Below are 72,089 nucleotides of genomic sequence, written 5' to 3'. Positions count from 1 at the left end.
AAGGTTGTTTTCCTTAACGAAGTCGTTCTTGTAGGAGCTAATCAATCTCAGCCAATATGTGTATGTCACATAATGAGTTATTTTATAGCTGATATTATTCAAAACAGCGAAATAATCACCGACGGGAAAAGGATGCAGAAACGAAGACAAATACTACTTAAATGAAATAGACTGTTTGTTTTGCTTTTATTTAATTACTATTTTCAATTTTTTTTTTAAGGAAAGTAGCACTTTGCTAGGAATAATGAATTCAGTTTTTTGTAACAAAGAAATTAGCAAAATGTAGCAAGTTCTGTTAAATGACAAGTTGCATCTATATGGCACAATGAGAAAAGTCATATTTGAGCGCCCTCCATTTAAAAGCCTTCTAATTGTATTTTCTTGTCCTCACGAGGGAGATAAGTAAAATCAAACCGGTGCTGTTGTTGTCCCGCAATGTCAGTTAACAGCAGAGAATCAAGTTGTTTATGCACTCAGAGTTGATAGGTAAAAGAGAAATCCAGGCTCGGTACCGGGCTACCGGACAATCGGAACCTGGACTCGCTATCGAGCAACTGAAATCCGGTTTCGAGTTGATCCCAGAAATTTTGATCCAGTTCAACTCTTCGAGGTTTAAAAATGCTTCTTCAATATTAAAGTACATTTCTATTTCCACAAGAAAAATGTAACTGTCACACATTTGATAAAGCGTTCTAATTTAGCTGATGACTCCTGTCACTTATTACGTCATGACCCCAAAAGAAGCACAGCCAGGCAAACAGCAAACGACATATCAAGTCCTTGATTAAAAGGGGGGGGATGTGTCTATCGTTTAATCGTTTATTCCTCTAGAGAGTTAGTCGCCGTACCAGCACATAACAGCCCTTTTAGAAACGTCTCCAGTGTGCAGATTACCGTGTTACACTTCCTGGGAAGCGATAGCAATAAATCTATCTAACATCTGGATGTTTATTCACTGCGACTTGGAACCTTGATATGATAGGCCACATCTCAACCGCATATATTACGCTGTCTTGTGGACCAGAAAAATAAAAAGAATGCTGCTATTCTTCAGATAAAATAAGAGATAAAAGTAATGTTATATAGGTGCTTGTATAAATTTCCACTAGGCGGTGTGGGGATAAAAATTTATTTTACACTATGTTGTAATCCCTGATGAATGACTAAATCCTTTTCGCATCCTTCTCAGCGGGCGTGACAACATATTTACAATTTGAAGTCATTACTTGTAGATAAGAGTAGAGAAATATATATTTCATATATATATATGTATGTACAAATATATAGCTTTTATCTATAAACACATATATATATTTCCATCTCATACACACACACCCACATATATATATATACATATATAAGATATTTATATAATAAATCTATATTCCTTTCTGCTTTTTGTTCCCAATGATTTCATAGCCAATACACAAATATTTTTTATATATATAGTTGGCGTTATATATGGCGTCATAGCAGATGTAACATATGCATATATTAAAACACACATACTGTTAATTACATTCCCATCATCACAGTAAAGAATCAGTTTCTAACACATTTTAAAATTTAGACGTATAAGCGTGCGCCGAAATTTTGAAAAATATGATTTTGGACTGATTCCATATATTGGTCATTCAAATTTAACTACGAGTATATATGCTCGGACGCTGCTATTAAGCTTGCGTCTTATTCTAATAATATGGTTTATATTCTAAGGGATATAACCTCAAAATATATTTTTATATGAATTCAATAACGTATATAGTAAAATGTATATTTGACAATTTGAATTAAAGTACTGCACGGCTGTGGAACTGTTTCGTCTGCCTGCTTCCCACCTGACTACAACCTGGATGTTTTCAAGTCCAACGTTAACAAATTCCTAATGAACCGCCCCCTTAAGTAAACACTTCATTAAATCTCCACACTAACGTACTGTACTTGCAATAACCCTTATCCCTGTGACCACCGTGTAAAAAAAAAAAAAAAAGAATTATACGATGACGTGTCTTCGGTTACAGCTGTTTCAAGACAACGTTTATTTAAATCGATAAATGGGATACAATCAAATCAGCTTATGTTTATCACCAGAGTCACGTGAAATGTTTTCACTGTCTCAAATGAAAGAATACAGATGAATGTTGAAAAAAGTAAAAACTTTATTTTCGTATGAGCTTGTGAGAAAATGAATATTTACATATATTTGTATTTTTTGTGCGTGATGAAAATATTAATTGCTTCCCAGGTTATAACATCTCATTATGTTCGACTATTAACTCGGCTACAAGTCAAATTGAACGTGAGCAATGTTAAACAAAATGTATAGCAAAAGAGTTCCATTTGAATTAAAATGTATACAGAATTCTATGCAACTGTTAATGGAAATATATTGCATACTAGAGAAGGGATTTTAATATATTCTACTATTGTGTGCAACCGTATATATCAGACCGTCCAGCGTTGCCCGGTATTTATATAAGATGAAATACAAGATTTCGTATTTATTAATATATAGCTAATTTTCAATTGATTTTTTTTATTGTACTTAATATATAGCAGTGGCCGCTCGTAAAATACGCTGTTATAAGATATTTTAATTCATGCAACTTTATTATTTATTATTATAGAGCCAATATTCTATTTCTTATTATATTATACTCAACATATAATAGTTATTTAATAAGTTAACATCATGACTTCAGTTCGATCAGCTAGAATCGAAACCAAAACATATAGCTGTTAGTTACCATCGGAATGAAGTTTATAAGCATATCAAAACATTTAAAAGAAACGTTGGTTAAAAGTATCAATGTATATATCCCTCACGCGATTCCTCGACTTAGTTCTGGCAAATACCATTTTTTTTTCAGTTTCCACTTCCCAGAAACTCTAATTACCGGCTAAAAACTAAATTGAATTTCTTCATCTTGCCCGAATGTCTTTATATAGAGTTTCAAGTTTGTAGAACAAAAAATGAAATTATTAAAGCCTAGACCGTTCCAAGCACATACTGATATGGTCACTAATATATATATCACTAGCAGGTCGCTCGTTGTTGCTCGTTCGTAAAATAAGTTTAAATACGAGGTTAGAATTTATTTAAATTTCGTATATATTATTATATAGATAACACTTTATTTATTATATTGTACTTAATATACAGTTGTGATTTCAATAGTAATAACAAATGACTTAGGTGTCATCAGTTGGAATCAAAACCAAAACATATAGCTCTCCAGCCTTATTCGTTACTGCCTGATCTAAATCTACACGCATACAATTTTTTTAAAATAACGTGTTTTAAGATATAAACATTGGTGCGCATGCATGCATATAACATGTTTAGTCGACTTAATTCTATCAAGTTCCTCTATCTTAATTTTCACCTCTTTGTAGATATTTTTACCGGCTTAAAACTAACTTAAACTTGTTAAACGTGTCAAAATATATAGTACGTATTACGTTTCATGTCCGTAGATAAAAAATTGTACAAGAATTTGTTTGAGATCGCTCCTCACATAGACAGTTTTCTTATATATATATATATATATAATAGATTGGAGGCGGAAGGACCTGAACGCTCAACGTTTTAAGCTGGCTTTTTCAAGAGAGACGGTAATTGACGAGGAGGTCGGAAGATTTGGGGTTATATATAATGATGGGGAAAGCAGCATGTTTTCTTATGTAAAAACAACGGAGGCTGGAAGAGTGGAAGGCTGATAGATGGAAATACGGAGAGAAATAAATAGAGAGAATAGAAATATAAAACATGTAATTATTTATAATGTTGGTGTTAAAGACGGAACTGTTTTCTTTTCATATTTTTTTATGTATATATACTTGCTGTTTTGCAAGTCTTGAAATGTCGAGGTTCAGATGTTAAAGCATGGACCCCGAACTCAGAAATCCTGCAAGAGAATGCACCAGAAGAAACTACAAAAAGAAATTGACCCGTAGCTTTTAAGACCGACAATATAAAGTTTTAAAAATACATATGACAAAGCTACACATAATTTTCGCGTTTTATCTCCTGTAAGGACACGTTAGGTTAACATACATTTTAGCCTTACTAGTTCTTACGGGTACGGAACTGAAGAAATGTATAACTTTATTACCATATCTATTTTCATAACTTACAATCTACCTCTATTCAAGTATTGCATATTTTTGAATGAAGTATATCCCGAAAATTATAACATGAATAAGTACATACTGAAAATACATAAAATATTCTATTTCATTATGACATTTTATATGGATACAGAAAATAATTATATATTATATATATATGATTATGTATACATGTGAGCGAGGAAAAAGATTTCGAAATATAGTTCTTTTTAAAAACTAACGCTTATGAACTATTTTCATGTTAAAATAAATGCTTATATGTACAGTGCAAAATTTTTAATCCGTGCTTATTGATATGTTAGGTTTAGTTTTTTTGCTCTAACTTAAAGACTACACTAAAGCAATTAATAAACCGAACTGTTAGATTAATTCTTTTGCCTTTAGAAAATAAATGTCTATGTTAAAAGGAAACATCTTTGTATCCCTGGATCTTTTTCTTCTCCTCTGCTCCCGGCCTTTGCATCCCGTATCTTTCTCACCGTCTACGAATTATATTTTATTTTCAAGATTAACAGCATGAATGTTGAATTGTTGAGTTGCGTTATTTGTCAGTAACATTTCATTAACATAATTTTCATCACTAAAGCACATAAATACTGGGTGCATTTTGAAGAGACTGTTGGTTGCGTATTAGGTGATCTCAAAGACTGAACGGATGCATCGCGTACTTTTGAGGAGTCCAATAATTGTTTGGTTTGCCTGTGACGCGTAAGTCTGAAATAATATATTCATTAGTCTAATTGACGTATTTGAATTAAATTGTGTCCAAAATTCGTTATATAAAGCTTAGTTAAACAGGTGGTCCGTCACGTTTTATTTGCCAGGGTTCTTGCACTCTTTAAATGTAACCTTGTCCGAGAACCAACACGTTGTAGTCTCAGTCGCAAATGGGACAGGAATAGACAAGAATTTCAACTCGCTTTTATTTTATAGAACGACATTTATTTTTTTTTATTCTCTCGTTACCGCTTTGATGTCGCTCACGTGGTCGTCTTCTCGAACATTCTCGCGAATGTCATCCACGCGTCTAACGTGCTCTGAAACGTTATTCCCGTCTCTTACGTGATCTCGTTTCAAACTCATTTTTCCTTAGCAATGACGTCATTTTGCATGCATTTGCATACGCTCTTCCGCCCTATATTACTGAAGTAGCAATCTGTTCACTCGTTAGGAACACATTTAAATTAATATTTTCCTTCGTCTGCCACTACCAGACTACAAATTAAATGTTCTTCGTCTTTCACAAACTGGTCACAATTATGTTTAAAGTAAAAATGTTCTTCATTTGCAACGTACACGAGTGAAATAGATTTTTGTTCTTATTGATGGACTATTGTTCTAATTTTGAGTGTTATTCGCACAACGATTCAGATGTAAGTCTCGTAATGTAATTGATAAATTACTTGATTAAATAATTAAATATACGGCATAATCAAGTTTTACACACCGGTTTCCGTCAGATCACTGAAGTTAAGCAACGATGAGCCTGGTCAGTACCACGTGGGTTACCTATTGGGACTTCCATGTGTTCTCCGCTTATTTCGGTTTTGTTTCCAGTCGTTCTGGAAGCCTCCTTGCCACTGGACTCAAGCAGTGTTGATTCAGGAGAAGGGTGGTTGGGGTTTGCGTAACTTGCCACGATTAAACGCGCAGCTGCCCCTACAGGAGGTATCCATTGTCTTTCGAGACTGAACATAAACTTCGATTGATTAAATGTGCTTATAACTGATACTTTTTCCTGTCCATGGCTGATTGGACAAGATCGTAGATTAAATAAACGGTTCTGTTAAAAATTCTGTAAAGATTCACGAGTTCAAATAAAAGAGTCCAAGTTCAAATGAAAGATTCACGAGATTCCAAGAGACAGCTAAACAAAGTTGGATGTGACATCGAAGCGTTGTCTGAATGACACCGAAGATGTAAAACGTTCGATTAATCAAAAGACAAATTATCAATGTTCATCTCAAAAATTCAGAAATATAATTTTGTTAATCAAAATCACGTTTGAAATAGAATTTTAGTTGTTTTCTATTTAATTTTCTTCCTGTAAAGATTGTAACGTTAGGTATGGGCCAGCCAAACCAGCTGCCAACATTCCCCTACTTTTTATTGAAACCAACCGAGAACTATTTAGTATCCTCGTTGTTCCCTTAAGTGCAATTATATGAATCTCTTTTGCACTTGATTCACCGGGAATATTAGTTAGGTAGGACTTCAGGTTCTTCTTCATAAACGCTGTGGCAACTATAATAACTGGCATGATTGATTCTCCCTAAGATTCCTTTTTCTTTCCATATCATACATGAGACCTTAATATTTGTTCTGTTTCTCCCTTTCAGCTCTGTTCAGACCTCCATCATTAGGGACAGCCACTTCAACGAAGGTTGCAACTCTCTCTGAATTATTCCATATAAATAAGTCAGATTTGTCAGCAGCATTTTCAAGGTAGGTGGCTGTAGGTATTACATGGGCGTAATGTACGGTATATAAACCATTTCCAACTCTTTTTTCAGGTTGATGTGCTCAGGATTTGCTGCTACACTGGACGTTTAAATTTTTACAGATGGTCCAGTGGAGGCACTTACATACTCCATCATGTCTCGCTGTGTACAGATTGTGTCAACGTATATTCTTTAAGACGTTTTGTTAATCTTTAAAGTAGACATTTTTGCCATTCAATCTGTTAATCTCAAGTTGAAAATCAAATTTTCGTTACTATGAATTTAGTTAAAGATTGATGTGTCGTACTACTGAGATTATTCGAAATACTGTTCTCATCTTAACTATTTTCGCAACTTTTCGGTTGATGTAATGTCCGGCTTTATTAAGGTTTATCTTCTCGAATTTTAGAATATGTCTGTCAAACTGTGGAATCTGCATAGAATTATAAATATAACATATGTGAGAAAACGATATTGTGTTTGCACCAAACTAATAATATTAAACGATTTTAAAAAATGAATTGAATTTAGGCATATGCAAAAAGTAAAAATATGTCGGCAAGTTGAAATGAACAGTTTGTCTATATGTTAATACGCCTTATTCATCCATCCAAACAAAGATTTTACTCGGCATAAACCATCATGCGTGTATGATTACTATTTCCTGTTAATTTCAGTGTTATGTTCCCAGTAATTTAAGTGTTTATCGGTTAAATATTTACACACAAACATACAATGCATAATCCACGAGAGTAGCATGTTGGCGTTCCGTCAGCAATAAGTGGGTAGAAGTCTTAAGCAATTCGCAATTATATTTAAATGTAGCCCGCACTGAAGATTAAACTTTCAATTTCAGAAGAGTGTAACTTACAGTTACATTTACTGGGTAATTTATCCGTTACGCCATGGATTGAAAAAATGTGAAAATAGCAATCAAAATGAGAACAGCAGTCCGAAAAAGCTATAGAATAAAACAGTTTTGATAATATATCACGCTTAATTTTGAATTGTATTTTCTTTGATAAATGATCAGACTGAATAACCGCATCTTAAAATGTGTTCTGGTCTTCTTTTAAATATGGACATATTATTTAAGAGTTGAAGATATTTAAAATTTAAATTATTATTTGAATATTTGTGCGCATTTTTTCTGCAGATAATAGCAAATAATGAGATCAAAATGTTCATGGTTTTATTTATTAATTTTTTTTTTTTTTTTTGCTGGACAATTTCGATATGCCATCATTTGGTTGAATGATAAAAGTGGGAACGCGTGGGAGGTTTAAAAAATGAATTATGAATTAAGGCTTGATTCAAAGTAGAAAGTTAATGAACCGCTTTTGAAAACTAATGGCGTTATTCTAAGGGTCGATATGGGTTCCTCCTATGCGCAACATCTTTTACTGTAATGCTCCTGGTCATGTATTTGCGCGCAACGCGACGCATTATAGTCACATTATAGCACAATTTCATAAAATAACGTTACCCATTTATGGTAATATGCAAACCTTCATTCGAATATAGCAAGGTAAAGTACGCTTTAAGATTGGCTTCACACCGCTATTCATGTAAGTATTGTTTAGATAATAGGTCTAAGGGTATATTTTTACGAATTGAAAAATGAACAAGAATTAAAAGGAAAAATTCTTATTTTATGTAGAAAGCGAAATATAATTAGAACACTTGGTCCGTGTAAGATATCATAGAAATCAGGAGGCTATACATTCAATATAAAACTTCAAATTTCTCAAATATTTTTCCTAGTGTACCTTTGTAGAGGAAATGTGCTTTTAGCGTGGCAAAAAATGATTACATTTCGCAAAGTGAACGGAAAAAAAATCCTCGGTGCATTTTAATTAAGAAATCCGGTATCTTTAGACAGCCTGATCTGATGAACATGTATATCAGGTAGAAGGATAAAATTGTCTTCATAGAGAAGACGATGTGATTCCATTTCCCTTTGATAAGAACAGGTTTTATTTTTTTGTTGCAGACTATCTACTAGTTGGCCAGTTGTGTACAAATCCCAAGAGCGATAGAAGCGTTCCATCATGTCTGAAAGTGACAATGTTAATCGAGCGAGACTACAAATACGCTGCTTTACAACTCATGCTCACTACCGATCCAAGATATGACCACAGGACAATTACCAGCACACTAAAATGCAAATCCGGACGATTCAAGACTAAGGGCACAGCTAAATTCATTGGACGAGCAACATTTATAGTCTTTAGTGTGGTTTCAAGTAAAAGCCAAACATGCCACCTCACGTATTCGAAGTCAGCTTGAAAGTCAACACTAAAATGTACCTGGATGTGCTGAAGAGTGTGGAGACCCTCTAGTGTAATCGGGTGGATTCTGGGAGACCCTGAGTGTGGCATCAGGACTCAGCACCGGCCCACAAGTCCAAAGAGACCCAGGCTTTGCTTCAGAAGGACTGTTATGATTTTGTACTCTTCTCACAGTCGCGTCCCTCCTCCCTCGACCTTCTTGACATGCGTCGGAAACATCACCAACATGACCTCCCACAACAACAAAGCTAGCCATCTTCGCCATCTGCTGAGTATATGTTGAGCTCTGGCCGGCGCTTGTGAAAATAGCATGCTCCCAGTTCCTGATCAAGGTTGAAGGTGGCTCCATTGATGTCAGCTCTACTACATGATCCAGTTACCTTAATTGATTTTTCAATAAAAGGTTTTAGGGCGACAATTTTATCGTTCTACTACACACATTATATAGCTTGGTGCCCAGCTTAAATACGCTTAAACATTATATTTTTATTTATGTAGGTTGAGTATGTATTACTATATAAGAAATCCTTTATTAAATATTATATATTATGAGGAACAATTTGCCCATTGGACTAATTCGCAATAAATAATAATGATAATGTCGTTCAAATTCAGCCTGTGTTTGTTTACAATATCATATTAGTTGATATTTGGGTTTGACGATAAATTCCCTAGAAACTCACTTTTGATTCATGTTTAGTTTTAAAATATGCAAACAAAGAAATGATTTGCGCTGATTTTAATGGTACCTCTTTTATTGTAAATTGCATTCATTAATAAGAAAAAAAATGAAATGGTGAGGGACAGCTGGGTTTGAACACGTGATCATTCGATCTGCAGTCGAATGATTTACCACCGAGCTATGTTTCCAGATATCAATAAATCTGTTTGGTTTTTTTTTTCTAAGAAGAAATTATTTGTTGATATTTTGTTATCTCCCTTGCCGGTGCAACCTAAAATATTTCCATAAAAAAATAGACTATTTTAAGATCAGATTTTTTCGATTTTTGATACTTATCGGACGAATTTCTTTATAAAACATATCTAAGAACACTATCAGACATAAATTAGCTTTCTTTGAAGTCGTTTCGGAATCTATAAAGAAAGAACTTACATAAAGTGAATTTTATATAATAGTAGAGCTATGGGAACAAACTGACTATCAACTACTTAGAAATTTAAGTGATTCTACATCGCACTGAAAGTGTGTGTTATTCTAAATATGTAGAGAAAGCACTTTGTGTAAAACTTGTTGATAAAAAAAAAATGAATACTCTCTGTATTAATCTTGGGTTGTGAAACATTTTCTTCCTACGAGCTGCGGAATCTCAAGTTATGCAAGTTATGATTTCATGAATAAGTATATTTTTATATCTAACGGGAGGTTAAACAATTGCACGCTATGTTGTAACCAATAAAAGAAACAAAATCTGTGAGTAAATATGTGCGCCTATCCTTATTAACGTGGTATCATTACAGACAACATTTATAGCTCTAGTATTGCACTTTTTAGCTATGTAAATGAGAAACTTATTTACTAATATATAATCACTAGCCCGAGTAGTTCCCGTAAACACCACGTCACTTTAGCAGTGAGCCTCATCAGAATAACTGATTATATTTTTCACAGCCTGGCATCACTACATTTACTTCGCTTAGATATTAAGTGTTCAACACGGATCAACTTGATGATCCCACGGTTTAAAGTGATAAAATTAAAGAATATATTATAAATTGTTCAAAGAAAAGGGGGTTATAAAGACAACTAGAATATACAGCGGCTGGTTGTGTAAAATATAATTAGTGTTTTCAATCACTCTCTACCCTATCCTGGTCAGCGATATGGAACAAAGCTAGAGGTGGAATAAATTTACTATGTCTTTCAGGCTTGTTAGAGTTAGTCCTGTTTTAGATATAAAATACGCTTATTTACCTGGAAGACTACCGACAATCTAACAGGATCACACAGAAACTCGGTAAATAAGAACATACAATTTCAAGGTAAGAATACACATCGTCAAGTTTGTTTTGTTTTTTTAACGATTACGGACAAGCAGATTTTCAAAATAACACATGGTTAAAACACAAGCACTGATTGGCTTACCATCCTCCATGAAAAAAGCCTTTTGTAACACGATGCATTGCTGGTCTTATTCAAGGCTGCATGGTTATACTTTCAGATTGAATTACATCGGACAAGCATTAAAATGCCTACACTACTTCAACTTATTCCTACAAAATGCATAAAGATAAATGTTAAAGAGCTACAAATATCGACGTATTTATATGAAAATATTACAAATATACGGCCTAATCACGTTGACACACCAGTTCTTGCAAAATTACGGAAGCTAAGCAATGATGAGCTCGGGTAGTAGCAGACTGGTAACCATTTCGGAAGGATAAACGCAATATGTACGATGCTGAAACGTGGAAATTTCCAGGTTGGTGTTTTGGGGGGCCGTGTTTAATTCACTGAGAGAGATATACCTCTGATCTTCGTTAAAACATGCATCTAGGAGTAGAAAAACTAGTGTGAAATTTGCGGTCTACTGCATACCGTCTTACAACAGCCATTGCACCGACAAAGATTAATAGTTGTACCAAAAACAAGTTTTGACCAAATACTTCACCACTATAAAAACAAATCATCTGTGTGGATTTACTAGCAACTTAATAGTTGTGGCGGAGCTCATACGTCGAAATCGACGGGAAGGGTCCATCATTACTTAGAAGTTATATATCTAAATAAAGATGTGTTTTTTTTTCATTTGTCACGAAATTAGTAAACTGTTATGTAATGTAATTAGTTATGTAATAATAATAATAGTTCAAACGACTGTGTTTTATGTACAACAACAGAATGTAACAACCCTATCGTAGTTGATATTCTTAAATCTATAATTTGTTTAGAACATTTTAGAATCAATTAAGGTTTGGTATTATTTTTGTAACGTTAGCCGTCAACACAATCTGAAGTAAAGTTTACGCACGTTCATTTACAGGAAATTTAGATTGAGCGTTTTTACTGTATTCTTATTTACTTGTTAATGTTTATTATTATTATTTAGAAATTAAATCTACAGTTTATCGAGCGTACTGAAAATAACGTTGTCATTTAGGAATCTATTCTTAACATGAAAAATATTTTCATTCAATTAAAAAAAAAAAAAAAAACACACACACAATTTGAAAACTCAAAAATAGATTTTTGATGAATAGACAGCTAGAAATTTTCATGCATTACCGAAACAATTCCAACTACGAACGTAGAAAGTCAAATCCAGTTTCGCTGTTCCGAATTCTTGAAAAATATTGAAATATAAATGTAAAATATTAGTTTGATATAAAAGTATAATATAATGGAATGGATGACCTATTCTATCATTTATATAAATTGAATTAAGTAAACGTCAGCTTTAAAATTAACGAAAATCACCGGAATTTCACAAAAAAAAGAAAAAGAAAAAGAAAAGCTGTGATTCTTTTGTCCGGAAATTTCAGTTTCGAAAGACAAACTCAAATCAGTTTCAATCTTTATAGCCGCTATTGTTACAAAGAATTTACAGTATTTTTTATATACTTTCATTGCACGTTAGCATGTAATAAAATTAATATTTCTTCCGAAATATCACTTTCTAGAGATTTTGAAGTATATAGTTACGTGTACTTTATAAATTTAATCAATGCGTATTTTCCTCTAGATAGTGAAATCTAAAATAACTAGTAAGTAAGGATATATATATATATATATATATAAAATAGTAACGTTTGTGTGTGTATATGTGTGCGTGTAAACTCTCCTACAGCTCACATCAGTAGATTACTGAAGCTGGCATGATGATAGCACCCCACCTAGAGATGGTGGACACAGTAGTCCAAGTAAAGGTCAAGGCCACAGCATATATACTCTCTTACAGCCCACAGAGCTGAAACGATCATGACAATACCTGACCTGATGACGGTCTCCAACCTAGGAATTGTGCACAATATTTTTCATGGTCAAAGGTTAAATTGTGGCTTTGCTGTACGCTCGAGTACCCGCGAAGCATACAGGAAAGTCCCGCGTGAAGCGCACGTATCTTTTCTCGTACATATATTATATATAAGATGCAGATATAAATATACATATATAAATTGCGATCCTGTCTTTGTTTTATCGTTATTTCCATGGCAAGTGCTCATCTGAGCTCCAATCTCTGGTCCCCCCTCGCCAACCTTTCACGATAAATGTAAGAATTCAATAACACTATTAACCCGTCTAGCTGAAACCATTGTCATTAATTTTCCCCACTCTTTATCTGTGCCTAAATTAAAACAGATTCCAGGAGCAGAGCTTCTTTCTTAGAAGTGAACGAATGTAGAACTCTTCCGATTGCCTGTTTCCCACCTAACTACAACTTGGATGTTTTCAAGTCCAACATAAACAAATTCCTGATGAACTGACACTTTATCAAATCTCCAATACTAACGATTACTACGATACTATCCCATTGATTACTGTGTACGCAATAACCCTTATCCCCGAGTGGCTTCCGGGCCTTGATAAATGGTATCCTCTATGGAAAAATAAAAATGAGATATACAATTCACATAAATATATAAGGATGGGGATAGGACAACAAGTATAATGTACTTTGATAAGCAGATCAAACTGATGCATTTTGCGAAGTAATTTAAGAAATATAAGTCTCAAGTAATGTACATCGACATTAAAATTTGGGATTATAATAGTGTTATTGAATTCTTACATTTACTAACATTTAGCAGTTTTCTTTATTAAAATCCCTTAAGTGAAAGACGAAAGTGTTTCATGTTTTATCTCTGCTACATGATGTTCATCTTTGATAACATATTCTTACAATCACTTAAGGCGTTAATATCAACCCAATCGGAGTGGAAAAAAAGAAATGTGATAATAATTATCACACACTTCCATATTAAGAGTATAGCCCAAAAATCACCAGATAAGTTTTTTTTCTAGTTTCAAGTAAAAGTGAATACAAAAACATAAATTTAAACTTTATCATTTTTCAACCACAGTCGAGATGATAGAGTTCAGTAAACTCAACCTGGTTATGTGTACGCACCATATACACTAGAAAGAAAGACGGATATGACCTTTCACCTACATACAGCGCCTTTGTAGTATTAAATTATCGGCAACCTTGTACATGCCAGACGAAGCATTGCTTAACTTCGGTGGCTTGTCGAGAACCAGTGTCAACGTGATTTTGCCTTTGTAAGTAAAACCTCTTATTAAAAAGTGTAGGACTGTAGGAAAGGAATGTAGGAAAGGTTTTTAGGTTTACGTTTTGATTTTAGAAAACCAGAACTTACGAAAGAAAAACTGATCACATATAAACAAGGATGTGCTGTCAGCTTTAAACTTTGCAAATACAAATTTTTATTACTTGGATTATTCGGACGATTGTTATTAGGTTGAGAGGAAAGTTCTTGCGTGATTTTTATTTCAAATGGTGTATTTTCAAATAGGGTTTTGTAATAATATATTTACTTTATATATCATGTTAAAGAACGTTTTCGCTGTTTCTGATTGTTTAAGTTGCAACAATTATTCCTTTTTAAAATGTTGAATACTAGATAGAAAAAAAGCACATTCGCACAATTTTCTTATTTCAATTCAAACCAGACCGAAAAGCTTCTGAAACAGCACGCGATATCAACAGAGCATGTGGATCAGAAACCACTACTGAATACACAGCAGAATGGCAGCGACGAGCGTCTTGACGATGAGGAGCGTGGTGGTCGGCAATCGGATGTTGACAACAATAAATTAAGAGCCTTAGTCGAAACGAATCATCGCACAACTATTCGAGAACTTGCTTCCGATTTAGACATAACGTATACGACGATTTCCAATCACTTTAGATAGATTGGAAATAAAAAAATAACTTCATAAAGATGGTCTCACAAATTGAACGGCAACCAAAAGAAACGCTGTTATAAAGTGGCATCTTCCTTTCTTTTACGCAACAAGAACGGCCCGTTTCTCGACGGAGTTGTGACTAGCGATGAAAATGAGTTGTCAAGAAATGTAATGTTTCTTATCCACTGCCCTACGTGCCCGGCAGACAGAGGCTTACTTGGTCAAAACGTGGTGAGACAACAACTATGGATGGCAGTAATTGCTTAGAATTAGTTAGGTGATTCGGAGTTATCTCATCGCGTCCACCCGACGAAGGCCAAAGGAATAGTTGGCCGAAACGTCGTGAAACAACAACTAAGATGAGGATGATAGTCCACAATAAATAAATTAATAAATAATACTCATCTCAATAATGAATTCCAATTAAATAATATATTGGAACGTTGATATTTTTACCAAAATAAAATGAAATACATATTGTGTTACATAGTAGTAGTTACATATTGTGAACGAAGATTAACAAAAATCTAAACAAAATAGGAGTTTAACGAAGTAAAGATAGAGGGAGAAAAGATGAAAATAAAGTTATAAATTGTAAACAGAAAGAAGAAAATAGCAAAATGCAAGAAAGGAAAAAGATAAAACACGTATCAAATACTAAATTAACGAGGATTGACAAATAAATCTTTAATGGAGAATAAATGAGAGAAATATAATAACTAAAAGAATAGCAAACATCAGTTTATGCAGAATGACTGAAACGTTTATACACAATGACTGAAACGTTTATAACTGAAAGAAACCGAACTAAAAAAAAAAACAAATTAAAGGCAAAGAAGAACGCAAGTAAAAATATTAAAAAGGTAAAGGCTGTAAAACTGAAGAATCAAAGTAGCACATAAGAAAATAAATAAAGAAAACGGGCTCAGAAAGAATGAACACTTCATTAAAAAGCAAATAAAAAATGAAATGATAAAATGGTAAGGGATCAAGAAATAATTAAAGCTGGAACCAAAACCAAGACACACAATAAAGACAGAACCGAGACGCACAATAAAGACAGAACCAGGACACACAAAGACAGAACCAAGACACACAAAACAAAAGCGAAACAAGATAGAAAGCGAGAGAACTGAAAGGTTATACCAAAAATAAAAGTAGAAATACAAAATGGTAAATATACAACAATTGAATGAACTAAATTGTAAAAAAATGCTCTGTAATGCAAAAGCTTGAAAGACAGGATAAACAAAAGTACACATGAGCGAAAGAGGGAAATAATAGATAAGTGAAATAGCTGACAAACACGAAATGAGTTGCTCATGTCTGCGTTGCGTATCTTTAAGGCTAACTTTTGTAATCTTCTCTTGAATAAACAACGCAGCCATTGTAATGCATCTGTTTTGGTGGCATCTTTTCCGGATGGAAGCATTCTCTTTCCGAGTCGTATTGTTTCAGTTCACAAGCTTTATAATTTTAACAGAGATTCAGGCAAACCCGTATCTATGCACTTTTCCCGCACAGTAAATAGATTTAGGTTATAATACTGAATATTATATTAAAACTATTGTCATATTTTGTGATAAAAATAGATCTCTTAAGGCGAACTAAATATAGTGCTACTCTCCTATTATTGTATGTATGTATGTATGTATATCTTTCTCATATATATATATATATATATATATATATATATCTTTCTCATATATATATATATATAATGCGGATGTGTATACATACTAGAAATATACCCATCCCACGAGTGGGAAAATTAATTCCCCGAAGAGAAACTGTTTCTCACTCATGTGTATTTACGAAGATTAAAATCAAGATATAATTAAATCACTTCCTATATATAGAACCCTTATTACAATTGGGATCAAATTCAATTACATTAATTTGATTCTCGAGCATGTATAAAACTTATGCTTAAGATAAAGGTTCTTAAGAAAAGAGTGATTATAATTTTAGGTCAATCTCGATGCAGATATAATAGAGAAATAAAAAGCTATGTCAATATTATACCAAGTAAAGTTTTTATATTGCTTAAAAAATTTGTATTAAAGTAAAAAAATTATATGTATCTTAAATTACGTAACCTTACGTCAATCAGCTGTTTTTCAAAATTCATAATAGTTAATTAGTTTTGTGTATATGCAAATATTCAATCTGATACAGTCTTTAAAAAAGTAGCCATCTATAGTTTTATGAATAAATAAAAATTTATGCAAATTTTTAACAACACCAATTTACTATATTAAAGAAACTTCTATTTCCCACGTTTAATATCTATTTTCTTTGTAATAAAATGTTTTTAAAGTTTTATTAACAAGGTGATTTTCGTCTGTAAAGTAAAGAAGTCACATATAAATTATTTATTCATACAACTACCTTTAACTTTATAGAAAATATAGACTGACAAATGTAATGACAAAAATGTTTCTGGAATAAATCGACTCGTATCTTATTCCGTTTTTCATGTATAGCGGTTTTTAGTTTGGCTTTATCTTTTAAGATGTTGCTGCTAATTTCTGATTTTATAATTGTCCACAAGTTCTCTATAGGGTTGCAATTAGGTGATTGTACCGATTAACTTTATAGAGTTATGAAGTTTTCTCTAAAAAGTATTCCATGGCAAGCTTGCTAGTGTTTTTAATCGTTGTGTTGGACAAAAATAAACTCGAAAGGTGTCAATGTACCAAATTTTCTAACAGAATCAAATAAGAGAGAACTTAGAATGTTGCAGTAATATGCAGCATCCATTTTCACACCTATGAAAACTAATTCTCCAACGCCATAATAGGAAAAACACGCCATAACAGACCCTCTTCCAAATTTTAGTTCCGCGAACTATGTTTTTATCTACTGGGTCACTTTTCTTTCACCATATTTTTTTTGTTTCCATCATAATGACATTAAATTTAGATTCACAACTGAATATCATGGTTTTAATTTTATCGTCTGGCATTTTTATCCTTCTATTGCTTGCCTGAAATCAAGTTATGATAGGTAGGGCTGTTAATAACTGTTTTTTATAGTATGTCGCGTGTTTAAACCGATATTATTTAAATAGTTTCTTATAGCTGAATAAGAACACTGAACATTCATTTTTTCTAGTTTTGTAACCAATTGTCTACAAGAATTGTTTCCTTATTTAATAACATTTCTCATAAGCTTTTATAGCATTGCCTTTCCATGTAAATGACTGGTGGTGTCATAAATTTTATTTTTTTTAAATAGTTTTTAGATAGCAGAAAATAAAATTTTTAGAAACCTTGAAAAACTTCGTAGTGATTTTTCCGGCCTTTTTCATGCCTATAATTTTATCTTTAACTTTAGCAGAATAATGCTTTCTCATAATATTATGTCGAACGAAGTTTCAATTTTGTTGTCCAAAATGAAAATGCGCAGGGTATGTGCATAAAAGCAAGTTTACGCATGTTCCTTTTCAACACGCAGACACACAGCATTTCTTATTATCTTTTGCAACTGTTTATAAATGTACTCAGTAAATAGTCCAAACCTTTCTCATCGATAATTATAGTAAACTATTTGAAAATATATTGGATTTTGTATTCAAAAATTGAATTAACCACATTCCTTTTAGATACAAAAATGTTCTTTTTAATAAAACTTAAAATTAATTTTTATCACAAACCATAAACCAAAGCGCGTGGGTTCGATGCAAAATAACACCGTTATACAGCCAAAGAGATTTGCTTAGCAAATAACTCACTGATGTTACCTAACCAAGGTAGACGATGGTAAACAGGACATCTGTTGACTACAATTTCTTTACATTTTTAAAAATTGGAATTTTTTTATTAATATTAGTTCCAACAATATCTAAGGGGTAACCATTGTTTCAAAGGGGCTTAGTAATGAATTTAAGCTCGTCATCCAGATTAGCTTCGGAACAAATCATCAAGGCCCTGTGTTTTAAAGTCTTAATTAAATTACATTTTTGGTTTGTAGCACAAAATGAGACGCAACGTGAATGAAGGCCGATAAATGATGCTTACGATAAACTGAAGTAAGAAAACATGAAGATGTCTTGGAAACAAGAACATCTAAAAACGGAAGAGTACAATTTGTTTCTTTGTCTATCGTGGCTAGATGAACGTTATTAAGGGACACAAAAAAGCATCCGCTTTCGTCTCGTTGTCAAATGAGCAAAAGATGTAATCCACGTAACGAAAGTAAAGGCCTGGTTTATACAAACCAGATAATAGACCCTGTTCGTGAAACCCCACAAAGATATAGCCAACACTGGTCCCAATGGGGAACCCATGGCCACACCATCTGTCTGTTTGTACATACTACCATTAAAACTGAATTCAACGGACATAGTGGCGAATTTCATCAATTCGACGACAATGTATCGGCCATTGGAGGAGTTAATATAGGGCGTCAGTATATAGATTAATAGTCTCTAACAATGAGACGCAAGTCAAAAGACTAGAAATATAAAAAAAAACACATAAATTTGTCAGAATGACTATAGTTTTGCATAAAGTTACCGAAGGTGAAAAAGTCTTTAATGCAGAAAAAAAAGTAACGTTCCAAAGCGGGTTCTAAAATTCTTGTAAACCATTTAGCTAACTTGTGTTTGGAGATCCCAATCATTGATAATATGGCTCTCAACGGTACCTCACTTCTATGGATGATATGCGCGAATAGAACTGGTGGGCGGTTAGGTGCGTGCGAGTATCATGCTTTTCTTAATAATTCACTTCTTTTAATTAAAAATATTCAAGCTAAGATCGAACCCCAAAACCTAAAGACAGTGCCAAGTGCGATAACGATTAGACCAGCTTGATACGACTTTAAAATTGTTTTCAAACCTATTTATTCTTACCATAAAGAAGCTTCCATGTAAACGATTCGTATATGCGCAATCACAACAGTTGACAAATAGATCAAAATCTGATGCCCTCCCAAGTATCACTTTTTCCATTTTGACCCTCTTAAAAGCCAGGTTTACCGGATGAAAACAGATTAAAAAGTTTTCCACATGTCTGAATACCCTATATACCAAATTTCAATCCGTAGATATACAAATTCATAGTATATAGGTTGAGTGTTGCATCGAACATTATTCTGATATTTTAATATTGCCTGTTAAAAACATTACACCTTTCATTTAAATAGAGCTTTCTTAACTTACAATTTCTTTCTTTCCGAATTTTCAGTTTCAAATATTTCAATCATATTTGCAGATAAAAGTATATAAGACATTATTAAATTAAATTAAATCAGTTTTATGCTCGATCATAACCGATATTTTTACCAACTTTGGTGACGATTGGTTAAGCGATATGAGGCAAACTAACTTGACTAAAAATATAACCTCCTTGGTGAAGGTTAGAAGACTAAGTATTGTCACATGACAGGCTTCGGTAAAAATCTGTTAATTTCATTTTCCTTTTCTGCGAGACAAACACAAGGGAATAAAATAAATATGAAGTAACGAAGAAATGCTGATTACTGAATTCTCAGCGTCAAAAGAAATATTGATTATCGGTTTGTTGTATGGCGACGCGCTACCGTTTCTCGGGAATAGAGAGAAAAGGATTCTTCTTAAAAGCTTGGAAAAGAAAAAGGTGTTTGCTTGATGTAATTGTTTAGAATCTAGAGCAGTGGGTTAGGTTTCGCCGCTTGAGGAATTTTGTCATTGTAACCTTCCATTTTTAAAATCAACCAAGAGATTTTCAACAATATTAATGAAAATAATTGGCATTCACGTAAACAAGTTAACAAATGGAGAATACAAAGGAAAACAGGAACAAAAAAGAAAAAAAAACATGAAAAAACAGAAAAAAGAAATACAAAAAAGAAAAGAAAAGGAAAAACAGAAAAGAAAAACAGGAAACAAAAGGGGGAAAATAGAAAAAAGAACACAGAAAAAAAAGAACACAGAAAAAAAAGAACACAGAAAAAAAAGAACACAGAAAAAAAAGAACACAGAAAAAAAAGAACACAGAAAAAAAAGAACACAGAAAAAAAAGAACACAGAAAAAAACACAGAAAAAAACACAGAAAAAAACACAGAAAAAAACACAGAAAAAAACACAAAAAAAAAAAACAAAAAAAAAACACAGAAAAAAAAACACAGAAAAAAAAACAGAAAAAAAACACAGAAAAAAAACACAGAAAAAAACAAAAAAAAAACAGAAAAAAAAGAACACAGAAAAAAAAGAACACAGAAAAAAAAGAACACAGAAAAAAAAGAACACAGAAAAAAAAGAACACAGAAAAAAAAGAACACAGAAAAAAAGAACACAGAAAAAAAGAACACAGAAAAAAAACACAGAAAACAAAGAACACAGAAAACAAAGAACACAGAAAAAAAAGAACACAGAAAAAAAAGAACACAGAAAAAAAAGAACACAGAAAAAAAAGAACACATAAAAAAAAGAACACAGAAAAAAAGAACACAGAAAAAGAACACAAAAAAAAGAACACAAAAAAAAGAACACAAAAAAAAGAACAAAAAACACAGAAAAAAGAACACAGAAAAAAAACACAAAAAAAGAACACAGAAAAAAAGAACACAGAAAAAAAGAACACAGAAAAAAACACAGAAAAAAATACAGAAAAAAAAAGAATACAGAAAAAAAACGGAGTACAGAAAAAAAAGGAGTACAGAAAAAAAAGGAGTACAGAAACGGAAAAGATGCTTTCTGAAAAAAAGCACAAACGAAACGAGCGACAAACGAAACGAGCGACAAACGAAACGAGCGACAAACGAAACGAGCGACAAACGAAACGAGCGACAAACGAAACGAGCGACAAACGAAACGAGCGACAAACGAAACGAGCGACAAACGAAACGAGCGACAAACGAAACGAGCGACAAACGAAACGAGCGACAAACGAAACGAGCGACAAACGAAACGAGCGACAAACGAAACGAGCGACAAACGAAACGAACGACAAACGAAGCGAACGACAAACGAAGCGAACGACAAACGAAGCGAACGACAAACGAAGCGAACGACAAACGAAACGAACGACAAACGAAACGAACGACAAACGAAGCGAACGACAGACGAAACGAAATTTTACTAATCAACGAATTTAATAAATAAAAAAGGGATAGTTGAAAAAATTAAAAAAAAAAAACTAAAGATATAATGAAACAACAATAGAAATGTATCATAGAAATCAATAACCATTTGCAAAGGAGAAATACTCTTACAGAAATGAAGCATTAATAACTTTTAGCGATTTACAAATGAATAACATCAACGAAAAAAATATTTCCCTCATGTTTCATTATTTATTACGTTAATTAAATGCTCTCATCGATACGTAGTTATTGTGAATTCTTAAAGATCATTAACTAGACAAAGAAACATTTAAATGAATAAGCTTTTAATGATCCGCCATTTTTTCAACGATATAGGGAAATAAGAATCAATAGCCGGAATATAAATATGAGAAATAATTAACAGAAATAGTGAAAAAAACAAAACAGAAAAAATAAAGTGTCAAGTGACATTCTCATGAATATGAATATGAATAATGTATTGTAGAAATATAAAAATATCAACTTATAAAATAAAATGGTTAAAGAAATTATAAAGTTATTAAATTATTTAAAATATGCCGAACAACATAAAAGAATTCAAATTTAATATTCTGCCTCTTCATTCCTTAGTTCGTACGTTACGCTTTAAAGAGAACCAAATGTAAATGCTGAATTGCTTAAAAACACTAAATCCACAGAAATTGGCTTTAAAAAGCCAATCTGGCAACTTTGGACAATATTATGAGAGTAAACTCCATTTGATATAGCCACGTTTTCGAATATATTTATAATACTATATGATCATTGTTGTAATAATGTGAGAAACGAAATCGTTGTTTAAACGAGAAGCAGTTCTTGAAAGAAAAAGTCTGCGAAATGTTACGTAAAAAGGGAACATTAGAAAGAAACAGGACAAAAAGCAAAATATTATCCATTAAAAGGTGCTGGAATAAATGAGTTAATTAAAAATCGTCTCTCGATTTATTATTGGTATTTAACTATGTAACACAAGTTTACATTTTTATTTGTGCTAATTATGAAAACTAACGTATCTTTCTATTAAAACATTTTAACATAAATAATTTTTTTCTGTAAATATTATTAACGATCATAATAATCATCGACCAGCACATCTTTCGGCGTTGCCCGGCAAATATTTAACATCTAATTTTAATTATCGAATTATTAACATTTTATTTTACATATGCATAACCAATGATCAAGGCCCAGAGACCACTCGGGGATAAGGGTTAAGAGTGTACGGTAGCCAATTGAGCAATATCGTAATCGTTAGTAATGGAAATTCGGTAAATTTGTTAACTTATATGGAACAGCTCAACAAAAGGTTGTTTACCTTGGACTTGAAGACAATCATATTGTAGTCAGCTGGAAAGCAGAAAAACGGAAGACAATTCCACACGCGTGCAGTTCTAAGAAAGAAGCTTTGTTCATGGAATCTACGTTTAGGCTTAGGCACAGATAAAGAGTGGGCGGAATTATTGATAGTGTTTTCAGATAGACGAGTGTTTCTTGTGAAAGTTTGGCGAGGAGGGAACCACAGATTGCAGCTCAGTCGAGCACTTGCCATGAAAATAACGATAAAGCAAAGACAAACTCGCAACATCTCTTCTGTGAGAGAGGTTTCAGGGAATAGAAAAGGACATCTACGAGGCTAAGAAGTCTATTTTGAACTATCAAGGCAGGGCAAGTCCTCTCTAGCAGCTCCTAGAATGTGACAACAGTTCTCCATCCTTGGACGTACCTGGCTCTTATATAGATAGAAAATTGCATCAGCAGTGAGATATCTACTGGATCGATAGAAGGATCCGACCATTTTTCCACCGGCCTTGGCAACAGATTTGATGTACATACATTTCATCATGTCGTATACATCCATAGATCATGCTATTGGCATTAGTTTTCCCGATATTGTCTCTAGTCAGGATTCTTTCTTGAAAGACATCGGGTACTTACAGGGAGAGATCACATGAAAGTTGCCAAGATCCGAAGTGAAAGTAATTCTTTAGAACCAACTGAATTCGAACTTAGAACACAAAGGTCGTCAGTCCGTATCGTTAATCGCTTGACTACCGTCACGTTCCATAAGCATACTATACGAGCCAAAGAATGAAATACTCAGTGAAAACAGTGAATAGAAAAATAGAAAATAGACATGTTACACATATGTTATGAACAGTACATAGGGCCTATGTACTGTTCATAACTTTATGTGCGTGTGTATATATATATATATATATATATATATATATATTAAAATTTTGATTTATGTCCAGGTATCTTACATCTAAAATTTCAACTGTTTAGACCGAAAATTAGCGGAGGAATGTGAGAAACTTTACAAAGGTCAACTCTTTCAACTGTGACCTCTTGGCAGCCAAATTTTCGCCCCAAAGCTGATTAAAAGGCTTGCTGCACGTCTAAACAACCTTTATATAACATTTCAAATATTTAAACACAAAATTGGCTGAATAGTCTGCTAGACACCACAAAGGTCAAATCTTTTGAACTTTGATCTCTTGGCAGCCACATTTTTTGCCAAAAACCCACTAAAAAGCTTGCCCTATGTCTGGATACACTTTATGTAAAATTTCAAATGTTTAGACCAGAAATTGGCTGAGTAATTTGTTAGGGACCGCAGAGGTCAAATTCTTTTTAACTTCGACCCCAATTTTTACACCTTAACATTTGTTTTGGGCTCAGATCAAGTTAAATCGTTTGATCCATGTCCAAGTAACCTACATCGAAAATTTCAAGAGTTTAGACTCAAATTGGTGGAGGAGTTTTCAAATATCAAATCGTAAAACTTTGACCCTTTGATAGCTAAATTTCTGGCCTATAACCGAATAAAAAGATTTTCCCAAATCTCAACACGCCTATGTCAAATCGAGTCGCTAGACTGAAAATTGATTGAGCAATTTCGCAGAAAAATGTACAGACACCCGCCATTTCAGTTTTATAGATATAGATATCGAATTTATGAAAAATAAAGAAATAAAAAGTTTTTAAAAAATGAAGAAAAGAAATATAAGCTAAAAAGAATAAGAATGTAAAAATTAAATGTATGATTGCGTTTTCCTGTGTATTAACCCTTTTCGATTTATTTAATGCCGAATCCAGTAATTTTGAAAAAAGAAAAACTTTGTTTCAAATCTTTAAATATGAACTTATGGTGTTTGGTTAGATTGTTAGAAGATCGTTTTTTACTTCTGCAAAACATTGAGTTTGCAAATGGAAATTTAAAAACCAATAGCATCAATGGTTGATTTATTTTATGCAAGGAAGAGGTTTCTCACGATCTGATGTGAAAAATAATTCTAGAAAAAAAAATTATTCATATAGATGAGAAACAAATAAAGATATACTGATAAAATAAATAATATTTGCCAGAGTAAAGAAAAATCTGACAATTAAAACCCAAATGTAGGACGAATGAAGAAAAACTAAATTGGTAGAAATGATAAAATACCCGACACAAATCATACGTTGTTACAGATAAAAAATAAAGAGAAAAAAAAAACTAATTGGCAAGAATAAAATATCTGGCATTTAAAAAAACAAACTAAAAACAGAAAAAAAAAGATTTTATGACTAAAACCAATTAGATACACTAGTAAAAAATGTAATAAAACAAAGAGAAATAAATAAAAAAATAAACATTTAAAACAGTCATGAAAAATGAAGGAAAAACAAATCCTAAGCCAGAAAAGGTAATTAAAATATCTACTTAGACAAACATGGTTAAATAAAGATAAACGATAAAAATTTTGTAGGTTAATAAAGCGATATTATTAATATTAATCCGATCCGAGAGTCGTAGGAATGTTGCCTATTTTGGGACAAAAATAGTCTGACAGTTTTCATCCATATCCTGTCTTCGGAACATATCCAGTACCCGATCTTAGCAAAAGGTCACTCATCTTAGTTTTGACCAGCCTTAATTTCACTTGACTTCGACCATATGTGCAGCCGTTTGTTAACCTGATTATATGGTATATTAATAACTATATATAACAATATAATTAGCTTTCAAATCCAAATCAACATTTCGAAATATGACGTAAATTGTTTAATGTGTGTATGCGTGCGTGTGTGACAGCTTTGTTACAGAAAGACTAAAGTTAAAACTTCGATAAAAAATGATTATAATGACCGATCGTGCAAGCCAAAATTGTGGAACCAAAATCCAAACAAATTGCATTGGGCAAACTTAAACGGAAGTTTCAAGACAAAGCCTTACATGGCGAATATCCAACTCGTACAAAACAAGTTGACATACACAGCATTCAAATCTCTGAGTGATTACGCTGTTAAGGACTTAAGGCTGACAAAGTTTTTTTTTTATGTATTTGCTTGGCCAGGACTTATGTCTATTTACAAGGAATTCACAAACAAACTTTATTGAAACTAGAGTCTGTCCAGCAGCCATGCAAATATAGTACTATGTATACACCCGGCAGGAATCGATCAACTGAAGTCCAACTGAGCTGTGTTCTCACAACTTCATTGGCGTTAACCTTCGACCATGAATGCAGGACATTTAACCAGACCAAACACTTCGTCAATTCTACTAATGAGTCTGGCAGCTAAACACAACCTATGTTTTTATTATCTGTACATTTGCGGTCCAATGAACAAGGTTTCTTTTTTTAGAAGTTTAACCATTTTGTCATCCGGCTTTGCTATTATTGTATTTGCTTCCCCACCAAATTTGCTATTATAATTTGTACGGTATTTGAAAACTTGTTTTAATTGAAAAAAAAAAAAACTGGACTCGATTCTCAGCGACACTCTCCGCTCTAACCAGGTTCCATCCGGTTCTCGAGAACTCAACGGCTCGACTCTCCTCAAACATCTTAACTCCCGGCCTTATATTATCTCATTTATGCAAATTAATGCGCCATCGAACCTGCTGATTCGTCGCCTTCTCATCTCCCATCACTCGGGTTTCGAGTTCGCACATGCAGTCACACTCAATTTTCACTACAGAACCCTAATTCAGGCCAACATCTTATACAGTCAACAAAAGTATTTTTTAATGAAAATTACTCTTTCTTTGAAATAAACGAGAGTATGTCACATTCGAGCCGTATAGGTTCAATGGAATCATCACGCTGACGCACCGGTTCCCGTTAGATCACCGAAATTAACCAACATTGAGCCTGGTCAGTACTTAAATGGGTGGTCATTTGGGAATTCCAGATGGTGTATGCCCCCCCTCGTTTATCACAACATCGATTTCAGTCGTGCTGAACGTCTCCTTGCCATTGGACTGAAGCAGTATCTATTTAAGTGAAGTTAGGTTGGATATTGTGCAACCCCTGCCTAAGAATTAGGAGCGCAGCTACCTTTACTTAGGGTATCTATTCATTAGGCGTGTAGTCAACTATTATGTGGCCCTTCGCGTGAGTACCGGGTTTTATCGTTTGGTTTTGTCAGGTGAAAGAAAGAAATTTTTGCTGCTGTCGTAGCTAAACTAGATATTGCTACGAATGTTTTACAATGGAGTACTCGAGATTAGAGTCCGGTCGAGCACGTTACATGAAAATAAGGATACAACAGAGAGGCTTACTATAGCTTTTCTGTGAAGAGATTGTAACTCGTTAGATCATTTAAGTCTATTTTGACAGGAAATGGTGCTGCAAGTTGCACCTTGTACCCCTAAAAACTATTTTACGCTTCTATAGGCGTCATTGGTGAAGTGCATTCTGGAGCGGTAGAATGATCCAATTATTTTACGAGTAATCCGAGTAACAAATTTGATTCAAGTCTTCTATTTCGGGTCCAGAGTTACAGTAATTCCTAGAGGCTTTTATTTTACTATTTGTACAAGTTTATGCTAATTAGGAACAATATAAGTGGTGTCTATAAAAGTGCTCTCTCTTTATCTATTGTTTCGCTATTGCAGACAATTATTTAGAATTGAATAAGACCGATTAGGTAGAAATGCATTTATTATGTTTAGGCTTTTAGGCTTGTTTCAAAACCATCTCTGTATTTGTATAAAGTTGTGCAACAACTTCTCGTATGTCCGTAAGTGTTTCCAGATTTTAGGTTACGTAGAGATAATTTTTAAGGGCAAAATTCAACAGGATGAAAAAATACAAAATTTTCAAATGCTTTTGAAAATTATATCTATTTTGCATTTTGGTGTATTGGTAATATTTTGTTTACAGTTGACGAAATATTATCTTGTGATAATTTGAAATTTGTAAGGAATTTAACCCCATTTAAATTGTCAAAAAAAAAATCAATTCACTAATTTTATATGTGTGTATGTATATAATAACCTTTTTATAGCTATATAAAGAATTATATCTGAAACCGAAAGAGTAGCAAAAACGTGCAATAAAGAACAGAAGCTATTGCCGATTAGTTTATTGGCTGTTTTAACTTCTGGGGCATTTAATTCCGGTTTCTAGAAATATCAGGTAACCAGGAGAGAATACGCACCATTTCGAAAACTATTCCTCTCTGTATACTTTTATATAATAAATTTTACCGACTGTGTTTCATTTGTAGGGTATTCCATTTCGGTCTTCAGATAATGTTGAGTCATCAAAAAAATAAATATAAATAAATAAATAAAATGAAAATAAAATAAATGAAAACATAAAATAAAATACGCGACGAGAGAGGAAGGCCCCCAAACGGTTCATATTCTCTCCTGATGATACAACATTCTCTAGAGGGCGAAATGAAATACTTTGCACGTGAGAACGGCTGAAAAATATGGTTATAGAAGGCATACAAGGTGTTTTTTCTTTGAAAACAATTTCTGTTGTCCAGGGTGAGCTTCTGCCTTTGTATATTCATACAATATTAACGTAGACTAACTGGTTAAGCCCTGTATAAAGAAACAGACGACACTGTATTAGGTAAATGTAAAATTTTAATAAAATAAGATATTGACTGATATTTCTCTTTATTAAAAAAAATATTTCATAAGAATAAAAACGAATCTTTCAAAATGGAGATAGGCCATTTTGGTTAAGCTTCCCCTTTTATCATAATCCCCAAAATTATTAAAATAGACCATCGATTCAGTTTATGTCCGAGGTACAGTAAGACCAAGAATTGTTACGTTTCCAAACTCTGAGTAATATTATCCCTCTTTAATGTTCTACTACCTGGTTCAAAAATTTATACTTCTGTGTTTATTTATTATTATCATCTATATAATTATCTATATATCTATAAAAGTGAAAGTGTTCGTGTGTGTCTGCGTACATTTCCCTATATAATATTTCTGTCAATTTTCAGTTTACAGACTAGAAATTTAATATAGAAGGTACTGAGATTTGGGAAAATCTTTGTAATCTGTTTTCGGACAGAAATTTGGCTGTTTAGAGGTCAAAGTTAAACTATTTGACCTGTCAAAACTACCAAACTTCTCCGCCAATTTTGGGTCTAAACACTTGAAATTTTAGATACAAGTTCCTTGGCCATGGATCTAACTTAATAACTTGATTTGATCAGCAAATAATAAATTTTAAGGAGTCATAATAGGGGTCAACGTTTTAAAAAAAATTGACCGCCTCTTAATTTTTTGCTCCACGTACACCTCCAAATACCCGGGCAACGCCGGGCAGAGATGCTAGTTTTCTATATAATTAGACTAGCATGAGTGTCCGCGTTGATCGGGTGTTTGAAAGTGTGTGTTGAGCAAAAAAAAAAAAAAAAATTATATATATATATATATATATATATATATATATATAGTAGGCAGGAAGGCTCGAACCCGTGAATGCGTAAAAGTGTTAAAAATGGTAGTAGCGTGGGAAGGAATCAAAACAATAGTAGGCAGCCAGGATAAAGAGAGATGTAAAAAAAAGTGGTAGTAGGCAAGCAGGCTCGAATCCATGACGCAAAGGCGGAAAAAACAGTGAAAGAAAATCTGATGTCTTAGCCAACGTCTCCTTGACGCGACAGGAAGTCAAAAGCGTTGAAATTAACCGAAGTTAATCCAACGGTGACAAAGACTTGCTAAAATGTCGGACAAAAATAAAACGACCCCTCCTAGTACAAAATAGCCCAGTTTAGAGTTAGGAATTAATATTTTATGCCAATTTTTCGATATTTGTCGTCCGAGGCATCGATCTTCAAATTGGACCGATCCTGTCAAGAGTCTTTGCCGCTGTCGAATGTTTCTGCGAAACAGACATACATACGTTTGAACAGGCAGGTGAGATTTTTTATACAAGTCGATGTCACGTTCGTATGAACATTTATCGCTCTTCTCTACTTTAAAATAAGAAAATAGGATCGCTGAAAATACAGCTAAAGAAGATGTTGGCTTATTTCATTGTAGAACGTATAATGAAGTAAAAGGCTTTCCTGGCTTTCTGTCTAGGGCAAACATGTATTTTTTTCTTTTTCCTAAGGTGGTACAATAATACCGTACGGTCAACGAAATGGAAATATGTCATGAACTAGTACAAGATATTTAGAGATGAACTCCCAAAACGAGAATCAACTCCATTAAACGTTGTACTTAAATATCTATATTCAAGCTGAAACAAAGATGGTAAAATAATCTCATTCGCACGTGACATTTATAATTAATATGTTACAAAATCAGCTGTTTAAAAAAAAAATTCTGCGTTAGAATAACACCCATAATACTTTTTTTTCAAGAATGTTAGTGACATTAAGTCTCTTCAATGTTTTAGTACTCGATTGTGAAATTGACATTTCATAAGTATTATGCATATAATGAGATAAATTAGTTCCAGGTTTCCTCAATAGTCAGCTAGATATTAGTACTGCCTAAAGAATAATATTTAATGTTTCTGCTTGAACGAAGATGGTGCAATAAATGGGTTGTGAATTCGCGTCTGACGTCCGCAAAATGGACATATTTTGACTGACTTTGATATGACATATAGATGTTTGAGATCCAGGTTTTGAACCTGTCCATCGTTCCAAGGGAAAAATTTCCTAGACAACCCTGTGGCATGCGTGACACAACCCCCCCAGGAATTTGCACTTCCATTAAGAAGGATGGACAATATAAAGTCGGGAGACATCTCCAATGGGCGTCAAGTCAGCTTTTGAATGCGTTTACTGTTGTGCTTGTACAACTGCATCTGGGAGATCATTCCATGTGTTGACAATCCTCTGTGAGAATGTCCCTATGCCGTCATCTAGCCTACAGTGTTTTTTTTACGATTTTGAGGCTATTCCCCCTAGTTGCGCTGTTTTTGGCGATCTGAAAAGACGGCTTTCCTGTATCATAGATCCCATGGATGTACTTGTAGAGATCGATCATGTCACCATGATTTCTCCGATGCTCAAGAGTGGCCAGTCTCAGAATATGGCTTGTCCTTCAGTGATGCCAGCAGCTTGGTTGCTCGGCGCTGTACGTCTTCCAGATCACTGCATAAGGTCTTATCGTGTGGCTGCCAGACAGAGTGGCCATTCTCCAAGATAGGACGCACAAGGCTCTTGTAGAGTTGCACAGACTGTATTCGAGAGGAAGTCAAAAGTCCGGCGAATGATCCCGACAACTTTATTTGCTTTTGCGATGGATTTAGCTACATGTTCCTTGGAACTCAGTTTGTTGTCGATGTAGACGACTAGGTCTTTCTCATGATCATGCTCTTCCAGTGTTAGCACTCAAAGCGAGTTGTCTTTCAATGTGTATTTAGCCTCTGATCTCTTGTCCCTAGTTTCAGGATGCTGCATTTCTGTGGGTGAAAACGGAGCAACCAGTCCAACATTTACAAAGAAATATATTCTGAAATTACATTACCGAATGAAACAATGCGACATAAGTATTAGTACTCACTAGGAGTTCTCAAACAGTGAGAATAGCCTGTGGTATTGCATGGAGTCTGGGTGACAAAAATCTTTCCAGTTCGTGTCTCTTTCGATAACCTTTAAAAATTAATTTTCATTATTGGGAAAGTCGCTTATCATAGATTTTTCGCCAAGGTCCCAGTGCTATTTTTATTAATTCAATGGAGGTCTGGTTAGTGCTCTTCCTTCCCGGGCCTTACTATCCCGACCATTTTGCATCGTATAAGCTATGACTGTTTTTATTAGTAGTATTTACTCGCTAGGAGTAGTTACACAAGCCATAATCAAAGATTTCTAGTTGAGAACAACTTGTGATGTTCTTAAGGGTCTGAGTGCAACAAGTCTCCCCATATTTCCAGTATTCTCCACCTATTAATATTAATCAAAAAATTTATATATTTCACCATAGGTCTTAATTATGAAGAAAATGATGAACGCATTTTATAAAACGCATTTATTTTTCCTATTTATTATTTACATTTGTAAACTTATCCTTTTTTTTCTATTATAAAAATACTGAGTAGAAGAGGACAGCGTTTGACATTTGACTCTTACAAGCGAATTCATGATGAAAAGTATAAGGGGGATCGATACGGAGCACATTGTTTTGTTTATCTGCATCCGGATCGATTTTACGATATATTTAATTAATCTACATATTTGGAAGAGTTTGTCAATAGAGATGGTATATCGATCTGTAAATACGAATGAAAACTTATTGGGTCAAATGATATTGGAGATTAAATATGGAGATTCTTTTTAGAAGGAATTGTATATCATTCTTTAGACAAAGAACCTCACATATACACACATTCATTTTAAGTAGTAGGGAATATTATATATATATATATATATATATATATATATATATATATATATACACACACACACACACACAAGATGAAAAATGCAATTCAATATTTATTGTTAATTGTTCTATAGTAAATGTCCGTCCTATCTACATCAGTATGCTTTTCGTATAATGGAGTAAGCAACAGAGGTATTAATATACTCGGTTGCAAGTCCTAAACCTCATACTACTTTTTTTATAATTCCAATAATTCTGAAGTTAAAATGAACAGTTAAAATAACGTTCTATCTCCTTTTACTGATATATATATATGTATATATATATATATATATATATATATATATTTTAAAAGCGAAGTGGGGTATTTTTTTAAAACCTTATAAAAAAGATCGACTATAATGTAAAAAGAAACAGGATCGACTAAAAGTAAGAAAAATAAATTGAAAAGGAAGAAGATCGACTAAAAGGGGGAGAAAGAGAAAAGAAAAGGGGGAACGGTGAAGAAACTTGAAGTACTTTTCCTTTTCAATTTATTTTTCTTACTTTTAGTCGATACTGTTTCTTTTTACATTATAGTCGATCTTTTTTTATAAGGTTGAAAAGAATGCCCCACTTCGCTTTTAAACTATTACAATTCTGTTGTACTTCGAATTTAATATATATATATATATAAGTGAACGTGTCTGTGTGTGTATCTGTGTACGCAATAACTGTCAATTTTTAGTCTACAGACTCGAAATTTGATAATACAGGGTACCGAGATTTGGGAAAATCGATGTGATCGGTTTTTGGCTAGGAATCTCGCGATTAAGGGGTAAAAGTTCAACGATTGCATATTTCAAAACTCTACCAAACTCCTCCGACAATTTTGTGTCTACACACTTGAAATTTTAGATATAGGTTCCTTGGACATGAATCTTACTTAATAACTTGATTTGATCCCAAAACAATAAATTTTAAGGGGTCATAGTTTAAAAAAAAATTGACCTCTGCGGTCTCTTCCAAATTACTCAGACAATTTCTGGTCTAAATACTTGAAATTTTACATAAAGGGTATTCAGAGATAGGGCAAGCTTTTTTTATCAGTTTGGGTCGAAATTTTTAGTTACCAATATATAAATGTATGTATGTATGTATGTCTGTTCGCATGTCTGCCTTAAATTTCAATAGAGGCGACGGATTTTACCAAGATCAGTATCTTTTTAAAGTTCGACCTTTCATACGACAAATATCGAAAAATTGGCAAAAAACATTAATATCTTCCCTTTCAACTAGGCACTTTTCTACAGGGGGGAGCAATTTTTTTTCGTCGATATTTTTGAAAGCTATCCTCTCCTTTAGATTGTCTAGCCTTAATTTAAAAAATGTCGCTTCCGGTTTGGCGGTGGTCGTAACAGCATAAACGTTAGGTTTTACCCCGTTCTTTTCCTCCTTTGCGGTACGAGTTCGAGCCTGCCTTCCTACTACCACTTTTTTTTTTTTGCTCAACATACACATGCAAACACCCGGGCAAAGCCGGGCTGAAATGGTAATATATATATATATATATATATATATATATATATATATATATATATATATCCAAATCAAACGAACTAATTCACTGTGTCGTCTGAGAACCTAATTTCCATTAAATAAAGAGAAAAGTAAATCAACTACCCTACCTTTCTAACTTGAAATGTCTAATTCACCTGGATCCCAAATCAGTAACAAGATATCACAGGTTAGTCTCGCTCGTATTAGTACTAACTGATTAAGCCATAAGACCAAATACGAAAGGGAGACCATAGTAAATACATTAACCAGGTTGTCTTTATTTTCCTCTCATAATGGAAATATAGCGAAATATTTTCCAAATTCATTGCAGACGTCGTGTGTTATCCGACATGATATTTGCTTTGTATTTTCCTTTGACCACTTGAAATAGTTTCCCCCCTCACGTCACCGAAACCTTAGTAGCTATAGAAAGCGAGAATTAAATAAACCCGAGAAAAAGACATTTAACAAAAGATAAGCTTAGAGCCGAATCATTGCAGTCGTTCAGTTTAAAATGAACGATCTTTTCTCTAGTACTTAATTTTGTATATGCAAACAAAAGGTAGGTAATATACTGAAGGGATAAAATATGTTCTGTTATTTTGTAAACCCCGACGAAGTATATTTAAGATTTCTTTATTTTAATGAGAATTGAAATTATTCAGACTTTTTATGTGGTAAATTTTGTTTGGCTCATATCGAGTCACAAGAAAGTTCTTACGGTTTTTAATTTATTTTTAAATTCACATAGACATAGATAAACTTTATTTATCGAAATACACACCATTAGAACCAGCCCACTTTTGCCAATGCAAAACGAGACTATTCATGTCAGTAACGTAAAAATGTTACGTTTTGGTGGTGATGAAGGCGGTTTTGGTATCGTTTAAATTTTGAAACATTTCTCATACAGAAATTTGCCAAGATGCTTGAAAAAGTAGTAGTCTGCCGGTGAAAGATGTGGAGAGTATGGCGGATGAGGCTGAGTTTTGTATCCCAATTCGTTCAACTTCTGCACGGTCGATTTAGCATTGTGAGTTCGACCATTGTCGTGGAGGAGATTTGGCCCTTTTCTGTAGTCTAATGCTGAATAGTTTTGTCGAAGTTTCTGATGCATTTCAACTATTTGTTGCCAGTACTACTCCGCCGTAATTTCGCATGTATTTAACAAACTAATGGATGAGACCGGTCGTAGACTACTTAACAGTCAGCATGACCTTCTTTTAGAATAATTCTGGTTTTGGAAAGTGTTATGCCGCTTTGTCGGCATCTAACCACTGCGCTGAGCATCACCGGTTGTCGAAAAGAACCCACTTTTGATCGCAAGTCACAACCCACTCGAGAAACAGGCCGTTCTTGTTGCGTAAAAGGGAAGATGACAACACTTCATAACGGCATTTTTTGTTGGTTGTCGTTCAATTTGTAAGGTATCAATTTATCAAGTTTTGGTTTTCTAATCTCTATTAAAGGATTGGAAACCATCGTATGCGTTATGTCTAATACAAAAGCGAATTCTTGAAGAGATGCGTATAGATTGACTTCCACTAAATTCCTTAAATGATCATTGTCAACATCCGATATCTGACCCTTACGATTATCACTTTAAAGACTCGTCGCCGCCATGACATTTCTTAAACGACCATTGCGCTGTGAATTCAGTAGTATCGCCTAGGCCAAACGCTTCGTTGATGTCGCGAGCTGTTTCAGCAACTTTTCGGCCTAGCGTGAATTGAAATAAAACATTGTGCGAATTTGTTTTTTGCCATCATGTATTCAACGTCCTGAAAAGACAATTGCTTTAAAACGGTTGTAATTTAAACGATTAGATAGAGCAAAAAGCGCTCTTTAAAACGATATTAAAAAAAGGTATTATAACGAAAAATTACTTGAAAATACATCATTTGAAATCAATTTTTTTTAAAAATCCGCAAGAACTTTCGCGTCAACCTAATAGTTCTATGAAATTTAATAGTCAGTGATAATATTTAACTGAATAATTGTTGATTTTACTTCGAAAGCTTGACTTCGAAATTTTCTCTCGACTGTACCAACATGCCGAAATTTAAATCTTATGTAATTAAAAAAAAACATTTCCTTCACAACTTCCACTTAGACTGCCCTAATAAGAATAGCAATATACTTATTGGTTATGTAGAAAAGGTGCCATATATATCTATAAAAGTGAAAATATGTGTGTGTGTGTGTGTGTGTGTTTACATTTTCCTGCCAAATAATTGTCAATTTTCGGTCTAGAGACTCGAGATTTGACATAAAGAGTATTGAGATTTGGGAAAATCATTTAAATCTGATTTCGGACAGAAATTTCGATGTCAAGGGGTCAAAGTTCAACGATTTGACCTTTAAAAACTCTACCAAAAGGTCTCCACCAATTTTCTGTCTAAACACTTGAAATTTTAAATGTATGTTAATTGGATAGGGATCTAAATTTTTAATTTGATTTGAGCCAAAAAAAAAAATTATAAGTGGTCAAAATTGAGTTAAAAGTTTTCAAAAATTTGACTACTACGGTCTCTACCAACTTACTCCGCCAATTTTAGGTCCAAACATTTGAAATTTATACATAACGCGTATTCAGACATGCGGCAAGCATTTTACTTATTGGGGGGGGTGAATTTTGCTTCCGAAGGTCAAAGTTGAAAGAGTTGACCTTTGCAGATTCTACCAGATTCCTCCGCCAATTTTGGGTCTAAACACTTGAAATTTTAGATGTAGGTAACTTGGACATGGGTAAAACTTTTTTTGATTTAGGACCATAACAATAAATCTTAAGCAGTCAAAATGTCGGTCAAAGTTAAAAAGAAAAAATTGATCTCTGCGGTCTCTACGAACTTACTCAAACTTTCGTCTAAACATTAGAAATCTAACAAAGTGTCTTCATACCAAGGGTAAGTACATAGGGCCCGACCAAAGCCTGGCTGAATTGCTAGTAAACGCTAAAGTACCAAAATCCATTAAAAAATGAGCTACAACCTAATTTCGAAATATAAAAACGCTTACATGCAGTGCGAAACAAAAAGTGATACGCAATCCTATATTTAATATTTTAACATTATGTATTTAATACTTTGAATTCTAGCAATTTCATATTTTTCTTTGTAAAATCCTTTTTCTTTTCGGACATTAGTATACTTGCCATGATAAAAGTTTTCTATTATCATATTTTGGTTTTCTCATTACAAGTGTGGAGAATATAAAAACATTTAGCGTGTATCGAATATTGTTCCCACTCTATATTAAACTATACAAAATTAAGAAAGGTAAAAATAACTGAACAAAAAAAACGGACCTCTATGCTTCCTTAAAGAGTCTGATAATTAATTTTGAAGTTTATGTCTAAATTTTTATCGTGTTCGAAAGATAACAGAACAAGGTTAGTCTCTAAAAGAAATATATATATATATTCACGTGCAAAAAAAAAAAAAAAAAAAAAAAAAATTATAGCGAAAAATGTAGGAAAAAAAACAATATTTTGTTTGAATTTCAAGTCCGAATAAATCAACTTTAAAAATCACTGGAAAAATAATTATCAGTTTTCTGATACTATTTCAGCGATAATTAATAAATTAATCTCTAAAGATCCTGAATTAAAAAACGTGCATATGTTTTATAACAAAAAATGCATAATAAACAAACAAAAAATACAGTATTAAAACAACGTCCCGTTGAAAATATAAACATAAATGGCGCTGATTTTCACCTAACTACGGATCACGATAAGCGTAATAAATGGCGTAATTAAATGAAATGTTGTAATAAAATGGGAAAAGGTTGTTTAATTAGAATATTAATGAATATATACAGGCAAGAATTTCGTTTTTTTTCTAGATATGGGAGGAGTAGAGTTGGAGGGTAAAAACTGCGTTTTTTTTTCTTTTCAACGCAATGCGTCCGTAGGTTAACAAATGAATCCTTGCCTAAATTTCATCATCTTTTAAATTACACTTTATTTTGCAAGTGTATAGAAAAGATTTCTAACACTGATATTTACACGTTCATGCATGCAAGAAAAGTACTAAAATATTACATGTCAAATTTACGGTTCAAACATTATCTTAATAACATGAAATATATTTGTAATTATTTCTTTGGTCAATGCTTTATTCGATGAGAAAAAGTAAATTATCTCAAGGTTATAACGATATTATTAACAAAGATATTAAAGGGCTTTTTCTTAATGTTCCTGAAAAAATATATTTTTTTAATTTTTATCATCTACAATGCTTGATTTTCATAAAAACAAAATTAAATTCACGCATTTTGAAAAAAATATTTAAAACTATAACTTTATTCAAGTTGATTGTTGTTTAAACGAAATAGATTTCTAGTAAGATTTAAAAAAATGATGATTGCGTGATTATGACAAGAGAATATTCTTTTCATTATTTTGGCTCTTGTTACTATCTTATGTTTTTAGATAGAGTTATATGGTTCTCAATTTATTAACTGTATCTGTGTTGAATATATACTTGAGAGTCTAAACATTGAAAATAATATTCTCTTGTCATTAGTTATTATATTCCGTGATCAGTACTTAATAAATACTGAAAGTTTTATAAAAATTGGTTTATTTCTTAAAATTTGGTGAATTTTTTGAATGAAGAGACGTGTCTAAGTGTTAATACGTTTTGGGCGTCGGCCATTCATTTTACACCTTTCTAAAAAATAACCTGAAGTTTAGGTTAAAACAGACACTACATACCCCCTTTAAAGAAAAAGAACCAAAAAATACGAAGTTTATCGACTCCTTACAACTCAATTACAATATTCCTACCTCCTTAAGAATTGTTCCCATCTGCGGAGTCAAAAAACAAATACACAATTGCTTTATATATTTTTTTTCTCAAGATTTACCCCAATATGAAAAAAATAAAAATTGCGCAACAACTTTATTACGCACTCGCTCTATAAGTCATGATAGTACGCGAATAATTAAGCCGTGTTTTTAAAAATAAATCCTCGTACAAATTTAGAAAAAAACATGCGTAAAATAGAGACTTTTTACAAAGGAATCGGCACTTATCAAGGCGCAGAGGCCACAGGGAGATAATGGTTAAAAGGTATACAGTGGTCAAAAGCACTGGGTTTTATTGACATTTTTCTTCCTTTAATTTGAGCTATGTTCCTTGACCATATACGTAAATGGAAGTTGAAAGTAGCCACTGGAGCGATATCACTGATCAAGTTCATCGCTGGATGAATTTGCGTAATTTTTGCTTTACTATTGTTTTCACACCCAACATGCAAGTGCATAATGAACGTATTGTTATATGAATTTTATTTTATTTTTACGAGAAGTTTTAAATATTTAATAAAACTGGAGAATCAGGGAAACGTTTTGTTTATTAAGCATTTGTGTAGTTACGTACGGTACCTTAGAATTAACGTACATACTAAAATGCTTTAATGCGAATTCTACACATGTTAGTAATTCTCAGATAATTAAAATCTGGACAGAAATTATTGATTACTGATATAGAAGTTCAACTGAAACCCCACAACCTGCTCGAAGTCCATCAGTATATATATATATATATCATAAATACGTGAAATAATAGAAAGTCTACTGTTTATAATAAGCACTGTTGATATATTATACAAAATTAAAAAATTTAACGATTTCAAGGCCAAACAAGTGTAGAATCTTTTTCTATAAATAAACACTCATTTATTAAAACAGTCTAAGATTGTCGCCAAATCTGGAGTGGTGCTACCAAGAACCTTTCCTGCCTTGACAAGATGCAGAACCGTTCTCGAAATGCGATGACCTTTTGTCCTTCCTCCACATTTTATTCTATAGAAGATACGGCGTGAGTCTACTTTATCGCCATTTTCATGGTAGTTGCTCGTCTGAACTCCAATCTATGGTTCCTCCCTGTAAACGTTCGCAACAAATACTGACGTGAAACAACCGCCAAACAACTTTTCTCACTCTGTACTCAAAACTAAACGAAAATCTCATGAGTGGAGTTTCTTTCTCCAGAACTGTCCGTTGGTGAAATTAAATACCGTTTGTCTGCTTCCTGGCTAACTATAACGTGATCTTCCTCAAATCTTATATGAATAAATTTCTATTGAGCAGTCCATTTAGATAAACTAGTTCTATTCAAGTTCCACCGTAACAGAGTTTGCCGTCTCACTATCTGTCTAATGCTTACACATAACTCTTGTGTAGTCTTTAGTCCTTGATAAGTGGTGCCCCTCCAAGTAAAAAAGCAAACATATAGAGCAATCTGGTTTGTACAGAATTTAATCTAACCTATTAAAACAGTTGTGTTTATACCTAACTCTACTTGAAAATAGTATGCTTCTTTCTGATTTCTGCGATTATACTGGATATCTTTGAGTTGTTCTCAATCTTGAAATTCAAATAAGATGATTTGATTCGGGTTTGAACTGTTGTAATTTGTCGCTTAAATGAGATTTTAGTGTACAGTTTGATGTTCGCGTGGAATGGACTTAAATGACATTAACATTCGCAGTCATTAAGAGGGTGTTATATTTAAATTTAATTTAAATCAACGAGAGTCGTCGTTGTGAAAAGTTTAGAAACAATTGGCGGCTTGAGGAATAAATCTGGAGACAAAATTTCAATGATACTTCAAGCTTTTTGATACATGATAAGGAGGATGAATAACTCCATTCAAAATGCATTAAAAGACAATTACGTTTCGCCCTAAAGTTGTGTGAGCTGTTTCAGGAGGAAAAAAAATTAAATAAGCATAAAACGAAAAACTCTGTAATTTTGGGAAGATATGTATAGTGTATCGAAAAATGGGCCGAAGGGCGACATTTCAAGACGAGCTGGCAAACGTCATACTCTTTTAGCGCCCCCCCCCCAACGGGTCTGGTAACAACAGTATGGAAATCTATACCGGAGCATGTCAAACGGCCTGGTGTGGTAACCACGATGACTAATATTCGACTCGGGAGGGAATGGAAGAACCTCTTATAGGTTTTAAACTATCTTCCTTGACCATAATACCATTTGCTATGCTTCACTCATATATATATATATATATATATATATATATATACGCAGTGATCACCACTTATCAAGGTTATTGCAAGTACATTACGTTAGTGTGGAGATTTGATGAAGTGTTTAATTAAGGGGTCGGTTCATTCTATATATATATACACACACACACATATATATATATATGCAAATATATATATATACATGCACACATATATACATACGCACATATATATACACGCAAACACACACATATATATATACAAACACACATATATATATACATATATATATATAAAATATATTTGTAGTCATCGACATACAGTCCTATTTCGTTGCATCACAACTCATCAGTGCCGCTAGACTAGCACCTATCCGAAGCTGAGGATCGAACCTAGAACCGTCGTGATGACAGTCGGCAGTTCTACCCCTTCACCACGGAAGCGTATATATTTAAAAAAAAAAAAACAAGTGATAAGATATAATAAATTTTAATCTATGTACAGAGGAAAGGCATACAATTACGAACATTATAGTCTTGGGAGTGTTTTTCTTAAACCTTAAAAGTTATATAAAAAATTAATTTTTTTAGTGTTTCGTTGGAAAATATTTTTTTTTGATATATCATTTAATCTCCTGCAATCGCTGAATCAACTAGTTTTCTCGAACACACAATAATCCCCAGCTTTTAGGGATCATCAGTTATTTATTATAACCCCCAGTTTCGGGAATTTAAAAACAACAAAATATTCTATTCATATATTTACATTCTTATTTGCTAATAATCTATTTATATTTATTAGTTTATTTAAAATATATACACAAATTTCAAATATTATAAATATATACGAGTTTCTTTATATACATTCCTAATGTAGTTTTGGATTTCCTTCTGTTAATCTACTTTTATTTTTTAGGTTGTAAGAGAATCAGAATATCAAAGTCTTTAAATATTTTTAACATCGCCTTGTTTAATATAATGGTACAAGTGCAGAGAGTGATCCAGACGTAAATAATAACGTTGTTATTTAAAAATCCATTCTTAACATGGGAAGGGGAGGATGTTTTCTGCCTATTCTATAATTCAACCTTACAATTCAATAAAAATCATCATAAAACTTTCATTAAACTTGGAAATACGATTTAAAAAATAGCGCGGATCACTCTCTGCACTAGCACCATATATATATATATATATATATATATATATATATATATATATATACTAGCATTTCAGTCCAACATTGCCCGGGTGCTTGGAGGTGTATGTTGAGCAAAAAAAAAAAAAAAAAAGCGGTCAATTTTTTAAACTTTGACCACTATTATGGTCCCTTAACATTTATTGTTTTAAACTCAAATCAAGTTATTAAGTTAGATCCATATCCAAGAAACCTATATCTAAAATTTCGAGTGTTTAGACCTAAATTGTCGGAGGAGTTTGGTAGAGTTCTCAACGGTCAAATCGTTAAACTTTTACCCCTTAACAGCCAAATTTCTGGCCGAAAACCGATTACAAAGATTTTCCCAAATCTCAATACCATGTATATCAAATTTCGAGTCTGTACACTGAAAATTGACAGTTATTGCGTAAGGAAATGTACAGACAGACAGACACACACACATACACTTTCACTTATATATATATATCGAAAGGAACGGAGAAGATAAAAGCTATAAAACAAAAAGGTATTCAAAAGACATATTACAAGCAGGGATTCAAACGTTCAAGTTTATATCGTTTTTCTTTTTGATAGCTTTATATGTAGGAGTAATATAATAGAACCTAATTCTTTGTTTAATTGTATTTAGACCGCTTATGGGAGTTAAGTAGATTAATCGTCGCGTGGATTTATTTTGTATAGGTTCAATTAAAGTAGTGTTTGTAAATTGACAACAATGATCATTTTTGTTAGGACATAAGACGTTGTCTGCGAAATCTATATATCTATAAAAGTGAGAATGTGCATGATAACACTTCTCAACCCATATACTCAACGAAATGTTGATCTACAGACTTAAAATTTGGTATATAGGGTTTTCAGACATGTTAAAAGCCTTTTAATCGGTTTTCATTCGGAAAAAGGTCTAAATTGAAAAATTTATGTTTAGAATAAGTAGGTTTGAAGGCACTTTTAAAAATCCATGTCAAGCTGGTCTAATGGTTACCGTACTTGACTCTCTGTCTTTAGTTTTAGGTTTTGATCTCAGCGCGAGTATTTTTATTTTCTTTACTTATAAGAAGTTACTCTTTAGAAAAAAATACTCGCCTGCACATGTCTCAGTTTCTGTATGAATTAAAATAAAATATTTATGCGGATCTTTCGACTGGGGAACACCAGACGGCTTGCTAGTATGTGTGTATATATCAGAAATACATTAAGTAATAGAAAGTCTACTGTTTATAGTAAGCACTGTTTATATGAAATGCATAATTTAAAAAAAATACCGGTTTAAAAATCAAACAAGTGCAGAATCTCTTTCAATAAATAAACATATTTATTAAAATTAAATTTGATATTTTCATTCATAACATGATCTTTATCAGAAAATACAGTTTTTTTTCTTTTTTTTTGTCATTGTACGTAAATTATTAAAACCGTTAAATTTCCAAAATTTTCTTTCCATATCAGACATACGGTGCTCATGCACTTATTGATCCGTGCTGAAATAATAACGTTATTATTTAAAAAGCCATTCTTAACAAGGGGAAGGGAGGGCGCTTTGTACCTATTCTGTACTTTAACCTTACAATTGAATACAAAACACACCCTAAAACTTTAATTAAACTTGGAAATACGATTTAAAAAATAGCGCGGATCAGTAAGTGCATTAGCACCAGACATACTTTTTTTTCAAATAGAATATCTTAAGAATGTGGATAACTTTTTTTTTTATATAAAAGTAATCATAGAAAAAATATACAAATCTGTGGTTCATTCCAAATATTTATTTTGTCCTTTATCATTTTAATACAATTTTGAGTACCCGCATATATGGCGCAATCTATAGGTCAAATTTTTACAAACTCTACGCATTAATTAGGTTGTATTTATGCAAAAAAGCGTCGAATGTTGTCTGTCAAATTGCTAATTGTATCTCGTTTATTAGTGTAAACGTGAGACTACGCAGAATCGTTGTGGCCGGTTGACAGGTGCATTTCTTGAAATTATTCGGTCATCAAACGTTTTTTTCTTAGTAAATTGTTCCTACTATTTAATATTTGTAAATGTTGCTCGAGTGTCTGTTTCTTCATTATGAATTCCCAAATCAAGATAAATTAAAAACTCGATAGTTGCTAAATCTGCAATTTGAAAAACAAGTTATCAATTTAAAGTTCGCTATCTCTAAAAACACCATTTCATATAAATACTTTCGTGGATACATCTTGGAGGAAATTAATAAACGATGGAAAAATTTAGACTTTCTTAGTTAAATGCTTAATCTTATAAGGTGAGCCGTCAAACCGAAATATTAATCAACTTTGTTTAAAATTCAGAAGCAAACTGTTAGCTCAGATGTAGATCCTTTTATTAAAATTCATCCGTAATTGGAGTTCTGGCAAGCGTTTCCGTTTGCCAATTTTATTTATTAAATTGTTAGGTAAAAACACAAAGTGGTTACTAGTTCGCCCAACATGTTAAGAATGGCTTTCTAAATGATAACGTTGTTTTAAAATACTATTAATAGATAGCACGGTAACAAGAGTGCAGAAGCACCTAAAACAGTATATATAGTGCTGTGTACCTAATTGCCAGGTTACAATTATTATATATATATATATATATATATATATATATATATATATAGAGAGAGAGAGAGAGAGGAACAACCCAAGTTGTGTTCAACACCGTTTCATCTTTTTTGCGAGTTATCCTCTGGAATATTTGTATTGGTGTTTTGTTTTCTTAATTTCATTTATCCAGAGAAATTCTTGCAATAAAGACGAAACGTTGATGAACACATAACTTGGTTAGTCCTTTTCATCTATCTTGTCGGAATACAATTTCCATTATTCACACCATTATAGAGGGTGAGTCACGGGAAACGGATGCTTTTAAGGAAAAGAACATTTATAATGTATATAAAACATTTACTAAACTATGCAAGAAGCGTTCTAAAAACCTCCGTTTCCAATGACTCACCCTGTGTGTGTGTGTGTGTGTGTGTGTTTGGTGCACCAAAGATAACGCCAGGTTATGCTGTAGATTTGTTCGTTCCTGTTCAGAGTTCGAATTCAAGAAAAATACAAAAAAAAATCTTTTTGATGTACTACGTACTCGTCACGGAATGAAGCTGCCATAGTCACAAAAATTAAGTAAATTGATCAAGTTTTTTTCCATTTTCTTTTACAATATTTACCGATTTTAAGAGTAAATCGTATAAAACTTATCTCGATAGAGTTTATTTGTCTTCCTTTTATTCCTTATCAATAACTGCTCGCTTTGAAGAAATTGATTTTCTAAGTAAAAAGAAAACTTGATCAACTTTTTTTTTTCAAATATGACATGCACACCAGTGTCAGAGACGTACATAATAAAGATGTGGTGCTCATGCATTTCTGTTACCGTGCTATTTTTTAAATAGCATTTTCAAATTGGATTCAAGTTTTACGATATCTTATTTTATTAAATTTTTAGCGGAAAGTACAGAATAATTAAAAAAACACCCTCCCCTCATGTTAAGAATTGCTTTCTGAATAATAACGGCATTATTTCTATTACAGTCACATAAGTGCATAAGTACGAATAATTGTCATTTTTTATATTAAGTAGAATTCTAGATAAGAACCGTTTTGCTAAAATCGAACTTGGTCATCTTCCATTGCCCAAGAGACATAACTAACTTTAATTCAAGCAAAGCCTCCCCCCTCCTTCCATGTTCTTAGATGACTTCCTTACGAGAAAATACTGGATGAACTAAGAGGTACATACACTTGTGTGCAATTTTTATCTAAGGTATTGGAGATTATAGGGAGAAGCATCTTTTGTTTTTGCAATTGAGTAGAATTGCCAACAAAAAATAGTAGCAAAAAAAAAAAAAAAAAAAGAAAAAAACTGGGAGGAAAAAAATACAATCAATGAATAACTGTCACCAGAGTAATGGTAAGTTACTTTTCTACATGTTTAATTCGTTTGTGTTTTAATATATTGTAAAATACTTTTATTTAAACATTACATTGATCACCTCGGAGCCTTATCAACCGGACGTATTCAAGATGGCGCCGGATATTACTCTACGTGGAAACTCGATATCTTAGAACTTAAAAATCGAAAATTAAAAAATACATGCAGTTCATAAAATATTAAAAAAAAGAAATAAAAATTCACACCAAATGATGACAGTTACTAGCATTATTTCTGTGTAATTTTCTCATTGTTCAGTTATTCTAGGACACCAAGGTTTCACATCGAATAAGATCCGGCTGAACCTTTAATACAGTTTTACAAAGCCTCGAACTCATCGATAAATTATTATACTAAAGTGGTTTAATATAATTTAAAACATTAAAGCAGATATGTAGAAGAGTGAGTAACCTTTGTTTTTTCATGTATATTTATGCGCAGTAAGAACTTCTACAGAATTCTTGAAATATATATGTGAATAAAATTTTGTATAAAACCCAATGTTATTGGTCCCTCAAAAAAGGAGGAATTGGACTAGTAGTTCACTTCCGTTTGTCTGTTCACTTTTCTCAATAACCACGCCTTAGATTTTTTTTTTTTTTAAATTGTGGTTCTAGTGCAGAGAGTGATCCGCGCTATTTTTTAAATCGTATTTCCAAGTTCAATTAAAGTTTTATTATATGCTTTTTTAATTCAATTGTAACGTTGAAGTATAGAATAGGTACAAAACATCCTCGCCATGTTAAGAATGGCTTTTTAAATAATAACGTTAATATTTACGTCCGGATCAGTCTTTGCACTAGTACCGAAATTTTGAACAAACATTAATCATGGTGAAAGTAAATTTTTGTTAGTACGGATTTTCCGGGATAACTCTGGTTGCACCCTTCCACGAGACATTATAGGGGTGAAATTGCCCCCAAATAATTTATCCGTGCGTTTGTTCGTACTTTCCTCAATATCCACCCCATGGATCTGTCTGAAATTTTGTATTAACATTAGTCAAAGTAGTTTTTGCCAGAATGGATTTTTCGGGTTAACTTGGTTGCCTCTCTCTATAGGGAGCATTATAGATGTAAAATTGCTCCCAAATCGTTCACTGGTGGAGGGGGACCCAGCATATTCTGTCGAAAATTCTCCGACACCAAAATAGTGGATAAATCAGAGTTGGGCTTGGTGTTAGGTTGTTGCGAAATATTCCTAAATCGCAAATTCAAGCTCTGTTAGGAGCCAAGTAACACAAGACTATAAATCATAAACCTCTGCAGGTTTATGATTTATAGTCTTGTGTTACGTGTGAAGGTAAAAAAAATTGAGGTTCGAGTTTGTTTTACTATACTTATAGATTCGAAAAAGTTGTCAAAAACAAATATATAACAAATAAATGTTATCAAAGGCGAGATAAGTTACTTTTTTTTACCTAACTGGATAAGTTTTTAATGTTTTTATTGCCAGAAAAAGTTACGGTACTTACCTTCCTGCAGCTTCTGACGGAGATGCTTGAGACTAGAAAGCGAGTGCCTATTTACAATGCCTCCCCACGGGACGGAGTTAGACACTAGGGTGTTTTTTTTTTTGCGAGTGATTAATTTTATTTGTAATCAGTGTCACGTGGGGCTTGGTGCACACTTTTCCCCCCCCCTTTTTTTTGTCCTTTGACAGCTCAAGCGTTATGTTTTGCATTTCCCTATCAAGATCCTTTCGGATCTAATATTTCTATTATTCCCCGAAACTACCGGACCTTGTTACAGGATTTTTTTTTCTTTCACGAGGTCGCAACATTGGCAATCTGTTGCAAAAATTAAGGTAAGGTATATTCTCTTCCTATTTTCTCTCCCCCGTCGGTTGCCGTTGTTAGGTGAAAGACTTTTTCTCCTGAGAAGGTCACTCCCGCCCTCTTGTGCCTATGCTTCCCATTGGAAATCGGCACATTATTTAATGTAAAATATTTAAGCGGTTCGAAAAACATGTGGTGTTTATCGATATATTTAAAAAGACATGGTGGTGAGATCACTGTTGAATACGTTAACTTTTTGAAAATGAGTACAAACAAAAAAGTACATAAAACAATGTTAGAAACCCACCGAATATATGTTAGCCTATGTCACGGTAACTTATATTAAGCGAGTTTCTTATAATATTGTGGATAATAAAACAAAACCCAAAATTACTTTCTGTTTAGGAAAGAGAATTTTCATGTTTATAACAGACATTTTTTTTTGTTCTAAGCATACCAATAGCTGCCTGTGAGGGTCCAATGATATTTTCTGCCCACAGTATAATCGGTAGTAAGTGTATCTAGGTTGCACATCCGTACAAGTCGATCATTGTTCTCTCGCCAGTGTTGTTGGTGTATGCCCCCCATCAGTTAAGTGTATAAGAGGTAGTCACCTGTTTACAATTATATCGGAAGGATGTCTTTCGTTAGCAGAGTCCGGCCTCACTGTCCTTATAAGACTGCAATAGAGAATGTAGAATGCCAATGATTTTCCCGGGAAAAAGTTTAGCATCTTAAATATGACTAACTTGTTTTTCCCCGTTTTCTATACTCGGATAAGGTTTTCTTAAGCATTCTTAATTGATTAAAGGATGTCCCACAAATGTACTTTTCCTTTAAGCGTTTTGTTTCTAGCAACCATTTGATCTATTTTTAGTAACTATTCGATTTTCTTTTGCAAATACTGTTCTTTTCCTTTATCTTTCACGTCAATTAAAAGGGAAGAGTTTTTGGTCACGAGATGAGTACTTTTTGTCAATTTAATTAAGTCAGCGTTTATAAGTTTATATCTTAAGTAAAAGCTATTGCTTACCCGGAAAGGGTATTGAAATCATGTCAATGTTTGACCGTCTTTCTTCGGAGAGTGTCAAATGATATTAGTTATATGTTCATAAAAATACGCACACACACACACACACATATATATATATATATATATATATATATATATATATATATATGGGACGGTAGAGTCACTGATTCAGTAGGAAAATTAGTAGTGGAATAGGTACTGGTGGTTCTTCAATTCTGTTTCCAGGAAAAAATTAAAGGCAATAACTCGAGGAGCATTAACAGTGTGAAAACTTAGCCAATAGATATGAGAGAATTTAATGTTACCTAACCCGATGCCTCTACGCCAGAAATAACCCGACAAAAAAAAAACACACGACTTACCTCCTCGATAGATGAATTCCATCCACTCTGGTTCTTTTTGCAAAATAAGGTTGGACTAATTTTGCTGGTAAAAATATAAATAGTTGAATCTTTCGAAAAAAAGAATTGTTAGTTGCATTCGAAGTCGAATCTTATGGACAATCCAGAAAGAAAGACAAAAAAAAAACTCAGTTCGATAATTAATTATCTGTTTAACAATTTCCTTTCACTGGAATAATAATTTAAGGGAATTAATTTCCAACAACTCAAAAGAGTTAAAAACTGAATTCGTCGTCAATCCCATAGTTGACTAGAGGAGTTAAAGGGCGTTTAATTACGTTCAATGATACGAGATCCATGTTTTAATTGTCGACTTTTTGATGTCTTCCGGCAACTGACATTTTGTAATTCAAAATCCAGCCAAAACTGAAACTTCCAATGAAAGGTTGGGCGGCAACCAATCAGCGGTCCTGTTATTTTTGACAGGTGAGATGGAAGGTTTCAAATATTTTGTGGTTTGTCTTTATTTATGATTTTTGAAACAACATACTCAATGATCGAATCAGTCAGTTATTTCCCCTTTGCTCAATAAAGTTTCTTCCACCAAAAACATGTACAGTATATGAGAATTTCCAAAGAATGTTGTTAAAAACTAATCTAAATATAACAATGAAGCAGAAAGAAATAAAACAATAATAATAAACGTAGCAGAAAAAACACTCAACCATAATGATTACACGCATTAAATGCTAGAGATGTTGATTACCCTTATTCGAGATACGTTCACTTTTGTTTCGAATATGACATACATAGGACTACCTTCCACCCAGCAACAAAATTGACTTAAACGCACCTACTTATCCTAATTCGTCTAATTTTTTCACGATGTCTACATTACAATGAAAAACAACCAACATGACTTTTAACATAGAATTGGATAAATGTTTAATCCTTATTATTGTATTTAAGTTAAAAGTATCTCCTTTAAACACCAAATAAAAATTTCTTAAGGTTGCATAATTCCATATCAAATTTTGACGCTAGAAAAAGTTGGTTGATACAAACTTTTCTTAACAAGCATCCGAGAAATTCATTTAAGTTATGAATTTCAAGTGTCATTGTAAGCTTTCAAAACAGCTACGAGAGATAACTAAGACGCTTGATGATAAAGTATAAGTGTTTGCGCTCTTATGATAAAAATTTATTTGACTAAAAAGTTCAAATGTTTTTTTTGTTTTTTTTACGTGTATTGTTTCATTTTAGTTGTATATTCAAAAACTGCTTTTCTTTCAATTTATTTAAGACCGGTTAATTAGTAAGGTAATAAAAGGTATATTTAGCTCACATTGACATGAAAAAACATTTGAACGTGAATAAATATCGCTTTAAATCATATCCGACTAAAACCAATTGCCGTCTGGAGAAATATAACCCCGCTTTTTTATTCATATTACGAATAAAAACGCGGGGTTATATTTCTTAAATATCAAAAAGTAAATGACGTATGTTTTAGGTTCAATCCTATTTTCCATAACCGAGGTTTGTTTAATGTGTGTTATCTATATAGTTATAAAACTCTGCGGACTGTACTTCCTTGCTTTTTACGAGGATCGGACGATTCTATATTAAAAAAGGGGAATATACATATATTTTCGTATGGGCGTGGTTAAGAAAGTAAGCTTGAGAATTGTATGTTTTGGTTTCAATTCCAGCTGATGGAAGGTTATATATATATATATATATATATATATATATATATATATATATATATATATAAGTTTTGATCTCACAACTATGTATAAGGTTCAATATAATAATCGATAGAAATTTGTCTCTGTAATAAGAAATACATAATTTGCATGAACTAAAATATCATAGAAGCGTATCGTATGACCAGGCAACGCCAGGTTGTCTTATAGTTGTTACTTAAAACCATAATTTACTTAAATTAAAATGTATTAAACACAATGAAGTCGGTGAAGTACAATGGGTCGATTTGAAGGACTTTCTCATGAATTTTCGAATACATTTTCCAATAGCGACTTTCTGCAAAATACAATGCGTAAGAAATAATCTTTGGTGTGTCCTCTCAAAGTTTAAGAATTTTGCCTAGGTAATCCATACAAACCAACAGCAAAGAACGTTTTTCCTTTCCAATTTATTTAATTCGGGTTAATTAATTTATAGGTTAATGAAAAATACTTTTTGGTTAAAAATATTATAACATGAATAAATGTCACTTTTATGTAAATTTATTAGACGCGATTCCGGGCACGGTGGATATACTTCGTTTTTCCCGGTTTTTAAATCCCTAAACTCTGTCAAAACGAATTCCTAAGCTAGTATAAAAATACACTAGCAGGCCACCCGGCATTGATTGGTCGTAAAATATGCATACATATTATATTTTAATTTATACAGAAACTAAGACATGTGCATGCGAGGATCATGTTTTTATCCAAACAATAAACGTTTTGTAAGTAAAAAAAAATACTCGACCTGAGATCAAGACCAAAACATAGACAGTGAGTCAAGTATGATAACCATTAGGTTAGCTTGATACGACCTGTAAAAGTGTTTTCAAACCTACTTATTCTAAACATAAGGAATCTGTCATAGGAACAATTCAAACATTAGCATTCGTGAAACAGTTAGCAAACAGATAAAAATCCGATAGCCACCCCAAGTAACATTGTTTTTAATGTAAAAAATTTTCGAAGCTCGTTTTCCCGGGTGAAAACAGATTAAACAGTTTTCCACATGTCTGAATTCTCTATATACAAAATATATTCCTTGAGTATATAGATTGAGAAGTGTCCTCACACACATTGTCACTTTCACAGATATACAAGATGTGCCCGGTGTTGCTCGGTATTAAACACAAAGTTAAATTCTTTTAAAAAATAAAGCCCCCCAAAAACAAGAAACAGATATGTTTATACGCGTATTATGTTTTTTCTAAACAGTTCACTTCTTGAAAGTAAAAAAAGAAAGAAAATACTTGAGCTGAGATCGAAACTAAAACTTAAAGACAATGAGTCAAGTAAGATAACCATTAGCCCAGCCTGCCATCACTTTTAAAACGTGTTTTTAAATCTCATGAAACTGTTGACAAATCGGTAAAAATCCGATGACCTCTTCAATATTTATCATATTAGCTTCTTTTTTTTCGGATGAAAACATTAGAAAAAAGTTGTCTACAAGTCTGAATACCCTATATACCAAATTCTAAGTCTGTGAATCAAAAAATTCATTGAGTATATAGGTTGAGACGTGTCTTCAGACATACACATATTCTCACTTTTATAAATATAGATAGATTTTATCTACATTATACGTTTTAGCACACTCAATGAAAAGTAAATCAGAGATTTAAAAAAAAAAGCAAGCAACTTACATAACATTTCATTCAGTTTACATTACACGGTTATATTAGTAGCGCTGATCCCTATCTGGCATCAATTGAAATGGATGGCTCTCGTCTATGAGAAGCCCTATGTTTTGACAAGCTTCTGGGTTTGTCCTTTACTCCTGATTTGAAATGGAACACGTACATCAAGTCTGTTGCCAAGGTCGCTGGAAAGATGGTGGGATTCTTCTACCGCTCCAGAAGATATCTCACTACTGATCCATTTCTCTATCTATATAAAAGCCAAGTACGTCCAAGGATGGAATGCTGCTGCCATATCTGGGCAGGAGCTGCTAAAAATAGCCTATCCTGCCTTGACAGAGTACAAAATAGACTTCGTGACTTAGTGGGTGATGTACTTTTCTCTACCCTGCAACCTCTCTCCCACAGAAGAGACGTTGCGAGCCTATCCTTGTTTTATCGTTATTTCCATGGCAGGTGCTGGTCTGAACTCCAATCTCTGCCCCCCCTCGCTAATCTTTCACGAAAAACACCCGTCTAGCTGAATCCACTGTGAAAAATTTTCCCCACTCTTTATCTGTGCTTAAATCAAAACGTAGATTCACTGAACAAGGCTTCTTTCTTAGAACTACACGCCTGTGGAACTCTGTTCCGTCTGCCTTCTTCCCACCTGACTACAACGTGGATGTCTTCAAGTCCAACGTTAACAAATTCTTGATGAGCCGCCCCCTTAAGTAAACACTTCATTAAATCTCCACACTAACGTACTATACTTGCAATAACCCTTATCCCTGAGTGGCATCCGGGCCTTGATAAGTAGTGACCATCGTGTAAAAAAAAACGTCAAACAGGGTTACTTTGCACATGCACACGTGTTTGGTGAAACAGCACAACGCTAGTAATTATAGACAATGTGACTTTATCTAAATTTATATATTTATAAACTCATTGTGTCTCTGTTATAATGTCAGTTGTGGAAATAATTGAGAAGGGACAATTATTTAGAGGATTATACAAGTATATAAAGGCAGCACTGACCATATTTTGGCTTGTACAGGGTGTTCAAGAAGTCACTAAATGGGTTTGAACTTAAATAGATTCTTTATTTTGGATTGCAGAATCTCTGGATTGCGATTAAATCCCTTATTTCGTTCTGTGAGCTGGGAGACCTTGAAACGTCAAACCTCAAACTCTGCAAGAATTGAAGAAAAGCACCATGAACGAGATAAGTGAGTTAAATCGAAATCCAGAGATTCTGCAATCTGTCATAAATAATGTTTTGGAAATAGCACAAATATGCGAAGCTGAAAATGAGCAACATTTAAAAGACATTATAATTTATGAATTAAAATTGTTTGAGTTTGGCATTAACATTTTTTCCGACGTCTATGCCAGATTGTATTCAAATTACAGAAAGATATCATCAAAAATAAAGAACCCATTTAAGTTCTAAACACTTTAGTAACTTTTTTGGACACCCTGCATAAGACGCACCCAAATGAGTACTAGCTTGCATAAAGACATTCTGACGTTGAACAGTTCTTCATTATGACCTTGTTAACAGGCATTGTATCATTGCAACAGATCAAGATAAAATAGATCAAATCATTAAAAAAATAAAATAAATCATAAAATATAGAATAAATCATAAAAATAGTACTTATGCAGAAATGTTATAGTGCTGACATAATAACGTTATTGTTTACAAACCAATTCTTAACATGGAGAGGAGAGGGTGTTTTGTAAGTATTCTGTACTTTCACCTAACAATTTGGAAAACAAAATATCATAAAAGCTTAATTTAATTTTAAAATACTATAAAAACATAACACGGCAACGACTCTGCATAATCTCCAAAAATCCACCGTGTCCCAGAACCCCATTGAACTTACTTGATAACAAGGCGAATTAAGCCAAACATAAGTAAAAAAAAAAAAAAAATACCGATTTTACTTTAACTGCAACTCAACACGCACCTTTAAATTGAAAATTTTTTCTAAGTGTTCGGGTCTACTGGAAACGAAAATCATATTCAAATTTGGGACAGATATGTAAGTAAAAAGTATACCGTAAAAAATAATGTTGATTTTAGCAAATATTTTAATTTTATTCGGTATATAAGCGAAAGATTAGCACGGGAATAGAACCATACAGTAGCGAGTTATGTACTGGAATGGTTATCAAAAGGTTAACGACTACGATGCTTCCAACACTACCAAAAACAGTTTGGAGATCATGGTCCCATATAACTGGTATTACGACTTTCCAAAAATAAATGATCTCGGATATAACTTCTGTGAGCTTCATAAGGTACATAGAAAAGAAAATGTCGTGTAACCGTTCAATTCTAGCGAAGTCAACCAGACGAACTATAGAGTATGTTGAAGAATGATAACGATTTATTATACCAGCCAAGGTTCACTTTCGCATTATTTTGGAAAGAAATGCGACCGATTGAAACAGTACTAGACTTGTTTTGTCGGAATATGGCTTAGTTTTTTTTTATTTTACGGCATATCAACCCTTCTCGGTTTATTCCATACCTAATCCAGTAGTTTAAGAAAACAGTTTTATTGCAAGACATGATTAAGTTTTGCAAAGGAAAAGAAAAAACTCAATGTTTGGTAACTTCAGACACCTTTATGTAGTAGCAATAACTGTCGGTAGAGGAAATTTCCCCCCCTCCGTCTGCCCTAGGATGAGAGTTATTATTTCCTTCATCTGGATGGAGGTTGGTTATAAGTACGTGACGTTGCTACAATTTAATATCGATAGGTATGTTCTCAGCTAATTTTGTAACGTGGCGTGGTCATTACTTTTTAACTGTGTTGCTACAGTTCAAACTTCACTCGGACCCCAACTCACGTCGTTTGGTACCATCGCAGAGGAACAAACAAAAATAAGTAAATCCGACTGATATTTTTTTTCAGTTTTAGCAAAAGGTATTTATTACCGACACTTTCTAAACAATGTCTGTTTATTTTTTTTATTGTTTATTTCGTCTGCCATGAGATTAACAAAACGCTGCCGTCTCTACTCCAGCTTAAGTTTCTCGCCACCACGGGGCCACACATCGATTTAATTCGGTTGCGTTATTCTTTTTGCTAATTTGCATACGTGCTCAACTAGCTGCTGCTGCCTATATCATCGCTAGAACATATCCCTTGGCTGTTACTGATGTTTACATACGCGCTCTGTTACATTTTTTGCATTCCAAAATTTCCGCTGAGAAGTTTCTCATATTCAACGATCTAGTGACCCATCTTATTGCGGTAGAAAACTCGTGAACCCTCTGTATTTGTTAGTTGTAAGTTTTACTTTATTTTAGTCTTCCAAACGTTCTTCGAGGTTCCACTGCTGATAATATCAACTTAATGGTGGTCAGTTCAAGCTACTTAATGTTATTGTTAAAACGAGTATCGGATTTTGAACATTTTGTACATTTCTTGCATTCGCATTGAACTTTTTTGTCTTATTTTTGTGAAAATGTGGAAAGAATCACCGACCTCGAAGAATAAATGCATCTTTTATACGCGATATTTGCCGAAACAAAAAACGAAAAAAGCAAAAAAAAAAAAAAACAATATTCCTAGTTTCCGTCATATATCTCGAAGTAAAGCATTTTTTCTTCCTCAACGACTGTCACTAACAATCGAAAATATGTTTTCTCAATAAAAGGTATTGTTTTTATTTTAACGAATGCAAGCGTGTTTTTTATCTGCGCTATTAGAATTAGATTTGAGAACCCCTTTTATTTTTCCTCGCATTACTTTTCAAAATTTTGACGGTGGACTTGTTAACTTGGCATTTTTTTTTTTTTTTAGTATTTTATTTTCCTTTCAATTTATGCATTTCGATTTGCGATACAGATTTCTCCTTTGCTTAACTTGCAATTTGCATATTTATTCCTAGCAGAAAATGGGCAAATATTTTTTGAACTCAGGATTTTATGGTAATTCCGTACTCACTTATCTATCGTCGTAAAATCCTTGTAAACAAAATATTTTTGCAATGCGAAAAAAAGGATCAGATATCGATTAACATTTCTCGATGTTGTCAAGTAACATTTATCAATTCTAGACATTTCCAAAACAAGAATCTTTATATTGGAACTGAATCTTGAATTTCGAACTAAACCATTAAGTTAATCAACAAGGATAGATTTTCCTCATTCTATCAATTATAAAATAACTAGGAGGCCGCCCTGCGTTTCCCGGTCATAAAATACGCATAATATCGTATTCCACAGCCTACAGAAACTGAGACATGTGCATGAGAGTATTATCATTTTATTATTTTTTTAGATAGTTCACTTTTTGTAAGTAAAATAAAATAAAAAATACCACTCGAGCTGAGATAGAAATCAAAACCCAGAAACAGTGAGCCAAGTACGATAACCATTAAGTTAGCTTGACACGAACTTTGAAAAAAAATTTTTAACTACTAATTCTCAACACAAGGAACCTGTCACGTGAACGATTCACGCATGCGCATTCGTGAAACAATCGACAAACAGATAAAAATCACAAGTACCAATTCTTCACTTTCAACCTTTTAGTAGCAATTTTTTCTCCGGATAAAAAAACAGTTTAAAAGATTTCCACTTGTCTGAATACACTATATACCAATTTTTACATCTGTAGATTCGTTGAGTATATAGGCTAAGAAGTGTGCTCACGCATACACATTTTCACTTTTATAGATATATAGATTATGAAATTTATTCTAATTTTATGTTAAAAATCGAAACCGAATAAAATTACTCGATGACCATACTAACATTAAAAAAAAATCTTTGAAGCATTTAAACATTTGAATCATTTCTAGTTGTAAAATACAGGATTGTAGCTAAAATAGCGGGAATCTTGAGACTGTAAATTTTATTAAGGTTTTATTAATCTGACTTCTTCACTACTTTAGATTTGAACGAACGATATTTTTAAGTGTATTATTACATTTTAATCGCAGGAAAATTAATAAAATATATACTTTTTGTAAAAATAAATTGCTGCCTGACAAATTCCTCGTTGTTTCAGCGACCAGACTGTATGAAAACTGCATTAAATGTTTGTTTGTTTTTAATTGTGAAAGATATTTACATCAAGTACAATATTACAATAACAAGATTGACAAGAGTTACAGATCCATCGGGTCAATTAGTAATTTAATGACTAGATAGCATGGCCGTTATTTGACTATCAATAACCTATCTATATAACATATAGTGTTCCTTTCCTCGTCCATACATTACGCTTTGAAAATAATCTCACTGCTGATGTAATTCTCTATCGATATAAGAGCCAGGTACGACCTAGGATGGAGTACTGTTGCCACATTTGGGCAGGAGCTGCTAGAAAGGACTTATTCTGTCTTGATAAATTTCAAAATAGACTTCGTAGCCTCGTAGGGGATGCAACCTCTTTCGCACAGAAGAGATGTTGCGAGTTTGCCTCTGCTTTATCGTTATTTTCATGGCAAGTGCTCGGCTGAGCTCCAGTCTCCAATCCCCCTTCGCCAAACTTAAACAAGAAACACCCGTCTAGCAGAAAACACTATCACTAATTTCCCCCACTTTTTATCTGTACCTAAATGTAGATTCCATGAAGAAAGCTTCTTTCTTAGAACAGCACGCCTGTAGAATTGTCTTCCGTTTTCCTGCTTCCCAGCTGACTACAATATGGTTGTCTTCAAGTCTAACGTAAACAAGTTTTTGATGAGCCGTTCCATATAAGTTAACACATTTACCGAATTTCCATTACTAACGATTACTATATTGCCCAATTTCTACTGTACACTCTTTAAACCTTATCCTCGAGTGGTCTCTTGGCCTGGATAAGTGGTCATGCCTATGTAAAAAAAAAACATTTTTGAAAACTAATCTGCTTCAAAAAAGGCTGAATTTGCGAAATTTAGCTTTCATGAGGCCAATATGGTAATGCTGGGCAAATATATGAGAGTGATGTCCTTTGATGTCGAATAACAATAATATATGATACTTGTTGTAATTGTGTGATCGGTAGCTGTGAAAGGCTGACTGGCTAGTCAGAACGCTGTGGTGGCTCATGCCACTCGGAGCGGTGTTTGTTACATCTTGACTGCTTGAAGGTCCAGGGCAAAAGAGGAAGAAATATGGGGAACAGGAAGTGACGTAGCTAGGTCGCTCTTCTGAGTTAAAGGGCGACAATCGAGATAGGCTGGGAGTTTACAAATCCCATAAACGCACATTTGCTGTGTGATATCGTTTTACTGTCTAAAAACAATTTTTGCATGCTTTAAGATATCAGTTTTATCAAAAGATATTTTGGATTAAATATATTTTTCATTCCGTAGAATTCTAACTGGCCCTGCTAGTTTTAAAAATAATTTGATAAAACAATTGCATAGTTATGAAAATGGGGAAAAATGAAAGTAAAATGACTCCCTAGTAATTCGAGGAATAAACAGCTATTAATTAATAAAAGCAAAGAATCTTATTTTAGTGAAGCAGGGTAATGATTTTTGTATACTCATTATTATTTCGATTACTATGAGTGTTATTCTCGTATTAGTTATAATTTGAAAACGTTTCGTCCGAGGTATCTTCCCATTTTATTTTCAGGTGGATCTTCACAAACCTCGGAATATTTATGGAAAACTCTGGATCTTATTAGAAAGTTTGAATGCAATCTATTATTTAATCAAAAAGTAGATTTTTCTCGTTCGATAAGTGTTAATTATTATTTTATTCTTCAGAAATAATTTGTGTTTGAAGGCTATATCAATGCAGTTTGTAGGAAACACTGTAGACACGATTTAGTATATAAAAATAATGACAATATTTTAGAAGAAATTATCAATAATTTTCAATTATATTACGCTTATTTGCCAACGTAATGTGTCATACAAGATGGTAGGTATTAATATCTCTATTTTTTCTCCCTTGAAAAAGAGATACTACTCTCGAAAATAAGGGACATGAACATCTACCATCTTGTATGACACATTGTGTTAGCAAATAAATGTAATATAATTGAAAATATTGAAAATTTCTTCTAATATTATCATTATTCTTTATATACTTACTCACGTCCACGGTGTTTTCTTACGAACTGCATTGATATAGCCTTCAAACGCAACTCCTTTCACACTACGTACAATGCTTCAAGAAAACTACAGCATCCTTCTATTTTATTCTTTATTGTTATCGCCTATACTAAAGAGAACTAGTAAAACGTTCGACTAAAAGTTTGAAATATACGGTGTTCAGTCAGATTCACTTCCCGATATTGAACTCCATTCGTAAAATAACTGAAGGACATTAGTTCCAGCCCCTCAATTTTATTAATTTATTTATATAATATGTACGTCAAAGTACTGAATAGTTAACAGTTTCCTCACAACGTTACGAATGGCTTTCTAAATTATAAAGTTATTATTTTGGCCTGATCAGTAGACTACAGAAGATAATTGAGAAAATAATATTTACTTGGAGAAGTACGAGCTTTATTAACAATACGATAGCATGCGTGTTATTTTGTGTGTCAGGCTTACATCTTTTTTCTTCCGAGCGACAGTCGTTTAATTGTTATGACCTTTCATTTTTTGTAGTTAATAATTTTACCAAGAATTCTCCATGAGTTTTGGTTTCGGTTATAGCTGATGGCACTTGACTTATAAAATATATATGGCGATTAAGCTACACTGAATATTCCGCGTTTCATCCACTGAAGAGTCCTAGAGTAGAGTCCTAGAAACGGGGAATATTCTATGCAGCTTAATCGCCATATATATATTTATAACTTACTAACTAGCTCTACCTACGTATTGAGCACTTTTGAAGTAAATGCTTAAAGTTTACGCATAAATTTATACTTTCGTATATTAATTTTATGTGAGTAAATGAAGTAGTTATATATATATTCTTCATAAGTTTTGGTTTCAGTTTTGATTCAAGCTGATGCACTCAAATAATGTAGATATTTTTACTTTTGAAATCACAATGTTATAATATATAAGAATCGGTAGAAAAGTGTCTCTGAAATAATATATACGAAGTCTGCGTACATTAGAATATCATATTTAAGCGTATTTTACGATCGGAATACGCTAGGAGTCCCTGCTAGCTTAGATAAATCATTTTGCAATTTTAGAAAAGTGCGACAATGATATCAGGACGTCTTCATTTACGCTGAACATCCACAGAATACCAGCATAAATATATTACATATAAAAGAGTCCGATGTGAAATTTCAACAGGTTCCATAATTATTCGCATTATTATTCTACTTCTATCCAAATTCACGATAAAAAACTTCGGTATCACACTTTTGTAATGTTATTTACGTCTATGATATACAGCAGTGGTGATAAAGTTTATCCTTTGCATATGTCTTTCTGTATTCTTATCTACTATTAAGTGTTGCCCTCAAGCTGTCAGCTCCAGTCTCCATGTTCCCATTGTCCTCTTAATAAGGTTGATTATTTTTGTACATCCTTAAGCATTCAATCATTCATGCTGGAAAAATTCTGTCTTGGACTTTCTTGTAGTCGATCCATGCCATGGCTATGTTCTTTGTTTTGCTTTTTACCTCCTTCCAAATTTTTTTGATTTATGTATAACAGGTAATGATTCCCATTTTTCCATTTCCAGCATCCTTTCTCTTCCCCGGGAAGTAGTTCCCAATTGTTAAGGTAATTCAAATTAAGACAAAACTAGGCAAACAACAGGAGTAAGCGATCCGAACCAGAAGTGTATAATATCATGAAGTAAATTTTACAGTACACCATGTAATGCAAATTTTGAGTCGGCTGTTCTTCTCGTTTACCGATTTAACTAAATATAAAAATAACAACCAAGATGAGAGTGATAGTCAGAATAAGTTAAATATTACAAATTAAACCTCATCTAAAAAAAGAATCGAAACAATGTTTGCTGGTGCCATATTTCACTTGCAATTTATTGAGCATTTGATCTTATCGAATAAATTTGGCATGGGCGACCCAAGACTTGATGTATACGACATATTAAACAGTGATGTCATTGAAATCACAGGAAAACGAACGCTCAAAGTTTTATAGAGTAATAGAAAAGTTTGCAGTGAAGGGGGAATACATATTCGTTATCAAGATAAAATTTAGAAGCATCAGAATTTTGAATTCTGTCCTGGGTAGATTTGCTTCAACCTAACCTAATAAATAAAGCGAAGTGTCCGTCTGAGTGCCGGATTGTCCTCCGTGGAATAAGAAACCTAAGCTTTGAATTCACATGGATTATGGTCTAAGTAGTGATTACATTTTAATAGATAAGGCTTATTTAGGCTGTGCATGAGAGTAATTATAATTCAAAGAACAATTTCTTATAGAAATTGGCTTTCTGTTAAAAGGAATAATGAAAAATATACAGTGATATGCTAAACAAATGCTCGTTTGCTGTTCGTACAGTATACAATCTATGCATATATATATATATATATATATATATATATATATATATATTTAATAAGTGACTTGTTCGTCTGAAAAACAGGCTCTGTTAAACTCCTCTGTCAATTTTTAGTGTAAAGACATGAAACTTGGTATACAAGCAATCAAACCTTTCGAAACAAATAATGATTTGGTTTAAGTCTATGAAAATAGCTGCTAATGAGTCTAAATTTAAAACTTGGAACTCGGCACGTGTACGTAGACTTTAAGTGCTACTCTGTGCATACGTTTAGGTCGGTTTATTTATAAAGTTTTGATATTCATGTGGATTTAGCTTGGGTGGAGCGACATGTTCCGGTTTCGATTCTTGATGATAGCACCCAAGTCATTTTTTAATTTTTAAATTACTATTGTATATTTGGTACAGTAATTTATATAACGTAGAATTGCTTTTACATATCTGAAGTTTGCATGAATTAAAATTTCATATTAAACGTATTTTACGCCGGACATCTAGCTACTATATATAAGTAATGTGAGCTATATTTAATTTGGTTTTATGAAACAATAATATAAAAGATGTAGAAAGTATTCGTTAGAATCAGATGTCTCCAATGTTTGTTTAATAATAATAGTATTGTGAAACGTTAATTTATAGATATTCAAGAAATTTCAATTTTTATGATTCTCTTGAAAGGTTTTATGAGAATAACCTATTTTAATATTTTACATTTGACTAGAGTTTTAATCACGAGATAGAAATTTAATCACGATTCGCTGAAGTTCAATTTCTTATTAAAATCCTTCATTTTAAGAGATTCTTTCTAATCAAAATCATGTAATGAATTTTGATCAGAATAGGAAAACAGGATTTTATCCAGAAAGTTTATTTTAATCTGTATAAGGAATATAAAAGTACTTGAAAACATGTTCTGTTCTGGGAATCAGGTGTACACATTCTCAAAGAGTGTTATATATATATATATATATATATATATATATATACAGGGTGAGTCAGGAGAAACAAATGTTTTTAGAACGCTCCTTGCTCTCCTTGATTTAGGGATAGGGTGTGAGCAAGGTAGTCTTTAAACCTGCTTAAGATGCCGTTTAGTTTGTTTATATTTTATGCTAAGTTTTTGTTTGGTTAGTTATTGATTTTGAATTGCTTTTCCTTTTAGTTCATTGCCCTCATTCTACCGTGGAGTCGAGCACACCGTGTGTTAGCTTATGATACTTATGTGAAAGATGGTGAATTAAAAACCTCCGTTTCTCATGACTCACCCTATAAATGTGTGTGTGTGTGTGTGTATGTAAATTTTCACTAATTGCCTTTACACACCGGTTCTCGTTAGATCAGCAAAGTGAAGCAATGTTGAACGTGGCCACTATTAAATACGTGGTTATTTGGAGATAAACGGCGCTGCATGTAGAAGGACATCAAAACTTACGACAGCTCCTGCAATCCAGCTAGCCTCTAACTGTTTCGACCCTGTCCTGCTGGTGGATTAGGGTTGTTAGGACGAGATTGTGATGCTAGGTTTACTCAACTCATCTTCACTTTAAACTCCCAGTTATCCATTATTCCTAGAATGATCAGATGATCGTCGTCGTTCCGATTGACGAACCGCTATTTGTAAGCACATATTCTCTAGTATTAATATTATTTTGCGTTTAATGCATTCTCGTTTTTTTTTTTTTGGATTAAGCGACCTCAGAAAATTGAATGTTACAAAATGGCAATCATGCAATATATATATATGTATGTAGTTATATATATATATATGTATGTAGTTATATATATATATATATATATGAAATTGGTATATTATGGCAGCATTTTTTCATTTACGCAGACATTATTAAATACAAGGAGATACATGGCTTCATTATTCTTTTATGTATTTAGATTTTCTGTATAGTTTTTTAATATCAAAATCGGAAATATTAATGAAATTTCTATAGTTATCACGAGCGCTTTCGATTCGACTGCGTATCAGTTTCAGGCGGAATTCATAGAGTGGCTGATACGAACGTGAATAGTAAGTGTATATATATATATATATATATATATATATATATATATATATAGAGAGAGAGAGAGAGATAGATAGGCGGCAGTAGTTCTAAAGATAAAAAGTTAGACTAATTCTCTTTACTAATCTAAGTTGAGCAATTCCAACAAAAAGACAGTCAAAATTTTGTTATCAATATGTTAGTTTAAAAAAATCTGTAGAAACTCCATAATTAATTACATTTACAAAAACGCAATTAATTTAAACTCATATTCTTATTGGTTCTATGTAGCTAGAATATTCGTCCCACCTAGTCAATGCTTTACACTTATAAGTACAAGCCAGTTGAATTCTAACATAGTTATGACATTTTTATTTAGAATCATGAAATATGTTTGTACAATATACATACACCGATTCTGGTTCTGTGTTTAGAAAAGAGTGTTTAGGTATATTGTCGCCGCTCTCGTCTTGAAATGTCAGCTATTTTTATTTCCTATCACAATGGTCGCTAGTCTTTGACTTTTAAATAGTTACAACACCTGATGTGACTTTCATTTTATTTTCTTACTAGAAGTTGCCCGGGGGAAGCATGCCCCCTCTCCTTTCGTAGAAAAATTGAAGTACGGTTTTTGTTGTTGTTGCTGTTGTTGTTGTTGTTGTTGTTGTTGTTACTGCCCAACAGCCAACCTCATCTTAAGAACTGCTTCCGGAATAGACACCCTCAACCTCCGCATGTTAAGAACGAATTTCAGAATTATTCTCGGCAACATCCCCTTGTTAAGAATGGTTTTCGGAATAACACCTCGTTTATTTAGTGGGTGACTGTCCAAAATATTTGTCACAGATTTTACCTTGATAATCTCTACACGCAAAAACTTTGAACGATCTAAGAAATTTTAGGGTGGCAGTGATGGTCAGATTTTTTTCAAATTTGTTCAAAACTACTTGTATCCGCCAAATGTAAATGATATTTTCTGAATAAAAAAGGAACCTGTGTAGGTGGATATTAGGTAAAGATTTACCTTAAAAACATCGTCTATAATTAAACATGCCCCCACTGTAAAAAGAATAAAGGGCGATTGTTGTTGTGGTTGGTGTTGCCCAACCCTCAACCTCATGTTAAGAACGGCTTTCTTGACGGACACCCGAACCTCTGTCACCTGCAACATTATCATATCAAGAACAGTTCTTAGAATGGGCACACAATCCTGTGAGGGGGGTATTTGGGGAGCAGAATATTTGCTCTATATTTAACCTTGATCATCGCTGTCAGGATCCAGAGGTGCAAATACTATACGACAAAATGAAAAAAAATCGTCATATTAAAGGAAAGTGTCTTGAATTTATCTATAATCAAACACATGCATACGATATTGGGTCGTCAGCTGAATTCTAAGTTGCTTATGTAGAAAATGCAAAGTAAACAATGGTAACCGTAAAATTATTATGTAGCAGGGTCACTTTTGGGGGGCATATATATTAATGTGTAAATAGGTAACGAAAAAAATGTAAATAAACAAAAACGTATAAAGAAGGAAACGGCTCGTTATAAAACAAAGCAAACAAAAAAAAACAGAAAAAAACATAGCACCATTGTCGGTTTCCTCTGTATAATCGTAAGCGAAAAAAGACAAAAAGAAAGTGATATCCGGAAATCGTCTGCATTTTGTTTCATGCGCGTAAACGTGAGGGTATAAGTACTTTACTTTATTATTATAAGCGTCTAATAATTTTATATTTGGTTTAATATTAATAAAAATATTGTTTCGTGTAGAGAAATTGACCATATTTATAAAGGTCTGACGTATTCGTTTTTTGTAAGGTGTTTATGCTGGAATATTATATTATGCTCTCAGCCGATGAGAATAGCTGGAATTTTAGTGGGGAAAATTATTATTTGAATCGGCAAGTGGAAACGTAATTGTATGCCTATGAGTGTATGATCCCGTTTAGAAGGGTGTCAGGGCAATATAGTTATAATGTGTATATATCTTCACGATTTTGACTGGGGGCAGTGGGAGGACTTTTGATTTAGAGGGAAAATAGGAACTATTTCCTCTAAAGATATTGGCGATCGTGATGATGTTTCTGCTAAGATGTAATGTAAGATTTTATTATAACATATAAATGTGTATAAAACGGTGTTCTAAAGTTACATTAGATGGTGTATAACAATGAAGACATAATAAATATGTATGTGGTATCTGTTATTGCAAACCTACGGTAATTTGTTCCAGAGGGGAATTTCTGCAAGCATTTTATTATATAAAATTAAGCCAACATTTCTGTAGTCACAATTTATCAAAAACTTAAAGCGACTTGACGATAAGAGTTAATGTGAGAGGACAGTGTAGTGATCGATAGTGGTGAAAGTTGGGTTGAATGTGATAATTTTTTAGTATGACACATCAAAAACTTGTTTGCATTAAACTTGAAGACAACCGATTGTAGTCAGTCGGAAAGTATATCAACGGAACGGTATTCCACGGGTAATCATTTCTACTAAAGAAGCTTTTTTCATAAAATCTGCGTTCATATATAGTACATATATGCTACATATAGAGTAGGGAAATCTTTGGTAGTGATTGTAACTAGACGAGCGCTTTTATGAACCGTTGCATTAATAAACCAATTGTAAAATCTAAGTCACTGGAATGATTCAGGATACTTTATTTCCAAATGGCGTCCATTTAGCACGTCTGGTCTTTATTAAGATATGGCTAACAAGAGTGCGTATTTACACTCGTATCGCTAAAAAAAAGCGGGTGCATCAAGTCTGAACCATACCACACAATATATAAAAGAAGTTCGTTGTTTGAATCTGAAATTGGTAAGCATTCGCTCAAGTATCATTTTATTCGTTCATATTTTAAATATATTAATAAGCGTTAAACAAAACAAATTTTAATGGATCTGACGCTACCTCAACGAAGCAATTATACAAAAAGGGCATCAATTTCATCCCCTTTATAAAAGACATAGTAAGAAATCATACCAAGAAAATCCCAAACATCTAAGTAAAATAGCCCAAAATAATTTATCAAACATTAAGCATGTATACAAATGTGTTTCACATAAGAATATATTTATCGTTTTATCCCCGAAATAGCCATACATGATATCAGTTAACCTCTTAATGACTTCTCAAATATCAAGATCTATACAGTGCATCAGATTAGTATGCATGGCATTATATCTTATCCTTAAATGTCACGAAGCCATTATTCTCTTTAAAACGATTCGCCTGTAACTTGTCAGGCTCCTTCGTTACATAAAACTGCACTCACTTGCTTGCTTTCATCGCCGATTAATTCATCTGGCATTTTGAAGATATTTTTGTCAGAAAATAAATAAAGACACAAAACAGCAACCAAAAAGATTGAATGTTGCTAACTTTCATTTCTACACCTAAAGTAGCTCCATCTCTTTCTCTTAAGGATATACTGACACCACAAGGCAAAATGCAACTCTTTTTCTAACACGATGGCACTACATGCCACCCGTCTCGCAGATCACTGACACGAGTTCATGACATGTTTACGGAAGAGAGAACAATAAGCAAAGGGGTGTGGCCATTACGTTTTCCGGACTTGTCATCATGTGATTTTTATCTTTGGGGACTTTAATCAAAAAGTTTATGCAAATAATCCTCACAATCTAGACCAACTGAAACAGAACATTACCAAGGCTATCAAGAGAATCACCGGAGATCTATAGGCAGCATCTGTAAATGTTGTTAAACTTTCCCAGAAATGCATAGATGTGCACGGTGAGCACTTCCAGCATCTTTTATAACACTACATATAATCTATATAAAAACAGAGATGTGTGTGCCACAGACGATTTCTGATTGGTTAATCCAATAATCACATCTCCTAAAAAAACTATGGTTCTCACGCTCTTACCGTTACCATAAAATATTATGGCTTTATTTATTGTCCATCTTGGAAGGGTTTGATTTTTTCATAACTTGTTATTTACAAATTAAAAAAATACGAAACTTATATACGAAACTAAACTACACGAAATCAAACGCTCCTACAAACTTATTAGTACTACTAGCAAGCACACGCGCACACACGTTCACTACTGTCACGTTGTTATGGCAACCAAACCCGCTGACTTACATAAACAGTAAACACACACAGTAAATGTGATTTTCTTCATTTTCTCATTTCACTCGTGGTCTTAAATTCATTTCGGGTTTGTATTACTGTACACATAGATTCGAATAAGTTGCCAAAAAACAAATATATAACAAATAAATGTTATCAAAGGCAAGATAAGTTACGTTTCTACCAAACTGGATATATTTTTCGTGTTTTTATTCAATGTAACATATTTATTCAGCTCAAAAAACGGGTTTGTATTACTGTACACATAGATTCGAAAAAAGTTGTCAAAAACCAAATATATAACAAATACATGTTATCAAAGGCAAGATAAATTACTTTTCTACCAAACTGGATATATTTTTCGTGTTTTTATTCAATGTAACATGTTTATTCAGCTCGAAAACCATACGGTGTTTACCGATGTATTGGAAAATTCAAGATGGCGCCTCACTCCCTCTTTAACACGGTAAGTATGGGAAAAGGTGTTATAAATAAAAAACTAGAAAAAATACTATTAAAAACCCGCCGAATATATGTCAAGGTAACATATATTGAGCGAGTGTTTAACAGTATTTTATTCAGTTTTTTGTTTATAACACCTTTTGCCAAACTTACCGTGTTAAAGAGGGACTCAGACGCAATCTCGAATTTTCCAATACATCGGTAAACACAATATGCTTTTCGAGCTGAATAAACATGTTACATTGAATAAAAATACGAAAATATATCCAGTTTGGTAGAAAAGTAACTTATCTTGCCTTTGATAACGAATCTATGTGTACAGTAATAGAAACCCATTAAAAATATTGTTTTTGATTTTGAAAAAATATTGTGGTTCATTTGTATTTAAAAATATTGTGGTTCATTTTGATTAAAAAATATTCATTTTGATTTTAAAAAAATATTCATTTTGATTTTTAAAAAATATTGTTCATTTCGATTAAAAAACATTCATTTTGATTTAAAAAAATCATTTTGATTAAAAAAATTGTTTAATTTTAATATTTGTTTATTGTCTTAACTCATATCAAATGTTTTGCTTGTGTTCTACTTCAAATATTCATATTCTTGCATGCATAATTTTCATTTAATTATATTAAATAAACTTTAAGATTACTACAAATCAAATCGTGTTCCTTCACTTTTTAAAATGTAATTTATAAGTAATTAAAGAACGCATTCTAATCTTTAAAATCTATAATACAACGAAATATTCAATTGCTTATAATACTTAAACAAACAACTTGTGTTTTATTATTATTTTTTTATTATTAATATTAGATGAGTTTCAGTATAAATCATCGTGTTCTTTATTTCAATCCAATTTGGAAGTTTTGTAACGCTGTCTGTACAAATATATATGATGTTTATAATGACCTATGATTGCGTATTTATATACATTATTTTCCCTATCCTTCTGTTCATCGTACATTTTTTACTCCCAAACTTAAACATGATGGGTGCATGGAATTCATTTACCGATACAAAAGAAATGATAAGTAAATAAATCCATAAATAAATATTATAAATGGTTTATTTTAATACTTGCCAGGATGCGGAGGAAAATGAATGAAGGGGTAGGGGAATAAAATAAAAACATTTTGGAAACAGATTAAGTTTGAAAGAATTGCTTTGCACAGAAAGAAATTAATGAAAAAAGAATAAAATTAAATTTCTTTTCCTTCTTGATTTTTTTAAAAGTTTTTTATGAAAAAGGAAGTCAAAATTAAGACTATAAAAAAACAATTTTTATTAAGAGCGAACCTCAGTCGTCAGGTCCGTAAAAAAAAACGTGGAATAATCAAGAAATGTTTTCTAATACAATTTTTTTTTACTTATGTATTCATTTGTCTCTTTGAAGTTCGTTTGTTTAATATATCGGTTTGCAATATCACTTTGTCATTCTGTCAGACTCAAATTTTAAATCTATATATCTATAAAAGTGAAAGTGTGTGTGTGTGTGTCTGTGTACATTTCCCTACGAAATAACTCTGTGAATTTTTAGTCTACAGACTCGAAATTATACAGGGTACTGAGATTTGGAAAAATCTATGTGATCGGTTGTTAGCCAGAAATTTGGCGATTAAGGGATCAAAGTTCAATGATTTGAGTTTTGAGAACTCTAGCAAACTTCTCCGACAATTTTGGGTCTACACCCTTGAAATTTTGGATATAGGTTCCGTAGACATGGATCTAACTTAATAACTTGATTTGAGGCCAAAAAAATAAATTTTCAGGGGTCATAAAAGGGGTCAAAGTTTAAAAAATTACCCCTTTTTTTTTTTGCTCAGCATACACCTCCAAACACCCGGGCAACGCCGGGCACCCATGCTAGTTAACAATAAGAGAATGTTCCTCCCCTCTACTACATTTAAGTGGGCCACCCTGTATGTTATGCCCACATTACCTTAATCTTACACATATTTATTTTTACACTGTCATCTCTCCTTCTGTATTTTATATCAATGTTTCCTCTGCCCACGTCTCACAATCAGTTTGTTGTATATAACACAACCTGTTTTTATTTACACATTATTATCTGATTAAAAACCTTCCTTATTTTAAAAGTAAATTATGATTTTCAAGTGTCAAAAATATCAGACATGAAATGTTTTTGAACATAGATTGAGAAAAAGCATGAAGCCATTTTATGTGAGAGGATAACAAGAATAAAACATGCCTTTTTGCAGATACAAAAGCTGCCTGTTGGTGTTAATCTTGAAGACGACGACTATAGGTATTTTATGTCCACATTACCTTAATCTTACACGTATTGATTTTTACACTGTCACCTCTCCTTCTATATTTTATATCACTGTCCCCAGGAAAAGTTTCATAAACCTGAAGTTTGGGGAAAGAATCCATTACGCTACAAGTCTGCATTACAGTAAGGCACCAAAACAGTGAATTGATGGAGCCCACTAAGACAACGAGTAAAACGAGCTGGATAAATGTTGCAGTAAATAGATCAGACAATTCTCATGAAAACATGTTATTATAGTATTTATATCAAAGACTGAGACTAGCAACATCACATCTGTGAAAGAAAGGTAAGTTATCGGCCAATCAAATTAGATATTTATCTTCTCTCAGAAAAGGCGCGCGAATTCGATACCATAAAAATTAATTGGAACTTTTCTAATCCTATTTTGAAAATACTGTTTGGTACAAGAAATGATATACGTTAAAAATTAAAAGTAAAAAAAAAATGTTTCCTGGATGACATCGGGTAGATGCATCCATCTATATATTTAAACTGGTTGCGCGTACGAGTATAAGCAAATTGGCTAACTTCCAGAATTCTTATTAAACAAAAGAGTTCCGGACTCGTCCTAGCCTGGAGTCACTTAACTCATAAAATTGTCAAATACATCAAGATTTGCAATGCCTTCTGGCATCAATGGAACTCAGATTTGTTGAGTAGGTGAAAGTGCATATTAGAAGAATTCATGAGCAAATAAATTCCAACCGCTTCCGGGAAATCTCAGTTAACATTTAGCTTTTCCTTATCTGCTGAGACATTATAAGTCCTCAGTCTAATAACAATAGAACTTTCATGTCACCTTCGTCAAAAGGTTCCTCCTGATGATTTATTTGAAGAAGTATACTTGTAAAACAATACTACAGTTTAGTAGAGTAATAGCAACCATAATAAAATAAACAACTGATAAAAAAGATCTGTTTGAAATTTAAAACAAAACTTCTTATAGTTTAAACTTTCTTTGAAAGCTTACCCTCATTAGGTACATACATGTCATCGATAATACTTTTAAAAATATTTTAAAAAGAAATAAATGTGTACTCAAAAGTTATCTCCTTTGAAAAACACTTGCTTTAAAGTATCGGCCAGAGTTCTCTGACCCTGATTTTTTCCGAGCGATAAATAAACGAAACAGTATCCAAAATAGACGCGCGTACCGATATCGGCTTAGCTTATCTGTTTATTTTCAATGCAATTCCT

Source organism: Euprymna scolopes, chromosome 2 (genome assembly GCF_053919585.1).
Source record: "Euprymna scolopes isolate OS-2025 chromosome 2, ASM5391958v1, whole genome shotgun sequence".
In the NCBI taxonomy this organism is placed as follows: domain Eukaryota; kingdom Metazoa; phylum Mollusca; class Cephalopoda; order Sepiida; family Sepiolidae; genus Euprymna; species Euprymna scolopes.
The sequence above is the reverse complement of the archived record's forward strand: the minus strand, read 5'-3'. Positions refer to the sequence as shown.